This window comes from Taurulus bubalis (genome assembly GCF_910589615.1).
Source record: "Taurulus bubalis genome assembly, chromosome: 1".
Taxonomy (NCBI): Eukaryota; Metazoa; Chordata; class Actinopteri; order Perciformes; family Cottidae; genus Taurulus; species Taurulus bubalis.
In genome coordinates this window covers 579,316-651,404 of record NC_136589.1, presented here as the reverse complement: position 1 = coordinate 651,404, position 72,089 = coordinate 579,316, and the positions used below count along the sequence as shown (strand labels likewise).

Here is a 72,089-nt window from a genome sequence, read left to right as displayed (position 1 = left end):
TTTCAGTAGTAGTAGTAGTTTCAGTAGTAGCAGCAGTAGTAGTAGTAGTTTCAGCAGTAGTAGTTCAGTAGTAGTAGTAGTTTCAGCAGTAGTAGCTTCAGTAGTAGTAGTAGTTTCAGTAGTAGTAGTTTCAGTAGTAGTAGTAGTTTCAGTAGTAGTAGTAGTTTCAGAAGTAGTAGTAGTTTCAGCAGTAGTAGTTTCAGTAGTAGTAGTAGAAGTAGTAGTAGTTTCAGTAGTAGTTTCAGCAGTAGTAGTTTCAGTAGTAGTAGTAGTTTCAGTAGTAGTAGTAGTTTCAGCAGTAGTAGTAGTTTCAGCAGTAGTAGTAGTATCAGCAGCAGTAGTAGCAGTAGTAGTTTCAGTAGTAGTAGTAGCAGCAGTAGTAGTGGTATTTTCAGCAGTAGTAGTAGCAGTAGTAGCAGCAGTAGTTTCAGTAGTACTTTCAGCAGTAGTAGTTTCAGTAGTAGTAGTAGTTTCAGTAGTAGTAGCAGTAGTAGTAGTAGTTTCAGCAGTAGTAGTTCAGTAGTAGTAGTAGTAGTTTCAGCAGTAGTAGCTTCAGTAGTAGTAGTAGTAGTTTCAGTAGTAGTAGTTTCAGTAGTAGTAGTAGTTTCAGTAGTAGTAGTAGTTTCAGAAGTAGTAGTAGTTTCAGCAGTAGTAGTTTCAGTAGTAGTAGTAGAAGTAGTAGTAGTTTCAGTAGTAGTTTCAGTAGTAGTAGTTTCAGTAGTAGTAGTAGTTTCAGTAGTAGTAGTAGTTTCAGCAGTAGTAGTAGTTTCAGCAGTAGTAGTAGTATCAGCAGCAGTAGTAGCAGTAGTAGTTTCAGTAGTAGTAGTAGCAGCAGTAGTAGTGGTATTTTCAGCAGTAGTAGTTCAGTAGTAGTAGTAGTTTCAGTAGTAGTAGTAGTAGTAGTTTCAGCAGTAGTAGTTTCAGTAGTAGTAGTTTCAGTAGTAGTAGTAGTTTCAGTAGTAGTAGTAGTAGTAGTTTCAGCAGTAGTAGTAGTAGTAGTTTCAGTAGTAGTAGTTTCACCAGTAGTAGTTTCAGTCTTAGTAGTAGTAGTAGTAGTTTCAGCAGTAGTAGTTTCAGTCGTAGTAGTAGTAGTAGTAGTAGTTTCAGTAGTAGTAGTAGTTTCAGCAGTAGTAGTAGTAGTAGTTTCAGCAGTAGTAGTAGCAGTAGTAGCAGCAGTAGTTTCAGTAGTACTTTCAGCAGTAGTAGTTTCAGTAGTAGTAGTAGTTTCATTACGTTCAGCAGTAGTAGTTTCAGTAGTAGTAGTTTCAGTACTTTCAGCAGTAGTAGTGTCAGTAGTAGTAGTAGTAGTTTCAGTACTTTCAGCAGTAGTAGTAGCAGCAGCAGTAGTTTCAGCAGTACTTTCAGCAGTAGTAGTTTCAGTAGTAGTAGTAGTAGTAGTAGTTTCACCAGTAGTAGTTTCAGTCGTAGTAGTAGTAGTTTCAGCAGTAGTAGTTTCAGTCGTAGTAGTAGTAGTAGTAGTAGTAGTAGTTTCAGCAGTAGTAGTTTCAGTAGTAGTAGTAGTTTCAGTAGTAGTAGTAGTTTCAGTAGTAGTAGTAGTTTCAGTAGTAGTAGTAGTACCAGTAGTAGTAGTTTCAGCAGTAGTAGTTTCAGTAGTAGTTTCAGTCGTAGTAGTAGTAGTAGTTTCAGTAGTAGTAGTTTCAGTAGTAGTAGTAGTTTCAGTAGTAGTAGTAGTTTCAGCAGTAGTAGTAGTAGTAGTAGTAGTAGTAGTTTCAGCAGTAGTAGTAGTATTAGTAGTAGTAGTAGTTTCAGCAGTAGTAGTAGTAGTAGTTTCAGTCGTAGTAGTAGTAGTAGTTTCAGTAGTAGTAGTTTCAGTAGTAGTAGTAGTTTCAGTAGTAGTAGTAGTTTCAGCAGTAGTAGTAGTAGTAGTAGTAGTAGTAGTAGTATCAGCAGTAGTAGTAGTTTCAGTAGTAGTAGTAGTACCAGTAGTAGTAGTTTCAGCAGTAGTAGTTTCAGTAGTAGTTTCAGTAGTAGTAGTAGTAGTAGTTTCACCAGTAGTAGTTTCAGTCGTAGTAGTAGTAGTTTCAGCAGTAGTAGTTTCAGTAGTAGTAGTAGTTTCAGCAGTAGTAGTAGTAGTTTCAGCAGTAGTAGTTTCAGCAGTAGTAGCAGCAGTAGTTTCAGTAGTACTTTCAGCAGTAGTAGTTTCAGTAGTAGTAGTAGTTTCAGTACTTTCAGCAGTAGTAGTTTCAGTAGTAGTAGTAGTAGTTTCAGTACTTTCAGCAGTAGTAGGAGTCGTAGTTTCAGTACTTTCAGCAGTAGTAGTGTCAGTAGTAGTAGTAGTAGTTTCAGTACTTTCAGCAGTAGTAGTAGCAGCAGCAGTAGTTTCAGCAGTAGTTTCAGCAGCACTTTCAGCAGTACTTTCAGCAGTAGTAGTAGTAGCAGCAGTAGTTTCAGCAGTAGTTTCAGCAGTAGTAGTAGCAGTAGTAGTTTCAGCAGTACTTTCAGCAGTCGTAGTAGTAGTAGTACTAGTAGTCTGACCTCGCTGCTGAGCAGTTGTGCGTTGACGTCCTCCAGCTGGAGCTCCGATTGTTGACATTGATCTCTGTACTCCAACACCTGCACACAAAGTACTCTTAGTACTCTGATCAAAACCAATACTGTGATATGTGTACTGCAGTAGTACTACCTTGTTCTGCAGGCGGTGGATGAGCAGAGCCTGTCTGGCCTCCCGCTCCCTGCCCTCCCTCTCCCTCCTCTTCCACTCCCTCTGCTCGCCCTCCCCCTGCAGAGAGAGGGCGAGGGAGGGAGACACTGACTGGAACAGCTGGAGAGAGAGAGAGAGGGAGGGGCAGGGGGAGGGAGAGGGAGAGGGAGAGGGAGAGAGAGAGATGTAGTGGTCAGTAGGGAATCACCAGAGGTCCCACGATACGACAATATCACGAAAAGTTTATAATTGATATCATAAAAGATCGATACTCGGCTTTCGAGTCTAATAAACTAGACTAATAAAATCAATTGCCGATGATCACATGACCCCCTCCTCACCCTAATGATCACATGACCCCCTCCTCACCCTGATGATCACATGACCCCCTCCTCACCCTAATGATCACATGACCCCCTCCTCACCCTGATGATCACATGACCCCCTCCTCATCCTAATGATCACATGACCCCCTCCTCACCCTGATGATCACATGACCCCCTCCTCACCCTGATGATCACACGACCCCCTCCTCACCCTAATGATCACATGACCCCCTCCTCACCCTAATGATCACATGACCTCACCCTGTCATTCAGAGCTCTGCTCCTGGACTCCAGCTCCTCCCGCTCTGCTCGACTCTCAGCCAGCTCCTCCTGCAGGCGGCACACCTCCCGCTTAAGCTCCGCCTTCTCCTGCTGCCAACCAATCAGCAGCTCCGACTGCATGCTGTCGGGTCGGCCTCGTCTTCAGGGATCCTGGACAGAGAGACAGACAGGTACGTTAACACTAGAGAGAGAGACAGGTACGTTAACACTAGAGAGAGAGAGACAGGTACGTTAACACTAGAGAGAGAGACAGGTACGTTAACACTAGAGAGAGAGACAGGTACGTTAACACTAGAGAGAGAGACAGGTACGTTAACACTAGAGAGAGAGACAGGTACATTAACACTAGAGAGAGAGACAGACAGGTATGTTAACACTAGAGAGAGAGACAGGTACGTTAACACTAGAGAGAGACATGTATGTTAACACTAGAGAGAAAGACAGACAGGTACGTTAAGACTAGAGAGAGAGACATACAGGTACGTTAACACTAGAGAGAGAGACAGACAGGTATGTTAACACTAGAGAGAGAGAGACAGGTACGTTAACACTAGAGAGAGAAAGAGACAAGTATGTTAACACTAGAGAGAGAGAGACAGGTACGTTAACACTAGAGAGAGAGAAAGAGACAAGTATGTTAACACTAGAGAGAGAGAGAGACAGGTACGTTAACACTAGAGAGAGAGAGACAGGTACGTTAACACTAGAGAGAGAGACAGGTACGTTAACACTAGAGTGAGAGAGACAGGTACTTTAACACTAGAGAGAGAGAGACAGGTACGTTAACACTAGAGAGAGAGAGACAGGTACGTTAACACTAGAGAGAGAGACATGTACGTTAACACTAGAGAGAGAAAGAGACAAGTATGTTAACACTAGAGAGAGAGAGACAGGTACGTTAACACTAGAGAGAGAAAGAGACAAGTATGTTAACACTAGAGAGAGAGAGAGACAGGTACGTTAACACTAGAGAGAGAGAAAGAGACAAGTATGTTAACACTAGAGAGAGAGAGAGACAGGTACTTTAACACTAAAGAGAGAGAGACAGGTACGTTAACACTAGAGAGAGAGAAAGAGACAAGTATGTTAACACTAGAGAGAGAGAGAGACAGGTACGTTAACACTAGAGAGAGAGAGACAGGTACGTTAACACTAGAGAGAGAGACAGGTACGTTAACACTAGAGAGTGAGAGAGACAGGTACTTTAACACTAGAGAGAGAGAGACAGGTACGTTAACACTAGAGAGAGAGAGACAGGTACGTTAACACTAGAGAGAGAGACATGTACGTTAACACTAGAGAGAGAGACATGTACGTTAACACTAGAGAGAGAGACAGGTACGTTAACACTAGAGAGAGAGAGACAGGTACGTTAACACTAGAGAGAGAGAGACAGGTACGTTAACACTAGAGAGAGAGACAGATACGTTAACACTAGAGAGAGAGACAGGTACGTTAACACTAGAGAGAGAGAGACAGGTACGTTAACACTAGAGAGAGAGAGACAGGTACGTTAACACAAGAGAGAGAGACAGGTACGTTAACACTAGAGAGAGAGACAGGTACGTTAACACTAGAGAGAGAGAGACAGGTACTTTAACACTAGAGAGAGAGAGACAGGTACGTTAATACTAGAGAGAGAGACAGACCGGTACGTTAACACTAGAGAGAGAGAGACAGGTACGTTAACACTAGAGAGAGAGAGACAGGTACGTTAACACTAGAGAGAGAGACAGGTACGTTAACACTAGAGAGAGAGAGACAGGTACGTTAACACAAGAGAGAGAGACAGGTACGTTAACACTAGAGAGAGAGACAGGTACGTTAACACTAGAGAGAGAGAGACAGGTACTTTAACACTAGAGAGAGAGAGACAGGTACGTTAACACTAGAGAGAGAGAAAGAGACAAGTATGTTAACACTAGAGAGAGAGAGACAGGTACGTTAACACTAGAGAGAGAGAGAGAGAGACAGGTACGTTAACACTAGAGAGAGAGACAGACAGGTACGTTAACACTAGAGAGAGAGACAGACAGGTACGTTAACACCAGAGAGAGAGACAGGTACGTTAACACTAGAGAGAGAGACAGGTATGCTAACACTAGACAGAGAGAGACAGGTACGTTAACACTAGAGAGAGAGAGACAGGTACGTTAACACTAGAGAGAGAGAGACAGGTACTTTAACACTAGAGAGAGAGAGACAGGTACGTTAACACTAGAGAGAGAGAGACAGGTACGTTAACACTAGAGAGAGAGAGAGACAGGTATGTTAACACTAGAGAGAGAAAGAGACAAGTACGTTAACACTAGAGAGAGAGAGAGACAGGTACGTTAACACTAGAGAGAGAGAGACAGGTACGTTAACACTAGAGAGAGAGACAGACAGGTATGTTAACACTAGAGAGAGAAAGAGACAAGTATGTTAACACTAGAGAGAGAGACAGGTACGTTAACACTAGAGAGAGAGACAGGTACGTTAACACTAGAGAGAGAGACAGGTACGTTAACACTAGAGAGAGAGAGACAGGTACGTTAATACTAGAGAGAGAGACAGACCGGTATGTTAACACTAGAGAGAGAGAGACAGGTACGTTAACACTAGAGAGAGAGAGAGAGAGACAGGTACGTTAACACTAGAGAGAGAGACAGACAGGTACATTAACACTAGAGAGAGAGACAGACAGGTACGTTAACACCAGAGAGAGAGACAGGTACGTTAACACTAGAGAGAGAGACAGGTACGCTAACACTAGACAGAGAGAGACAGGTACGTTAACACTAGAGAGAGAGAGACAGGTACGTTAACACTAGAGAGAGAGAGGCAGGTACTTTAACACTAGAGAGAGAGAGACAGGTACGTTAACACTAGAGAGAGAGAGAGACAGGTACGTAAACACTAGAGAGAGAGAAAGAGACAGGTACGTTAATACTAGAGAGAGAGAGAGAGACAGGTACTTTAACACTAGAGAGAGAGACAGACAGGTACGTTAACACTAGAGAGAGAGACAGGTACGTTAACACTAGAGAGAGAGACAGACAGGTACGTTAACACTAGAGAGAGAGAGACAGGTACGTAAACACTAGAGAGAGAGAAAGAGACAGGAATGTTAACACTAGAGAGAGAGAGAGAGAGACAGGTACGTTAACACTAGAGAGAGAGACAGGTACGTTAACACTAGAGAGAGAGACAGGTACGTTAACACTAGAGAGAGAGAGACAGGTACGTTAACACTAGAGAGAGAGAAAGAGACAAGTATGTTAACACTAGAGAGAGAGAGACAGGTACGTTAACACTAGAGAGAGAGAGAGAGACAGGTACGTTAACACTAGAGAGAGAGACAGACAGGTACGTTAACACCAGAGAGAGAGACAGGTACGTTAACACTAGAGAGAGAGACAGGTACGCTAACACTAGACAGAGAGAGACAGGTACGTTAACACTAGAGAGAGAGAGACAGGTACGTTAACACTAGAGAGAGAGAGAGAGACAGGTACGTCAACACTAGAGAGAGAGACAGACAGGTACGTTAACACCAGAGAGAGAGACAGGTACGTTAACACTAGAGAGAGAGACAGGTACGCTAACACTAGACAGAGAGAGACAGGTACGTTAACACTAGAGAGAGAGAGACAGGTACGTTAACACTAGAGAGAGAGAGACAGGTACTTTAACACTAGAGAGAGAGAGACAGGTACGTTAACACTAGAGAGAGAGAGACAGGTACGTTAACACTAGAGAGAGAGAGAGACAGGTACGTAAACACTAGAGAGAGAGAGAAAGAGACAGGTACGTTAATACTAGAGAGAGAGAGAGACAGGTACTTTAACACTAGAGAGAGAGACAGACAGGTACGTTAACACTAGAGAGAGAGACAGGTACGTTAACACTAGAGAGAGAGACAGACAGGTACGTTAACACTAGAGAGAGAGAGACAGGTACGTAAACACTAGAGAGAGAGAAAGAGACAGGAATGTTAACACTAGAGAGAGAGAGAGAGAGAGACAGGTACGTTAACACTAGAGAGAGAGACAGACAGGTACGTTAACACTAGAGAGAGAGACAGGTACGTTAACACTAGAGAGAGAGAGAGACAGGTACTTTAACACTAGAGAGAGAGAGACAGGTACGTTAACACTAGAGAGAGAGACAGGTACGTTAACACTAGAGAGAGAGACAGGTACGTTAACACTAGAGAGAGAGAGACATGTACGTTAACACTAGAGAGAGAGAGACAGGTACGTTAACACTAGAGAGAGAGACAGGTACGTTAACACTAGAGAGAGAGAGACAGGTACTTTAACACTAGAGAGAGAGAGACAGGTACTTTCACACTAGAGAGAGAGAGAGAGAGACAGGTACGTTAAAACTAGAGAGAGAGAGAGACAGGTACGTTAACACTAGAGAGAGAGACAGACCGGTACGTTAACACTAGAGAGAGAGAGAGACAGGTACGTTAACACTAGAGAGAGAGAGAGAGGTACGTTAACACTAGAGAGAGAGAGAGACAGGAATATTAATTCTAGAGAGAGAGACAGGTGCGTTAATACTAGCGAGAGAGAGAGACAAGTACGTTAACACTAGAGAGAGAGACAGACAGGTATGTTAACACTAGAGAGAGAGAGACAGGTACGTAAACACTAGAGAGAGAGAAAGAGACAAGTATGTTAACACTAGAGAGAGAGAGACAGGTACGTTAACACTAGAGAGAGAGACAGGTACGTTAACACTAGAGAGAGAGAGACAGGTACGTTAACACTAGAGAGAGAGAGAGAGAGAGAGAGGTACGTTAACACTAGAGAGAGAGAGAGACAGGTACGTAAACACTAGAGAGAGAGACAGGTACGTTAACACTAGAGAGAGAGACATGTACGTTAACACTAGAGAGAGAGAGACAGGTACGTTAACACTAGAGAGAGAGAGACAGGTACGTTAACACTAGTGAGAGAGACAGACAGGTATGTTAACACTAGAGAGAGAAAGAGACAAGTGTGTTAACACTAGAGACAGAGAGAGAGACAGGTACGTTAACACTAGAGAGAGAGACAGGTACGTTAACACTAGAGAGAGAGACAGGTACGTTAACACTAGAGAGAGAGACAGGTACGTTAAAACTAGAGAGAGAGAGACCGGTACGTTAATACTAGAGAGAGAGACAGACCGGTACGTTAACACTAGAGAGAGAGAGACAGGTACGTTAACACTAGAGAGAGAGAGAGAGGTACGTTAACACTAGAGAGAGAGAGAGACAGGAATGTTAACTCTAGAGAGAGAGACAGGTACGTTAATACTAGAGAGAGAGAGAGACAGGTACGTTAACACTAGAGAGAGAGACAGGTACGTTAACACTAGAGAGAGAGAGAGAGACAGGTACGTTAACACTAGAGAGAGAGAGAGAGGTACGTTAACACTAGAGAGAGAGAGACAGGTACGTTAACACTAGAGAGAGAGAGAGACAGGTACGTTAACACTAGAGAGAGAGAGAGAGGTACGTTAACACTAGAGAGAGAGACAGACAGGTACGTTAACACTAGAGAGAGAGACAGACAGGTACGTTAACACCAGAGAGAGAGACAGGTACGTTAACACTAGAGAGAGAGACATGTACGTTAACACTAGAGAGAGAGACAGGTACGTTAACACTAGAGAGAGAGAGACAGGTACGTTAACACTAGAGAGAGAGAGACAGGTACGTTAACACTAGAGAGAGAGACAGGTACGTTAACACTAGAGAGAGAGACAGGTACGTTAACACTAGAGAGAGAGAGACAGGTACGTTAACACTAGAGAGAGAGAGACAGGTACGTTAACACAAGAGAGAGAGACAGGTACGTTAACACTAGAGAGAGAGACAGGTACGTTAACACTAGAGAGAGAGAGACAGGTACTTTAACACTAGAGAGAGAGAGACAGGTACGTTAATACTAGAGAGAGAGACAGACCGGTACGTTAACACTAGAGAGAGAGAGACAGGTACGTTAACACTAGAGAGAGAGAGACAGGTACGTTAACACTAGAGAGAGAGACAGGTACGTTAACACTAGAGAGAGAGAGACAGGTACGTTAACACAAGAGAGAGAGACAGGTACGTTAACACTAGAGAGAGAGACAGGTACGTTAACACTAGAGAGAGAGAGACAGGTACTTTAACACTAGAGAGAGAGAGACAGGTACGTTAACACTAGAGAGAGAGAAAGAGACAAGTATGTTAACACTAGAGAGAGAGAGACAGGTACGTTAACACTAGAGAGAGAGAGAGAGAGACAGGTACGTTAACACTAGAGAGAGAGACAGACAGGTACGTTAACACTAGAGAGAGAGACAGACAGGTACGTTAACACCAGAGAGAGAGACAGGTACGTTAACACTAGAGATAGAGACAGGTATGCTAACACTAGACAGAGAGAGACAGGTACGTTAACACTAGAGAGAGAGAGACAGGTACGTTAACACTAGAGAGAGAGAGACAGGTACTTTAACACTAGAGAGAGAGAGACAGGTACGTTAACACTAGAGAGAGAGAGACAGGTACGTTAACACTAGAGAGAGAGAGAGACAGGTATGTTAACACTAGAGAGAGAAAGAGACAAGTACGTTAACACTAGAGAGAGAGAGAGACAGGTACGTTAACACTAGAGAGAGAGAGACAGGTACGTTAACACTAGAGAGAGAGACAGACAGGTATGTTAACACTAGAGAGAGAAAGAGACAAGTATGTTAACACTAGAGAGAGAGACAGGTACGTTAACACTAGAGAGAGAGACAGGTACGTTAACACTAGAGAGAGAGACAGGTACGTTAACACTAGAGAGAGAGAGACAGGTACGTTAATACTAGAGAGAGAGACAGACCGGTATGTTAACACTAGAGAGAGAGAGACAGGTACGTTAACACTAGAGAGAGAGAGAGAGAGACAGGTACGTTAACACTAGAGAGAGAGACAGACAGGTACATTAACACTAGAGAGAGAGACAGACAGGTACGTTAACACCAGAGAGAGAGACAGGTACGTTAACACTAGAGAGAGAGACAGGTACGCTAACACTAGACAGAGAGAGACAGGTACGTTAACACTAGAGAGAGAGAGACAGGTACGTTAACACTAGAGAGAGAGAGGCAGGTACTTTAACACTAGAGAGAGAGAGACAGGTACGTTAACACTAGAGAGAGAGAGAGACAGGTACGTAAACACTAGAGAGAGAGAAAGAGACAGGTACGTTAATACTAGAGAGAGAGAGAGAGACAGGTACTTTAACACTAGAGAGAGAGACAGACAGGTACGTTAACACTAGAGAGAGAGACAGGTACGTTAACACTAGAGAGAGAGACAGACAGGTACGTTAACACTAGAGAGAGAGAGACAGGTACGTAAACACTAGAGAGAGAGAAAGAGACAGGAATGTTAACACTAGAGAGAGAGAGAGAGAGACAGGTACGTTAACACTAGAGAGAGAGACAGGTACGTTAACACTAGAGAGAGAGACAGGTACGTTAACACTAGAGAGAGAGAGACAGGTACGTTAACACTAGAGAGAGAGAAAGAGACAAGTATGTTAACACTAGAGAGAGAGAGACAGGTACGTTAACACTAGAGAGAGAGAGAGAGACAGGTACGTTAACACTAGAGAGAGAGACAGACAGGTACGTTAACACCAGAGAGAGAGACAGGTACGTTAACACTAGAGAGAGAGAGACAGGTACGTAAACACTAGAGAGAGAGAAAGAGACAGGAATGTTAACACTAGAGAGAGAGAGAGAGAGAGACAGGTACGTTAACACTAGAGAGAGAGACAGACAGGTACGTTAACACTAGAGAGAGAGACAGGTACGTTAACACTAGAGAGAGAGAGAGACAGGTACTTTAACACTAGAGAGAGAGAGACAGGTACGTTAACACTAGAGAGAGAGACAGGTACGTTAACACTAGAGAGAGAGACAGGTACGTTAACACTAGAGAGAGAGAGACATGTACGTTAACACTAGAGAGAGAGAGACAGGTACGTTAACACTAGAGAGAGAGACAGGTACGTTAACACTAGAGAGAGAGAGACAGGTACTTTAACACTAGAGAGAGAGAGACAGGTACTTTCACACTAGAGAGAGAGAGAGAGAGACAGGTACGTTAAAACTAGAGAGAGAGAGAGACAGGTACGTTAACACTAGAGAGAGAGACAGACCGGTACGTTAACACTAGAGAGAGAGAGAGACAGGTACGTTAACACTAGAGAGAGAGAGAGAGGTACGTTAACACTAGAGAGAGAGAGAGACAGGAATATTAATTCTAGAGAGAGAGACAGGTGCGTTAATACTAGCGAGAGAGAGAGACAAGTACGTTAACACTAGAGAGAGAGACAGACAGGTATGTTAACACTAGAGAGAGAGAGACAGGTACGTAAACACTAGAGAGAGAGAAAGAGACAAGTATGTTAACACTAGAGAGAGAGAGACAGGTACGTTAACACTAGAGAGAGAGACAGGTACGTTAACACTAGAGAGAGAGAGACAGGTACGTTAACACTAGAGAGAGAGAGAGAGAGAGAGAGGTACGTTAACACTAGAGAGAGAGAGAGACAGGTACGTAAACACTAGAGAGAGAGACAGGTACGTTAACACTAGAGAGAGAGACATGTACGTTAACACTAGAGAGAGAGAGACAGGTACGTTAACACTAGAGAGAGAGAGACAGGTACGTTAACACTAGTGAGAGAGACAGACAGGTATGTTAACACTAGAGAGAGAAAGAGACAAGTGTGTTAACACTAGAGACAGAGAGAGAGACAGGTACGTTAACACTAGAGAGAGAGACAGGTACGTTAACACTAGAGAGAGAGACAGGTACGTTAACACTAGAGAGAGAGACAGGTACGTTAAAACTAGAGAGAGAGAGACCGGTACGTTAATACTAGAGAGAGAGACAGACCGGTACGTTAACACTAGAGAGAGAGAGACAGGTACGTTAACACTAGAGAGAGAGAGAGAGGTACGTTAACACTAGAGAGAGAGAGAGACAGGAATGTTAACTCTAGAGAGAGAGACAGGTACGTTAATACTAGAGAGAGAGAGAGACAGGTACGTTAACACTAGAGAGAGAGACAGGTACGTTAACACTAGAGAGAGAGAGAGAGACAGGTACGTTAACACTAGAGAGAGAGAGAGAGGTACGTTAACACTAGAGAGAGAGAGACAGGTACGTTAACACTAGAGAGAGAGAGAGACAGGTACGTTAACACTAGAGAGAGAGAGAGAGGTACGTTAACACTAGAGAGAGAGACAGACAGGTACGTTAACACTAGAGAGAGAGACAGACAGGTACGTTAACACCAGAGAGAGAGACAGGTACGTTAACACTAGAGAGAGAGACATGTACGTTAACACTAGAGAGAGAGACAGGTACGTTAACACTAGAGAGAGAGAGACAGGTACGTTAACACTAGAGAGAGAGAGACAGGTACGTTAACACTAGAGAGAGAGACAGGTACGTTAACACTAGAGAGAGAGACAGGTACGTTAACACTAGAGAGAGAGAGACAGGTACGTTAACACTAGAGAGAGAGAGACAGGTACGTTAACACAAGAGAGAGAGACAGGTACGTTAACACTAGAGAGAGAGACAGGTACGTTAACACTAGAGAGAGAGAGACAGGTACTTTAACACTAGAGAGAGAGAGACAGGTACGTTAATACTAGAGAGAGAGACAGACCGGTACGTTAACACTAGAGAGAGAGAGACAGGTACGTTAACACTAGAGAGAGAGAGACAGGTACGTTAACACTAGAGAGAGAGACAGGTACGTTAACACTAGAGAGAGAGAGACAGGTACGTTAACACAAGAGAGAGAGACAGGTACGTTAACACTAGAGAGAGAGACAGGTACGTTAACACTAGAGAGAGAGAGACAGGTACTTTAACACTAGAGAGAGAGAGACAGGTACGTTAACACTAGAGAGAGAGAAAGAGACAAGTATGTTAACACTAGAGAGAGAGAGACAGGTACGTTAACACTAGAGAGAGAGAGAGAGAGACAGGTACGTTAACACTAGAGAGAGAGACAGACAGGTACGTTAACACTAGAGAGAGAGACAGACAGGTACGTTAACACCAGAGAGAGAGACAGGTACGTTAACACTAGAGATAGAGACAGGTATGCTAACACTAGACAGAGAGAGACAGGTACGTTAACACTAGAGAGAGAGAGACAGGTACGTTAACACTAGAGAGAGAGAGACAGGTACTTTAACACTAGAGAGAGAGAGACAGGTACGTTAACACTAGAGAGAGAGAGACAGGTACGTTAACACTAGAGAGAGAGAGAGACAGGTATGTTAACACTAGAGAGAGAAAGAGACAAGTACGTTAACACTAGAGAGAGAGAGAGACAGGTACGTTAACACTAGAGAGAGAGAGACAGGTACGTTAACACTAGAGAGAGAGACAGACAGGTATGTTAACACTAGAGAGAGAAAGAGACAAGTATGTTAACACTAGAGAGAGAGACAGGTACGTTAACACTAGAGAGAGAGACAGGTACGTTAACACTAGAGAGAGAGACAGGTACGTTAACACTAGAGAGAGAGAGACAGGTACGTTAATACTAGAGAGAGAGACAGACCGGTATGTTAACACTAGAGAGAGAGAGACAGGTACGTTAACACTAGAGAGAGAGAGAGAGAGACAGGTACGTTAACACTAGAGAGAGAGACAGACAGGTACATTAACACTAGAGAGAGAGACAGACAGGTACGTTAACACCAGAGAGAGAGACAGGTACGTTAACACTAGAGAGAGAGACAGGTACGCTAACACTAGACAGAGAGAGACAGGTACGTTAACACTAGAGAGAGAGAGACAGGTACGTTAACACTAGAGAGAGAGAGGCAGGTACTTTAACACTAGAGAGAGAGAGACAGGTACGTTAACACTAGAGAGAGAGAGAGACAGGTACGTAAACACTAGAGAGAGAGAAAGAGACAGGTACGTTAATACTAGAGAGAGAGAGAGAGACAGGTACTTTAACACTAGAGAGAGAGACAGACAGGTACGTTAACACTAGAGAGAGAGACAGGTACGTTAACACTAGAGAGAGAGACAGACAGGTACGTTAACACTAGAGAGAGAGAGACAGGTACGTAAACACTAGAGAGAGAGAAAGAGACAGGAATGTTAACACTAGAGAGAGAGAGAGAGAGACAGGTACGTTAACACTAGAGAGAGAGACAGGTACGTTAACACTAGAGAGAGAGACAGGTACGTTAACACTAGAGAGAGAGAGACAGGTACGTTAACACTAGAGAGAGAGAAAGAGACAAGTATGTTAACACTAGAGAGAGAGAGACAGGTACGTTAACACTAGAGAGAGAGAGAGAGACAGGTACGTTAACACTAGAGAGAGAGACAGACAGGTACGTTAACACCAGAGAGAGAGACAGGTACGTTAACACTAGAGAGAGAGACAGGTACGCTAACACTAGACAGAGAGAGACAGGTACGTTAACACTAGAGAGAGAGAGACAGGTACGTTAACACTAGAGAGAGAGAGAGAGACAGGTACGTCAACACTAGAGAGAGAGACAGACAGGTACGTTAACACCAGAGAGAGAGACAGGTACGTTAACACTAGAGAGAGAGACAGGTACGCTAACACTAGACAGAGAGAGACAGGTACGTTAACACTAGAGAGAGAGAGACAGGTACGTTAACACTAGAGAGAGAGAGACAGGTACTTTAACACTAGAGAGAGAGAGACAGGTACGTTAACACTAGAGAGAGAGAGACAGGTACGTTAACACTAGAGAGAGAGAGAGACAGGTACGTAAACACTAGAGAGAGAGAGAAAGAGACAGGTACGTTAATACTAGAGAGAGAGAGAGACAGGTACTTTAACACTAGAGAGAGAGACAGACAGGTACGTTAACACTAGAGAGAGAGACAGGTACGTTAACACTAGAGAGAGAGACAGACAGGTACGTTAACACTAGAGAGAGAGAGACAGGTACGTAAACACTAGAGAGAGAGAAAGAGACAGGAATGTTAACACTAGAGAGAGAGAGAGAGAGAGACAGGTACGTTAACACTAGAGAGAGAGACAGACAGGTACGTTAACACTAGAGAGAGAGACAGGTACGTTAACACTAGAGAGAGAGAGAGACAGGTACTTTAACACTAGAGAGAGAGAGACAGGTACGTTAACACTAGAGAGAGAGACAGGTACGTTAACACTAGAGAGAGAGACAGGTACGTTAACACTAGAGAGAGAGACAGACAGGTACGTTAACACTAGAGAGAGAGAGACAGGTACGTAAACACTAGAGAGAGAGAAAGAGACAGGAATGTTAACACTAGAGAGAGAGAGAGAGAGACAGGTACGTTAACACTAGAGAGAGAGACAGGTACGTTAACACTAGAGAGAGAGACAGGTACGTTAACACTAGAGAGAGAGAGACAGGTACGTTAACACTAGAGAGAGAGACAGACAGGTACGTTAACACTAGAGAGAGAGACAGGTACGTTAACACTAGAGAGAGAGACAGACAGGTACGTTAACACTAGAGAGAGAGAGACAGGTACGTAAACACTAGAGAGAGAGAAAGAGACAGGAATGTTAACACTAGAGAGAGAGAGAGAGAGACAGGTACGTTAACACTAGAGAGAGAGACAGGTACGTTAACACTAGAGAGAGAGACAGGTACGTTAACACTAGAGAGAGAGAGACAGGTACGTTAACACTAGAGAGAGAGAAAGAGACAAGTATGTTAACACTAGAGAGAGAGAGACAGGTACGTTAACACTAGAGAGAGAGAGAGAGACAGGTACGTTAACACTAGAGAGAGAGACAGACAGGTACGTTAACACCAGAGAGAGAGACAGGTACGTTAACACTAGAGAGAGAGACAGGTACGCTAACACTAGACAGAGAGAGACAGGTACGTTAACACTAGAGAGAGAGAGACAGGTACGTTAACACTAGAGAGAGAGAGAGAGACAGGTACGTCAACACTAGAGAGAGAGACAGACAGGTACGTTAACACCAGAGAGAGAGACAGGTACGTTAACACTAGAGAGAGAGACAGGTACGCTAACACTAGAGAGAGAGAGACAGGTACGTTAACACTAGAGAGAGAGAGACAGGTACGTTAACACTAGAGAGAGAGAGACAGGTACTTTAACACTAGAGAGAGAGAGACAGGTACGTTAACACTAGAGAGAGAGAGACAGGTACGTTAACACTAGAGAGAGAGAGAGACAGGTACGTAAACACTAGAGAGAGAGAGAAAGAGACAGGTACGTTAATACTAGAGAGAGAGAGAGACAGGTACGTTAACACTAGAGAGAGAGACAGACAGGTACGTTAACACTAGAGAGAGAGACAGGTACGTTAACACTAGAGAGAGAGACAGACAGGTACGTTAACACTAGAGAGAGAGAGACAGGTACGTAAACACTAGAGAGAGAGAAAGAGACAGGAATGTTAACACTAGAGAGAGAGAGAGAGAGAGACAGGTACGTTAACACTAGAGAGAGAGACAGACAGGTACGTTAACACTAGAGAGAGAGACAGGTACGTTAACACTAGAGAGAGAGAGAGACAGGTACGTTAACACTAGAGAGAGAGAGACAGGTACGTTAACACTAGAGAGAGAGACAGGTACGTTAACACTAGAGAGAGAGACAGGTACGTTAACACTAGAGAGAGAGAGACATGTACGTTAACACTAGAGAGAGAGAGACAGGTACGTTAACACTAGAGAGAGAGACAGGTACGTTAACACTAGAGAGAGAGAGACAGGTACTTTAACACTAGAGAGAGAGAGACAGGTACTTTCACACTAGAGAGAGAGAGAGAGAGACAGGTACGTTAAAACTAGAGAGAGAGAGAGACAGGTACGTTAACACTAGAGAGAGAGACAGACCGGTACGTTAACACTAGAGAGAGAGAGAGACAGGTACGTTAACACTAGAGAGAGAGAGAGAGGTACGTTAACACTAGAGAGAGAGAGAGACAGGAATATTAATTCTAGAGAGAGAGACAGGTGCGTTAATACTAGCGAGAGAGAGAGACAAGTACGTTAACACTAGAGAGAGAGACAGACAGGTATGTTAACACTAGAGAGAGAGAGACAGGTACGTAAACACTAGAGAGAGAGAAAGAGACAAGTATGTTAACACTAGAGAGAGAGAGACAGGTACGTTAACACTAGAGAGAGAGACAGGTACGTTAACACTAGAGAGAGAGAGACAGGTACGTTAACACTAGAGAGAGAGAGAGAGAGAGAGAGGTACGTTAACACTAGAGAGAGAGAGAGACAGGTACATTAACACTAGAGAGAGAGACAGGTACGTTAACACTAGAGAGAGAGACATGTACGTTAACACTAGAGAGAGAGAGACAGGTACGTTAACACTAGAGAGAGAGAGACAGGTACGTTAACACTAGTGAGAGAGACAGACAGGTATGTTAACACTAGAGAGAGAAAGAGACAAGTGTGTTAACACTAGAGACAGAGAGAGAGACAGGTACGTTAACACTAGAGAGAGAGACAGGTACGTTAACACTAGAGAGAGACAGGTACGTTAACACTAGAGAGAGAGACAAGTACGTTAAAACTAGAGAGAGAGAGACCGGTACGTTAATACTAGAGAGAGAGACAGACCGGTACGTTAACACTAGAGAGAGAGAGACAGGTACGTTAACACTAGAGAGAGAGAGAGAGGTACGTTAACACTAGAGAGAGAGAGAGACAGGAATGTTAACTCTAGAGAGAGAGACGGGTACGTTAATACTAGAGAGAGAGAGAGACAGGTACGTTAACACTAGAGAGAGAGACAGGTACGTTAACACTAGAGAGAGAGAGAGAGACAGGTACGTTAACACTAGAGAGAGAGAGAGAGGTACGTTAACACTAGAGAGAGAGAGACAGGTACGTTAACACTAGAGAGAGAGAGAGACAGGTACGTTAACACTAGAGAGAGAGAGAGAGGTACGTTAACACTAGAGAGAGAGACAGACAGGTACGTTAACACTAGAGAGAGAGACAGACAGGTACGTTAACACCAGAGAGAGAGACAGGTACGTTAACACTAGAGAGAGAGACAGGTACGCTAACACTAGACAGAGAGACAGACAGGTACGTTAACACCAGAGAGAGAGAGACAGACAGGTACGTTAACACCAGAGAGAGAGAGACAGGTATGTTAACACTAGAGAGAGAGACAGGTGCGTTAACACTAGAGAGAGAGAGAGAGAGACAGGTACTTTAACACTAGAGAGAGAGACAGGTACGTTAACACTAGAGAGAGAGAGAGACAGGTACATTAATACTAGAGAGAGAGACAGACCGGTACGTTAACACTAGAGAGAGAGAGAGACAGGTACGTTAACACTAGAGAGAGAGAGAGAGACAGGTATGTTAACACTAGAGAGAGAGACAGGTGCGTTAACACTAGAGAGAGAGAGAGAGAGAGAGAGACAGGTACTTTAACACTAGAGAGAGATACATGTACGTTAACACTAGAGAGAGAGACAGGTACGTTAACACTAGAGAGAGAGACAGACAGGTATGTTAACACTAGAGAGAGAGACAGGTGCGTTAACACTAGAGAGAGAGAGACATGTACTTTAACACTAGAGAGAGAGAGAGGTACGTTAACACTAGAGAGAGAGAGAGACAGGTACTTTAACACTAGAGAGAGAGAGGTACGTTAACACTAGAGAGAGAGACAGGTACGTTAACACTAGAGAGAGAGAGAGAGACAGGTACGTTAACACTAGAGAGAGAGAGAGAGACAGGTACGTTAACACTAGAGAGAGAGAGACAGGTACGTTAACACTAGAGAGAGACAGGTACGTTAACACTAGAGAGAGAGAGACAGGTACTTTAACACTAGAGAGAGAGAGAGAGGTACGTTAACACTAGAGAGAGAGACAGGTACGTTAACACTACAGAGAGAGAGAGAGAGAGAGACAGGTACGTAAACACTACAGAGAGAGAGACAGGTACTTTAACACTAGAGAGAGAGAGACAGGTACGTTAACACTGGAGAGAGAGACAGGTACTTTAACACTAGAGAGAGAGAGAGACAAGTACGTTAAAACTAGAGAGAGAGAGACAGGTACGTTAACACTAGAGAGAGAGAGAGGTACGTTAACACTAGAGAGAGAGAGAGAGACAAGTACGTTAAAACTAGAGAGAGAGAGACAGGTACGTTAACACTAGAGAGAGAGACAGGTACGTTAACACTAGAGAGAGAGACAGGTACATTAACACTAGAGAGAGAGAGAGAGACAGGTTCGTTAACACTAGAGAGAGAGAGAGACAGGTACGTTAAAACTAGAGAGAGAGAGAGACAGGTTCGTTAACACTAGAGAGAGAGACAGGCTGTCACATTATTATTAGTACCTTTACAGTGTGGTATTAGTACATTTACACTGCAGTAGAGGTAGTAATACTGCAGTAGAGGTAGTAATACTCGCAGTAGAGGTAGTAATACTCGCAGTAGGGTAGTAATACTCGCAGAAGATGTTGTAACACTCGCAGTAGAGGTAGTAATACTAGCAATACTGTGGTAGTAATACTCGCAGTAGAGGTAGTAATACTCGCAGTAGGGTAGTAATACTAGCAGTAGAGGTAGTAATACTCGCAGTAAATGTAGTAATACTCGCAGTAGAGGTAGTAATACTCACAGTAGAGGTAGTAATACTCGCAGTAGAGGTAGAAATACTCACAGTAGGGTAGTAATACTCGCAGTACTGTGGTAGTAATACTCGCAGTAGATGTAGTAATACTTGCAGTAGGGTAGTAATACTCGCAGTAGGGTAGTAATACTCGCAGTAGAGGTAGTAATACTAGCAGTAGAGGTAGTAATACTAGCAGTAGAGGTAGTAATACTCGCAGTAAATGTAGTAATACTCGCAGTAGAGGTAGTAATACTCACAGTAGAGGTAGTAATACTCGCAGTACTGTGGTAGTAATACTCGCAGTACTGTGGTAGTAATACTCGCAGTGGGGTAGTAATACTCGCAGTGGGGTAGTAATACTCACAGTAGAGGTAGTAATACTCGCAGTAGATGTAGTAATACTCGCAGTAGATGTAGTAATACTCGCAGTAGATGTAGTAATACTCGCAGTACTGTGTTGTTGTACTGCAGTAGGGTAGTAATACTCGCAGTAGGGTAGTAATACTCGCAGTACTGTGGTAGTAATACTCGCAGTAGATGTAGTAATATTCGCAGTAGATGTAGTAATACTCGCAGTAGGGTAGTAATACTCGCAGTAGAGGTAGTAATACTCGCAGTAGGGTAGTAATACTCGCAGTAGATGTAGTAATACTCGCAGTAGAGGTAGTAATACTAGCAGTAGAGGTAGTAATACTAGCAGTAGAGGTAGTAATACTCGCAGTAAATGTAGTAATACTCGCAGTAGAGGTAGTAATACTCACAGTAGAGGTAGTAATACTCGCAGTACTGTGGTAGTAATACTCGCAGTACTGTGGTAGTAATACTCGCAGTGGGGTAGTAATACTCACAGTAGAGGTAGTAATACTCGCAGTAGATGTAGTAATACTCGCAGTAGATGTAGTAATACTCGCAGTACTGTGTTGTTGTACTGCAGTAGGGTAGTAATACTCGCAGTAGGGTAGTAATACTCGCAGTACTGTGGTAGTAATACTCGCAGTAGATGTAGTAATACTTGCAGTAGGGTAGTAATACTCGCAGTAGGGTAGTAATACTCGCAGTAGAGGTAGTAATACTAGCAGTAGAGGTAGTAATACTAGCAGTAGGGTAGTAATATTCGCAGTAGATGTAGTAATACTCGCAGTAGGGTAGTAATACTCGCAGTAGAGGTAGTAATACTAGCAGTAGAGGTAGTAATACTAGCAGTAGGGTAGTAATATTCGCAGTAGATGTAGTAATACTCGCAGTAGGGTAGTAATACTCGCAGTAGAGGTAGTAATACTCGCAGTAGGGTAGTAATACTCGCAGTAGATGTAGTAATACTCGCAGTAGGGTAGTAATACTCGCAGTACTGTGGTAGTAATACTTGCAGTACTGTGGTAGTAATACTCGCAGTAGATGTAGTAATACTCGCAGTAGGGTAGTAATACTCGCAGTACTGTGTTGTTGTACTGCAGTAGGGTAGTAATACTCGCAGTAGGGTAGTAATACTCGCAGTACTGTGGTAGTAATACTCGCAGTAGATGTAGTAATACTTGCAGTAGGGTAGTAATACTCGCAGTAGGGTAGTAATACTCGCAGTAGGGTAGTAATACTCGCAGTAGAGGTAGTAATACTCGCAGTAGAGGTAGTAATACTAGCAGTAGAGGTAGTAATACTAGCAGTAGGGTAGTAATATTCGCAGTAGATGTAGTAATACTCGCAGTAGGGTAGTAATACTCGCAGTAGAGGTAGTAATACTAGCAGTAGAGGTAGTAATACTAGCAGTAGGGTAGTAATACTCGCAGTAGATGTAGTAATACTCGCAGTAGGGTAGTAATACTCGCAGTAGAGGTAGTAATACTAGCAGTAGAGGTAGTAATACTAGCAGTAGGGTAGTAATACTCGCAGTAGATGTAGTAATACTCGCAGTAGGGTAGTAATACTCGCAGTACTGTGTTGTTGTACTGCAGTAGGGTAGTAATACTCGCAGTAGGGTAGTAATACTCGCAGTACTGTGGTAGTAATACTCGCAGTAGATGTAGTAATACTTGCAGTAGGGTAGTAATACTCGCAGTAGGGTAGTAATACTCGCAGTAGGGTAGTAATACTCGCAGTAGAGGTAGTAATACTAGCAGTAGAGGTAGTAATACTAGCAGTAGGGTAGTAATATTCGCAGTAGATGTAGTAATACTCGCAGTAGGGTAGTAATACTCGCAGTAGAGGTAGTAATACTAGCAGTAGAGGTAGTAATACTAGCAGTAGGGTAGTAATACTCGCAGTAGATGTAGTAATACTCGCAGCAGGGTAGTAATACTCGCAGTACTGTGGTAGTAATACTCGCAGTACTGTGGTAGTAATACTCGCAGTAGATGTAGTAATACTCGCAGTGGGGTAGTAATACTCGCAGTAGAGGTAGTAATACTCGCAGTAGAGGTAGTAATATTCGCAGTAGGGTAGTAATACTCGCAGTAGATGTAGTAATACTCGCAGCAGGGTAGTAATACTCGCAGTACTGTGGTAGTAATACTCGCAGTACTGTGGTAGTAATACTCGCAGTAGATGTAGTAATACTTGCAGTAGGGTAGTAATACTCACAGTAGAGGTAGTAATACTAGCAGTAGAGGTAGTAATACAAGCAGTAGGGTAGTAATATTCGCAGTAGGGTAGTAATACTCGCAGTAGAGGTAGTAATACTAGCAGTAGGGTAGTAATACTCGCAGTAGATGTAGTAATACTCGCAGTAGGGTAGTAATACTCGCAGTACTGTGGTAGTAATACTCGCAGTACTGTGGTAGTAATACTCGCAGTAGATGTAGTAATACTCACAGTAGATGTAGTAATACTCGCAGTAGGGTAGTAATACTCGCAGTACTGTGGTAGTAATACTCGCAGTAGATGTAGTAATACTTGCAGTAGGGTAGTAATACTCGCAGTAGGGTAGTAATACTCGCAGTAGAGGTAGTAATACTAGCAGTAGAGGTAGTAATACTAGCAGTAGGGTAGTAATATTCGCAGTAGATGTAGTAATACTCGCAGTAGGGTAGCAATACTCGCAGTAGAGGTAGTAATACTAGCAGTAGAGGTAGTAATACTAGCAGTAGGGTAGTAATACTCGCAGTAGATGTAGTAATACTCGCAGTAGGGTAGTAATACTCGCAGTACTGTGGTAGTAATACTCGCAGTACTGTGGTAGTAATACTCGCAGTAGATGTAGTAATACTCGCAGTGGGGTAGTAATACTCGCAGTAGATGTAGTAATACTCGCAGTAGATGTAGTAATACTCGCAGTAGATGTAGTAATACTCGCAGTAGGGTAGTAATACTCGCAGTACTGTGTTGTTGTACTGCAGTAGGGTAGTAATACTCGCAGTAGGGTAGTAATACTCGCAGTACTGTGGTAGTAATACTCGCAGTAGATGTAGTAATACTTGCAGTAGGGTAGTAATACTCGCAGTAGGGTAGTAATACTCGCAGTATAGGTAGTAATACTAGCAGTAGAGGTAGTAATACTAGCAGTAGGGTAGTAATATTCGCAGTAGATGTAGTAATACTCGCAGTAGGGTAGTAATACTCGCAGTAGAGGTAGTAATACTAGCAGTAGAGGTAGTAATACTAGCAGTAGGGTAGTAATACTCGCAGTAGATGTAGTAATACTCGCAGTAGGGTAGTAATACTCGCAGTACTGTGGTAGTAATACTCGCAGTAGATGTAGTAATACTCGCAGTAGGGTAGTAATACTCGCAGTACTGTGTTGTTGTACTGCAGTAGGGTAGTAATACTCGCAGTAGGGTAGTAATACTCGCAGTACTGTGGTAGTAATACTCGCAGTAGATGTAGTAATACTTGCAGTAGGGTAGTAATACTCGCAGTAGGGTAGTAATACTCGCAGTAGAGGTAGTAATACTAGCAGTAGAGGTAGTAATACTAGCAGTAGGGTAGTAATATTCGCAGTAGATGTAGTAATACTCGCAGTAGGGTAGTAATACTCGCAGTAGAGGTAGTAATACTAGCAGTAGAGGTAGTAATACTAGCAGTAGGGTAGTAATACTCGCAGTAGATGTAGTAATACTCGCAGCAGGGTAGTAATACTCGCAGTACTGTGGTAGTAATACTCGCAGTACTGTGGTAGTAATACTCGCAGTAGATGTAGTAATACTCGCAGTGGGGTAGTAATACTCGCAGTAGAGGTAGTAATACTCGCAGTAGAGGTAGTAATATTCGCAGTAGGGTAGTAATACTCGCAGTAGATGTAGTAATACTCGCAGCAGGGTAGTAATACTCGCAGTACTGTGGTAGTAATACTCGCAGTACTGTGGTAGTAATACTCGCAGTAGATGTAGTAATACTTGCAGTAGGGTAGTAATACTCACAGTAGAGGTAGTAATACTAGCAGTAGAGGTAGTAATACAAGCAGTAGGGTAGTAATATTCGCAGTAGGGTAGTAATACTCGCAGTAGAGGTAGTAATACTAGCAGTAGGGTAGTAATACTCGCAGTAGATGTAGTAATACTCGCAGTAGGGTAGTAATACTCGCAGTACTGTGGTAGTAATACTCGCAGTACTGTGGTAGTAATACTCGCAGTAGATGTAGTAATACTCACAGTAGATGTAGTAATACTCGCAGTAGGGTAGTAATACTCGCAGTACTGTGGTAGTAATACTCGCAGTAGATGTAGTAATACTTGCAGTAGGGTAGTAATACTCGCAGTAGGGTAGTAATACTCGCAGTAGAGGTAGTAATACTAGCAGTAGAGGTAGTAATACTAGCAGTAGGGTAGTAATATTCGCAGTAGATGTAGTAATACTCGCAGTAGGGTAGCAATACTCGCAGTAGAGGTAGTAATACTAGCAGTAGAGGTAGTAATACTAGCAGTAGGGTAGTAATACTCGCAGTAGATGTAGTAATACTCGCAGTAGGGTAGTAATACTCGCAGTACTGTGGTAGTAATACTCGCAGTACTGTGGTAGTAATACTCGCAGTAGATGTAGTAATACTCGCAGTGGGGTAGTAATACTCGCAGTAGATGTAGTAATACTCGCAGTAGATGTAGTAATACTCGCAGTAGATGTAGTAATACTCGCAGTAGGGTAGTAATACTCGCAGTACTGTGTTGTTGTACTGCAGTAGGGTAGTAATACTCGCAGTAGGGTAGTAATACTCGCAGTACTGTGGTAGTAATACTCGCAGTAGATGTAGTAATACTTGCAGTAGGGTAGTAATACTCGCAGTAGGGTAGTAATACTCGCAGTATAGGTAGTAATACTAGCAGTAGAGGTAGTAATACTAGCAGTAGGGTAGTAATATTCGCAGTAGATGTAGTAATACTCGCAGTAGGGTAGTAATACTCGCAGTAGAGGTAGTAATACTAGCAGTAGAGGTAGTAATACTAGCAGTAGGGTAGTAATACTCGCAGTAGATGTAGTAATACTCGCAGTAGGGTAGTAATACTCGCAGTACTGTGGTAGTAATACTCGCAGTAGATGTAGTAATACTCGCAGTAGGGTAGTAATACTCGCAGTACTGTGTTGTTGTACTGCAGTAGGGTAGTAATACTCGCAGTAGGGTAGTAATACTCGCAGTACTGTGGTAGTAATACTCGCAGTAGATGTAGTAATACTTGCAGTAGGGTAGTAATACTCGCAGTAGGGTAGTAATACTCGCAGTAGGGTAGTAATACTCGCAGTAGAGGTAGTAATACTCGCAGTAGAGGTAGTAATACTCACAGTAGAGGTAGTAATACTCGCAGTAGAGGTAGAAATACTCACAGTAGGGTAGTAATACTCGCAGTACTGTGGTAGTAATACTCGCAGTAGATGTAGTAATACTTGCAGTAGGGTAGTAATACTCGCAGTAGGGTAGTAATACTCGCAGTAGAGGTAGTAATACTAGCAGTAGAGGTAGTAATACTAGCAGTAGAGGTAGTAATACTCGCAGTAAATGTAGTAATACTCGCAGTAGAGGTAGTAATACTCACAGTAGAGGTAGTAATACTCGCAGTACTGTGGTAGTAATACTCGCAGTACTGTGGTAGTAATACTCGCAGTGGGGTAGTAATACTCACAGTAGAGGTAGTAATACTCGCAGTAGATGTAGTAATACTCGCAGTAGATGTAGTAATACTCGCAGTACTGTGTTGTTGTACTGCAGTAGGGTAGTAATACTCGCAGTAGGGTAGTAATACTCGCAGTACTGTGGTAGTAATACTCGCAGTAGATGTAGTAATACTTGCAGTAGGGTAGTAATACTCGCAGTAGGGTAGTAATACTCGCAGTAGAGGTAGTAATACTAGCAGTAGAGGTAGTAATACTAGCAGTAGGGTAGTAATATTCGCAGTAGATGTAGTAATACTCGCAGTAGGGTAGTAATACTCGCAGTAGAGGTAGTAATACTAGCAGTAGAGGTAGTAATACTAGCAGTAGGGTAGTAATATTCGCAGTAGATGTAGTAAAACTCGCAGTAGGGTAGTAATACTCGCAGTAGAGGTAGTAATACTCGCAGTAGGGTAGTAATACTCGCAGTAGATGTAGTAATACTCGCAGTAGGGTAGTAATACTCGCAGTACTGTGGTAGTAATACTTGCAGTACTGTGGTAGTAATACTCGCAGTAGATGTAGTAATACTCGCAGTAGGGTAGTAATACTCGCAGTACTGTGTTGTTGTACTGCAGTAGGGTAGTAATACTCGCAGTAGGGTAGTAATACTCGCAGTACTGTGGTAGTAATACTCGCAGTAGATGTAGTAATACTTGCAGTAGGGTAGTAATACTCGCAGTAGGGTAGTAATACTCGCAGTAGGGTAGTAATACTCGCAGTAGAGGTAGTAATACTCGCAGTAGAGGTAGTAATACTAGCAGTAGAGGTAGTAATACTAGCAGTAGGGTAGTAATATTCGCATTAGATGTAGTAATACTCGCAGTAGGGTAGTAATACTCGCAGTAGAGGTAGTAATACTAGCAGTAGAGGTAGTAATACTAGCAGTAGGGTAGTAATACTCGCAGTAGATGTAGTAATACTCGCAGTAGGGTAGTAATACTCGCAGTAGAGGTAGTAATACTAGCAGTAGAGGTAGTAATACTAGCAGTAGGGTAGTAATACTCGCAGTAGATGTAGTAATACTCGCAGTAGGGTAGTAATACTCGCAGTACTGTGTTGTTGTACTGCAGTAGGGTAGTAATACTCGCAGTAGGGTAGTAATACTCGCAGTACTGTGGTAGTAATACTCGCAGTAGATGTAGTAATACTTGCAGTAGGGTAGTAATACTCGCAGTAGGGTAGTAATACTCGCAGTAGGGTAGTAATACTCGCAGTAGAGGTAGTAATACTAGCAGTAGAGGTAGTAATACTAGCAGTAGGGTAGTAATATTCGCAGTAGATGTAGTAATACTCGCAGTAGGGTAGTAATACTCGCAGTAGAGGTAGTAATACTAGCAGTAGAGGTAGTAATACTAGCAGTAGGGTAGTAATACTCGCAGTAGATGTAGTAATACTCGCAGCAGGGTAGTAATACTCGCAGTACTGTGGTAGTAATACTCGCAGTACTGTGGTAGTAATACTCGCAGTAGATGTAGTAATACTCGCAGTGGGGTAGTAATACTCGCAGTAGAGGTAGTAATACTCGCAGTAGAGGTAGTAATATTCGCAGTAGGGTAGTAATACTCGCAGTAGATGTAGTAATACTCGCAGCAGGGTAGTAATACTCGCAGTACTGTGGTAGTAATACTCGCAGTACTGTGGTAGTAATACTCGCAGTAGATGTAGTAATACTTGCAGTAGGGTAGTAATACTCACAGTAGAGGTAGTAATACTAGCAGTAGAGGTAGTAATACAAGCAGTAGGGTAGTAATATTCGCAGTAGGGTAGTAATACTCGCAGTAGAGGTAGTAATACTAGCAGTAGGGTAGTAATACTCGCAGTAGATGTAGTAATACTCGCAGTAGGGTAGTAATACTCGCAGTACTGTGGTAGTAATACTCGCAGTACTGTGGTAGTAATACTCGCAGTAGATGTAGTAATACTCACAGTAGATGTAGTAATACTCGCAGTAGGGTAGTAATACTCGCAGTACTGTGGTAGTAATACTCGCAGTAGATGTAGTAATACTTGCAGTAGGGTAGTAATACTCGCAGTAGGGTAGTAATACTCGCAGTAGAGGTAGTAATACTAGCAGTAGAGGTAGTAATACTAGCAGTAGGGTAGTAATATTCGCAGTAGATGTAGTAATACTCGCAGTAGGGTAGTAATACTCGCAGTAGAGGTAGTAATACTAGCAGTAGAGGTAGTAATACTAGCAGTAGGGTAGTAATACTCGCAGTAGATGTAGTAATACTCGCAGTAGGGTAGTAATACTCGCAGTACTGTGGTAGTAATACTCGCAGTACTGTGGTAGTAATACTCGCAGTAGATGTAGTAATACTCGCAGTGGGGTAGTAATACTCGCAGTAGATGTAGTAATACTCGCAGTAGATGTAGTAATACTCGCAGTAGATGTAGTAATACTCGCAGTAGGGTAGTAATACTCGCAGTACTGTGTTGTTGTACTGCAGTAGGGTAGTAATACTCGCAGTAGGGTAGTAATACTCGCAGTACTGTGGTAGTAATACTCGCAGTAGATGTAGTAATACTTGCAGTAGGGTAGTAATACTCGCAGTAGGGTAGTAATACTCGCAGTATAGGTAGTAATACTAGCAGTAGAGGTAGTAATACTAGCAGTAGGGTAGTAATATTCGCAGTAGATGTAGTAATACTCGCAGTAGGGTAGTAATACTCGCAGTAGAGGTAGTAATACTAGCAGTAGAGGTAGTAATACTAGCAGTAGGGTAGTAATACTCGCAGTAGATGTAGTAATACTCGCAGTAGGGTAGTAATACTCGCAGTACTGTGGTAGTAATACTCGCAGTAGATGTAGTAATACTCGCAGTAGGGTAGTAATACTCGCAGTACTGTGTTGTTGTACTGCAGTAGGGTAGTAATACTCGCAGTAGGGTAGTAATACTCGCAGTACTGTGGTAGTAATACTCGCAGTAGATGTAGTAATACTTGCAGTAGGGTAGTAATACTCGCAGTAGGGTAGTAATACTCGCAGTAGGGTAGTAATACTCGCAGTAGAGGTAGTAATACTAGCAGTAGAGGTAGTAATACTAGCATTAGGGTAGTAATATTCGCAGTAGATGTAGTAATACTCGCAGTAGAGGTAGTAATACTAGCAGTAGAGGTAGTAATACTAGCAGTAGAGGTAGTAATACTAGCATTAGGGTAGTAATATTCGCAGTAGATGTAGTAATACTCGCAGTAGAGGTAGTAATACTAGCAGTAGAGGTAGTAATACTAGCAGTAGGGTAGTAATATTCGCAGTAGATGTAGTAATACTCGCAGTAGAGGTAGTAATACTAGCAGTAGAGGTAGTAATACTAGCATTAGGGTAGTAATATTCGCAGTAGATGTAGTAATACTCGCAGTAGGGTAGTAATACTCGCAGTAGAGGTAGTAATACTAGCAGTAGAGGTAGTAATACTAGCAGTAGGGTAGTAATACTCGCAGTAGATGTAGTAATACTCGCAGCAGGGTAGTAATACTCGCAGTACTATGGTAGTAATACTCGCAGTAGATGTAGTAATACTCGCAGTGGGGTAGTAATACTCGCAGTAGATGTAGTAATACTCGCAGTAGAGGTAGTAATACTCGCAGTAGATGTAGTAATACTCGCAGTACTGTGGTAGTAATACTCGCAGTAGATGTAGTAATACTTGCAGTAGGGTAGTAATACTCACAGTAGAGGTAGTAATACTAGCAGTAGAGGTAGTAATACAAGCAGTAGGGTAGTAATATTCGCAGTAGGGTAGTAATACTCGCAGTAGAGGTAGTAATACTCGCAGTAGAGGTAGTAATACTAGCAGTAGAGGTAGTAATACTAGCAGTAGGGTAGTAATACTCACAGTAGATGTAGTAATACTCGCAGTAGGGTAGTAATACTCGCAGTACTGTGGTAGTAATACTCGCAGTACTGTGGTAGTAATACTCGCAGTAGATGTAGTAATACTCGCAGTGGGGTAGTAATACTCGCAGTAGAGGTAGTAATACTCGCAGTAGATGTAGTAATACTCGCAGTACTGTGTTGTTGTACTGCAGTAGGGTAGTAATACTCGCAGTATGGTAGTAATACTCGCAGTACTGTGGTAGTAATACTCGCAGTAGATGTAGTAATACTTGCAGTAGGGTAGTAATACTCACAGTAGAGGTAGTAATACTAGCAGTAGAGGTAGTAATACAAGCAGTAGGGTAGTAATACTCGCAGTAGATGTAGTAATACTCGCAGTAGGGTAGTAATACTCGCAGTAGAGGTAGTAATACTAGCAGTAGAGGTAGTAATACTAGCAGTAGGGTAGTAATACTCGCAGTAAATCTAGTAATACTCGCAGTAGGGTAGTAATACTTGCAGTACTGTGGTAGTAATACTCGCAGTACTGTGGTAGTAATACTCGCAGTAGATGTAGTAATACTCGCAGTACTGTGGTAGTAATACTCGCAGTGGGGTAGTAATACTCGCATAGAGGTTGTAATACTCGCAGTAGATGTAGTAATACTCGCAGTAGGGTAGTAATACTTACAGTAGATGTAGTAATACTTGCAGTACTGTGTTGTTGTACTGCAGTAGGGTAGTAATACTCGCAGTAGGGCAGTAATACTTACAGTAGATGTAGTAATACTTGCAGTACTATGTTGTTGTACTGTAGTAGAGGTAGTAATACTCACAGTACTGTGGTAGTAATACTCGCAGTACTGTGGTAGTAATACTCGCAGTACTGTGTTGTTGTACTGTAGTAGAGGTAGTATTACTCGCAGTAGATGTAATACTCGCAGTACTGTGGTAATAATACTCGCAGTAGGGTAGTAATACTCGCAGTACTATGGTAGTAATACTCACAGTACTGTGGTAGTAATACTCGCAGTAGGGTAGTAATACTCGCAGTACTGTATTGTTGTAGTGTAGTAGAGGTAGTAATACTCGCAGTAGGGTAGTAATACTCGCAGTAGAGATAGTAGTACTCGCAGTAGAGGTAGTAATACTCGCAGTAGGGTAGTAATACTCGCAGTAGGGTAGTAATACAAGCAGTAGGGTAGTAATACTCGCAGTACTGTATTGTTGTACTATAGTAGAGGTAGTAATACTCGCAGTACTGTGGTAGTAACACTCGCAGTACTGTGGTAGTAACACTCGCAGTACTGTGGTAGTAATACTCGCAGTACTGTGGTAGTAACACTCGCAGTAGGGTAGTAATACTCGCAGTAGGGTAGTAATACTCGCAGTACTGTGGTATAATCCGCTTGTAGTAATCTGAGGTGACCGTTACTGACACCAACAGAACCGAATTTAACTGCGTGACGTCACCTGATGAAGTTGCTGGTGGTGACGTCACTCACGAACAGTCCAAAACGTTAAAACGTTATAAACGTTAAAAACGTTATAAACTACGCGCGCCGGTCTTCAGGCTCCACAAGCCGCTGCATTCAAACCAGGAAACATGACCTCTCACCCCGGTGACGCGGGTCACGTGACGCGGAGGGAGGCCACGTGACGCGGAGAGAGGTCACGTGGCGGGAAAAAAAGGCAGTGAAAGTTAAACAGCGACACCTGTTGACCGTTACGAATAATACTAATAAATATATATGTATATTACAAAACAATCTTGACTTCAAATGTACATTTTAAATAACTAACACATCAAATATAAATTTCATAGAAAAATAAGAAAAATAAATTGAATAAAACCAAATAAATTAGAATAATAAATGAAATACAAATAATAGATTTAAACATATTTAGATTGACTTCAACAGTTTGAAGACCAAATTAAATACATTAAAAAGTATTTAATTAAATACATTAAAAAGTATTAATTAAACGCAAAAATAAATTAAAATATATTTAGGTTGACTTAAAATGTTACAACATATAACTAAATGAAATACAAAAAGGGATTTAGAATAATACGTTAAAATGATGTAAAAAAGAATAACGTTAAAAAATGTACAGTAATAGTTTTTACATTTCATTTGATATTTAAATATACATATTAGTAAAACAGGTGTTTACATTACTGATCAGTTTTCTTTAATACTTCTAGTATAGAAATAATGTTATTGGACAGTATATTGTATACGACAAAGATTGTTTAATTGTAAAATCTAGAATGAGACTGTGAAATAACGCGAGAATCCACTTCATGTTATGATGTATAAATATATAAAGAAGGGTGAAATCATAGACAACTGGTTGACATAGAAACAGAAAATCAGACAATGCTGATCATTTATTTAAACAGCTTTTAATGTTCATATGAAACTGGACTATTCTGAATTACAAATTCTGTCACAGGTAACGAGTTGTTTATCATGAAAATAATATATTATGACTCCAAAACTTGTATTTTGCACTGTAGCTATAGGACACGTAGAATAAATTACTGCTTGGCTGCATGATGATAATTAAAAGACACCCGAGGGTCCATGTTGTCTCTAAAGGGTCAAACTAAACACACAGAGTTCAAACTAAAGTCAAGACACAGATCAGTATTTCAGAAACACAAGTGCACAGCACAACTCTCAACATACAGTGATATAAAGATAATATTCAGTTTTAACCATGATATATTCTGATGCAATATATCACAAACATCTGAGGCAGTTTGAATTTACATTTTCAGAATAGCTTATCAGTAAAATTCATCTCCAAAAAATAACAATCGTATAATATTTCTTCCGGTTTACAGTAAAACATTTGAACCATTTTTGCTTTGCAAAACAACTTCAAAATAAGACGTACTCTTATTTTGAAAATACACACTAGCGTTTAAAATCTGAAAGCAATTCAAAAAAATATAATTTGCAGGATTCTGCATATTTGACAAATAAAACATCCTCTTTTCTCAATACAAAGGTTTTCTTTGCCTCGTCAGCTGAGCTTTATGACTTAATAAACTGTTTGAGAAAAGTGCTTCATTAAAAAAATCAGTTTATTATGGAGAGCTTCCCTGAAGAGATGAAGATGAAAGTCTTCCGCAGGCTGCAGCTGTGAGGAAAACCAGCGGCTGAATGGTGATGGGAGGAAGTTTGTTTTGGCGTTTGAGGACCTTGTGGAGCCTGGAGCCACGTTCCTGTCAGTAGGTCCTGAGTCTGAAGACCTTGACGTTCCTGTCAGTAGGTCCTGAGTCTGAAGACCTTGACGTTCCTGTCAGTAGGTCCTGAGTCTGAAGACCTTGCTGAGCCTGGAGGTGGCGCTGGAGTACACGAGGAAGGAGCCTTCGTCGGTGCTGAAGTGTTCCCAGTCTCTGCAGCCAAACGTCAGCAGACTGTGGACTGGAACAAAGCCCTCGTAGCCCTGCCACCTGAAAGCACCACACACAACGCTCACTTCTTAAACAAAGTCTTACAAAACAGACACCAACAGACTCCATTACACACCAACAGACACCAACAGACACCAACAGAACCCACCAGACACCAACAAACACCACCAGACACCAACAAACACCACCAGACACCACCAGACACCAACAAACACCAACAAACACCAACAGACACCAACAAAGACCAACAGACACCAACAGACACCAACAAACACCAACCACCACCAGACACCAACAAACACCGACAGACACCACCAGACACCAACAGACACCAACAAACACCAACCACCAACAGACACCAACAGACACCAACAGACACCACCAGAGACCAACAAACACCAACAGACACCAACAAACACCAACCACCACCAGACACCAACAGACACCAACAGACACCAACAAACACCAACCACCAACAGACACCAACAGAACCCACCAGAGACCAACACACACCACCAGACACCAACAGACACTAGCAAACACCACCAGACACCAATAAACACCAACAGACACCAACAGACACTAACAAACACCAACAGACACCAACAGACACCAACAAACACCAACCACCACCAGACACCAACAGACACCAACAGAACCCACCAGACACCAACAGAGACCAACAAACACCACCAGACACCAGCAGACACCACCAGACACTAACAAACACCAACAGAGACCAAGAAACACCAACAGACACCAACCACCACCAGACACCAACAGACACCAACAAACACCACCAGACACCAACAAACACCAATAAACACCAACAGACACCAACAAACACCAACAGACACCAACAAACACCAACAAACACCAACAGACACCAACAGACACTAACAAACACCAACAGAGACCAAGAAACACGAAGAAACACCAACAGACACCAACAAACACCACCGGACACCATCAGACACCACCAGACACTAACAAACACCAACGGACACCAACAGACACCAACAAACACCAACCACCACCAGACACCAATAGACACCAACAGAACCCACCAGACACCAACAGAGACCAACAAACACCACCAGACACCAACAGACACCACCAGACACTAACAAACACCAACGGACACCAACAGACACCAACAGACACCAACAGAACCCACCAACCACCACCAGACACCAATAGACACCAACAGAACCCACCAGACACCAACAAACACCATCAGACACCACCGGACACCATCAGACACCACCAGACACTAACAAACACCACCAGACACTAACAAACACCACCAGACACTAACAAACACCATCAGACACCACCAGACACTAACAAACACCAACAGACACCAACAGACACCAACAGAACCCACCAGATACCAACAGACACCAACAAACACCAACAAACACCAACAGACACCAGCAGACACCAACCACCACCAGACACCAATAGACACCAACAAACACCAACAAACACCAACAAACACCAACAAACACCAACAAACACCACCGGACACCATCAGACACCACCAGACACTAACAAACACCAACGGACACCAACAGACACCAACAAACACCAACCACCACCAGACACCAATAGACACCAACAGAACCCACCAGACACCAACAGAGACCAACAAACACCACCAGACACCAACAGACACCACCAGACACTAACAAACACCAACGGACACCAACAGACACCAACAGACACCAACAGAACCCACCAACCACCACCAGACACCAATAGACACCAACAGAACCCACCAGACACCAACAAACACCATCAGACACCACCGGACACCATCAGACACCACCAGACACTAACAAACACCACCAGACACTAACAAACACCACCAGACACTAACAAACACCATCAGACACCACCAGACACTAACAAACACCAACAGACACCAACAGACACCAACAGAACCCACCAGATACCAACAGACACCAACAAACACCAACAAACACCAACAGACACCAGCAGACACCAACCACCACCAGACACCAATAGACACCAACAAACACCAACAAACACCAACAAACACCAACAAACACCAACAAACACCACCGGACACCATCAGACACCACCAGACACTAACAAACACCAACGGACACCAACAGACACCAACAGACACCAACAGACACCAACCACCACCAGACACCAATAGACACCAACAGAACCCACCAGACACCAACAGAGACCAACAAACACCACCAGACACCACCAAACACCACCAGACACTAACAAACACCAACAGACACCAACAGACACCAACAGAACCCACCAGATACCAACAGACACCAACAAACACCAACAAACACCAACAGACACCAGCAGACACCAACCACCACCAGACACCAATAGACACCAACAAACACCAACAAACACCAACAAACACCAACAAACACCACCGGACACCATCAGACACCACCAGACACTAACAAACACCAACGGACACCAACAGACACCAACAGACACCAACAGACACCAACCACCACCAGACACCAATAGACACCAACAGAACCCACCAGACACCAACAAACACCAACAAACAACACCGGACACCACCAAACACCACCAGACACCAACATACACCAACAAACACCAACAGACATCAACAGACACCAACAGAACCCACCAGACACCAACAAACACCACCAGACACCAACAAACACCACCAGACACCAACAAACACCAACAGACACCAACAGACACCAACACACATCAACAGACACCACCAGACACCACCAGACACCAACACACATCAACAGACACCAACAGAACCCACCAGACACCACCAGACACCAACAAACACCACCAGACACCAACAAACACCAACAGACACCAACACACATCAACAGACACCAACAAACACCAACAGACACCAACAGACACCAACACACATCAACAGACACCAACAGAACCCACAAGACACCAACAAACACCAACAAACACCACCAGACACTAACAAACACCAACAGACACCAACAAACACCAACAGACACCAACAAACACCAACAGACACCAACAAACACCACCAGACACCACCAGACACTAACAAACACCAACAGACACCAACAAACACCAACAGACAGATCTCAAGGACCGCCTTTTTTCACCCACGGAACATCTCAAAGATCCGGCACATCCTGTCTCAACGCGATGCAGAAACATTGATCCACGCATTTGTTACCTCAAGACTGGATTACTGTAACTCCGTTTAATCAGGCTGCCCTGGTAAATCCCTTGGATCTCTCCAACTGATCCAGAATGCTGCAGCTCGTGTACTAACGAGGACGCGGAAGAGAGATCACATTACTCCTGTACTAGCTGCTCTCCACTGGCTTCCTGTAAGATCGAGAATCATATTTAAAATCCTTCTCCTTACCTACAAAGCCTTAATTGGTGATGCACCATCATATCTTAAGGACCTTATAGTGCCATATTACCCCACGAGAGCATTACGCTCACTGAATGCAGGGTTACTTGTGGTTCCCAGAGTGTCAAAAAGTAGGTTGGGGGCTAGAGCTTTCAGTTATCGGGCTCCTCTTCTGTGGAATCAGCTTCCACTTTCAGTCCGGGGGGCAGACAGTCACCTCATTTAAGAGTAGACTTAAGACTTTCCTCTTTGATGGTGCTTATAGTTAGGGCTGTTTCAGGCTTATAGTTAGGGCTGGCTCAGGTTTGCCCTGGTCCAGCCCCTAGATATGCTGCTATAGGCCTAGACTGCTGGGGCACATTTTAGGATACACTGAGCTCCTCCTTTCCTTCTCTTCCTCTTTTTGCTCCTCCTCTCCTCCTCTTCACCTCTTCTTTCTCTCCTTCTGGATAAATGATTGTCTCTTCAATGCATATTACTAACTCTACTTTCTTTTTCTATGGATTCATGGCTGCCTGGAACCAGGGGGAGGACCCGGTTGCTGATACAACCATGGCCCTGCTGATGCAACTGGCCTGGAGCCGTCCTGCCAGCTGCCATGGCCCTGCTTTCTCCTCCCACTGCCCCTGGGATGCCCCTCCTCTCTACCTCCTTCTGCTTAATGGGTCGTGGCTATCTGGATCATGGACCATGTATACTACTCATTATATGAATCATTTCTGTCACATTCATTGAATGTGCTGTAACTCCGTTACGTTATTCATTCTGGCCACATGACATCTATTGCTTCTGTCCATCCGGGGAGAGGGATCCTCCTCTGTTGCTCTCCCTCAGGTTTCTTCCACTTTTTTTCCCTGTGAAAGGGTTTTTACTATCTTTTTGGGGGAGTTTTTCCTGATCCGATGTGAGGTCCCGGGACAGGGATGTCATGTGTACAGATTGTAAAGCCCTCCGAGGCAAACTTGTATTTGTGATGTTGGGCTATACAAAATAAACTCAATTGAATTGAACAGACACCAACAAACACCAACAAACACCACCAGACACCAACAGACCCAACAAACACCAACAACCACCACCAGACACCAACAGACACCAACAGAACCCACCAGACACCAACAGAGACCAACAGAGACCAACAAACACCAACAAACACCACCAGAGACCAACAGACACCAAGGAACACCAACAGACACCAACAGAACCCACCAGACACCAACAGACACCACCAGAGACTAACAAACACCAACAAACACCAACAGACACCAACAGACACCACCAGGGACCAACAGACACCAACAAACACCAACAGACACCAAAAAACACCAACAGACACCAACAGACACCAACAGAACCCACCAGACACCAACAGAGACCAACAGACACTAACAAACACCAACAAACACTAACAAACACCAACAAACACTAACAAACACCATCAGACACCAACAGACACCAATAAACACCAACAGACACCAACAAACACCGACAGACACCACCAGACACCAACAGACACCAACAAACACCAACAGACACCAACAGACACCAACAAACACCAACAAGCACCAACAGACACCACCAGACACTAACAAACACCAACAGACACCAACAGACACCAACAAACACCAACAAACACCACCAGAGACCAACAGACACCAAGAAACACCAACAGACACCACCAGACACCACCAGACACCAACAGACACCACCAGAGACTAACAAACACCAACAAACACCAACAGACACCAACAGACACCAACAGACACCACCAGAGACCAACAGACACCAACAGACACCAACAAACACCAACCACCACCAGACACCAACAAACACCGACAGACACCACCAGACACCAACAGACACCAACAAACACCAACCACCACCAGACACCAACAGACACCACCAGACACCAACATAACCCACCAGACACCAACAGACACCAACAGACACCAACAGACACCAACAGACACTAACAAACACCAACAGACACCAACAGACACCAACAGACACTAACAAACACCAACAGACACCAACAAACACCACCAGACACCAACAGACACCAACAGACACCAACAAACACCAACAGACACCAACAAACACCAACAGACACCAACAGAACCCACGAGACACCAACAGAGACCAACAAACACCACCAGACACCAACAGACACTAACAGACACCAACAAACATCAACAGACACCAACAGACACCAACAGACACCAACAGAACCCACCAGACACCAACAGAGACCAACAAACACCAACAGACACCAACAGACACCAACAGAGACCACCAAACACCAACAGAACCCACCAGACACCAACAGACACCAACAGAACCCACCAGACACCAACAAACACCAACAGACACCAACAGACACCAACAAACACCAACAGAACCCACCAGACACCAACAGAGATCACCAAACACCAACAAACACCAACAGAACCCACCAGACACCAACAAACACCAACAAACACCAACAGAACCCACCAGATACCAACAAACACCAACAGACACCAACAAACACCAACAAACACCAACAAACCCCACCAGACACCAACAAACACCAACAGACACCAACAAACAACAACAGAACCAACCAGACACCAACAGACACCAACAGACACCAACAGACACCAACAAACACCAACAGAACCCACCAGACACCAACAGAACCCACCAAACACCAACAGACACCAACAGACACCAACAAACACCAACAGAACCCACCAGACACCAACAGAACCCACCAAACACCAACAGAGACCACCAAACAGGAAGTATGTACCTGTAGACGACACTGTTCAGAGAGTAGGAGCTTCCGTCATGAGAGTTGGCTACAATCAAGAACCTTTCCTCCCCGATGGTGAAGAACTCCCAGTCCACAGCACTGAACACAACATCATCATCACAGTCTCTTTAGAGGGCAGTTTCAACGGTTTGTGTTGTTTTTGGTCTCCGTGTTGGGCGACAACAGGCCAACATCAGTCCGACAACTAGCGATTACCGACACATTAGAGCACCGTGAGTGTGTAGCGGCTGATCGGTTCTCAATGCTTTGAGGCAGACTATTGAATTACGTAAAATGACAAACATGGCCGAATTGTCCAGAAAAACTATATCCTATCGATGCTGCTCTGGTTAAAGCACATCGGTCACCTGTGTGTGAGGATGTCCTGGAAGCGGAGGAAGGTCTGCGTGAGCCGGTTGAGCTCGTACACGGTGGAGTTGATGCTGTAGAGGTTTGGGCCGTGGTTTGAAACCTTTTGGCTGTTGGCGACGGCGAGGAAGAACCTTCCGTCGATCTGAAACGTCTCCCAGTCCGTCGCTCCCACCGTCTGCAGAGATCGGAATAAATGAAGGGGAACCACCGATGGAAAATGTTCACATTGAAGTGGATTCACTGTTTAAAAACCAACATTAAAGCAAAGATGGAACAGGGGAGACGACCACGTAAAGCAGTTTGTTCCAGAGGGAAACATCTCAACGACAACTGGTCTGATTACCATTAAAGTCACTGTGGAAGTTCACGTTCCCCACAGGATGAATCCCAGTCCTTCTGGGCATGAACCCTTCAGATTTCAATCAGCCCATGATCATCAACAGGACACACTTTACAGTTTTAATTCCATTACTGGTACAGCTCTTTAAGAATAAAAATACAATTTAGTTTTAAAAACAGACAAAAGGGGGCGACTCCTCTGGTTGTATAGAAGTCTATGCTTCATGTGTTAAAGCTGCATTCTCTCTCCTGACCACCAGGGGGCGACTCCTCTGGTTGTATAGAAGTCTATGCTTCATGTGTTAAAGCTGCATTCTCTCTCCTGACCACCAGGGGGCGACTCCTCTGTTTGTATAGAAGTATATGCTTCATGTGTTAAAGCTGCATTCTCTCTCCTGACCACCAGGGGGTGACTCCTCTGGTTGTATAGAAGTCTATATAAATGACTCTACTTCTCTTGATGTTTTCCCTCAGTAAACATTGTAAACATGAGTTTAAGTCTCAATCTCTAGTTTCAAGTCTTCTTCAATACAGCATGATGTTCATTCAGTAAATTATGGTAATTTAGAGTCAAACAGACCATAAAGCAGGGGACGCTTTAGGGTGGGGCTAAAGGTGATTGACAGGTCTCTATGTCACTCCTCCTCAGTCCATATATGGTCACTTCCTGTTCACCGGTTGCATAAAAACATGATATTGACGAGTATATTTTAGTATATTTACTTCTGTAATCAGTGTTGCTTGCTGAGGGTGTAATGCCTCCTGCAGCCTCTACAGGTAGATCTACAGGTAGAGCTCAGGTAGATCTACCTGAGCTCTACCTGTAGATCTACCTGTAGATCTACCTGTAGATCTACTACTCAAGCTTGTAAACAGAGTGTGATGCGTTTCTGTCATAAGTTGAATTAAAGGTTCATGAAGCTTTAACACCTTTTCTGTGGTTTTTTAATATCTTCAGTGAGATGATCCGTCCTGACGGACGAGTCCAAACAGTCTGCAGCTGGAAACCCCCTCACACACACACACACACACACACACACACACACACACACACACACACACACACACACACACACACACACACACACACACTAATTACACTCCTCTGGTTCCTGTGTTTTAATTGGAGGGTTTCTTTTCCGTTTTAATCAGAGCATCATGAACTAACTGAGCAGAAAAAGTAAAAAGATGTTTCCATAAATCATAAAGTGATTTTGAACTGCTTTCATGTGAACGTCTGTCATCATCAGACACTTTAGTAGCGTTTGACCTTTTTACTGCAGGACGTCCTGAGTCATGATGGAGAGAGTGAAGGAGCAGGAAGCGTGCGGCTCAGAGACTCACCTGGTCAGGTAGAGACTCACCTATTCAGGTAGATGACTCACCTGTACAGATAGAGACTCACCTGGTCAGGTAGAGACTCACCTGGGCAGGTAGAGACTCAGCTGTTCAGATAGATGACTCACCTATTCAGGTAGAGACTCACCTGTACAGATAGAGACTCATCTGGTGAGGTAGAGACTCACATGGGCAGGTAGAGACTCACCTGGGCAGGTAGAGACTCACCTGTATAGATAGAGACTCACCTGATCAGGTAGAGACTCACCTGTTCAGATAGATGACTCACCTGGTCAGGTAGAGACTCACCTGGGCAGGTAGAGACTCATCTGTACAGATAGAGACTCACCTGGTCAGGTAGAGACTCACCTGGTCAGGTAGAGACTCACCTGGTCAGGTAGAGACTCACCTGGTCAGGTAGAGACTCACCTGGTCAGGTAGAGACTCACCTGTTCAGATAGATGACTCACCTATTCAGGTAAAGACTCACCTGTACAGATAGAGACTCACTTGTACAGATAGAGACTCACCTGTACAGATAGAGACTCACCTGGGCAGGTAGAGACTCACCTGGGCAGGTAGAGACTCACCTGTTCAGATAGAGACTCACCTGGGCAGGTAGAGACTCACCTGGTCAGGTAGAGACTCACCTGTATAGATAGAGACTCACGTGATCAGGTAGAGACTCACCTGTTCAGATAGATGACTCACCTGGTCAGGTAGAGACTCACCTGTTCAGATAGATGACTCACCTGGGCAGGTAGAGACTCACCTGGTCAGGTAGAGACTCACCTGTTCAGATAGAGACTCACCTGGTCAGGTAGAGACTCACCTGTTCAGATAGATGACTCACCTATTCAGGTAGAGACTCACCTGTACAGATAGAGACTCACCTGGTCAGGTAGAGACTCACCTGGGCAGGTAGAGACTCACCTGGTCAGGTAGAGACTCACCTGTACAGATAGAGACTCACCTGGTCAGGTAGAGACTCACCTGTTCAGATAGATGACTCACCTGGTCAGGTAGAGACTCACCTGTTCAGGTAGAGACTCTCTCCGCTCAAGGGCAACAGACACTAACCGGGATGCTCTGGAAGGTCCTGAAGCCTCCGTCCAGCCAGACGTACACGGTGGAGCTGATGGTGGTGGTCTGGCCGTCGAAGGTGTTGGCGACCGCCAGGAAGTGGTACGGTCCCACGGAGAAGAACTCCCAGTCATACGCCCCGGACGTGGCCAGAGTCTGGTTCACCTCGAACAGCTGCAGGGAGGACAGAGGACAGAGGACCGAGGACAGAGGACAGAGAGGACAGAGGACAGAGAAGACAGAGAGGACAGAGGACAGAGGAAAAAGGACAGAGGACAGAGGACAGAGAGGACAGAGAGGAAAGAGGACAGAGGACCGAGGACAGAGTGGGTCAGGACAGGGGACGAGGACAGAGGAGGTCAGGACAGGGGACGAGGACAGAGGACAGAGGAGGTCAGGACAGGGGACGAGGACAGAGGAGGTCAGGACAGGGGACGAGGACAGAGGACAGAGGAGGTCAGGACAGGGGACGAGGACAGAGGACAGAGGAGGTCAGGACAGGGGACGAGGACAGGTCAGCTACCAGAGGACATTCAGGGCCGGCATGAGGACACCTTTGTGTTTGGGTTCCACCTGTAGATCACACTGTGGATGTTGTGGTTGGAGTCTGAGGACACAGAGACACGTTTCATCAATATTGTTTTTATTATTAAATCATTTGATACGTTTTTAAATAGGGTCTCATCTGATGCTGGAAATGACAGGTTGGACCGTTGCTTTAAGAGAGAGAGTGTGTGTGTGTGTGTGTGTGTGTGTGTGTGTGTGTGTGTGTGTGTGTTCTAACCACATGCACCTGCATCATCAGGTGACTTTCTTTCTTTCAGTGATTTTCTTTCAGATGGACAGATCAAAAACAATCTTTCCTTCCTTTCAGCTCAGATCAATGAGAGTTTTATCTTTACCGGAAACCACACACACACACACACACACACACACACACACACACACACACACACACACACACACACACACACACACACACACACACACACACACACACAGCGGTGGTGTGTTTGATGTTAATGGTTCAATGGAACAGACGAGAGGAGATAGAAGCTCTGAACTCTCAGAACTTTTCACAGAGCTTTGAACTCCTGAGGTTTCCCTTCATAGCCGACCCTTTAGTAGCTGCTCTGGAGCTTTTGATCCGGTCACAGGTTCTTCTTCAGCTCAAGAAGCATCATAATTGATCTTTGATTACTTGGACAGAGATTTGGTCGATCGATACAGACTTCTGATCAATGATCTGTTGAATGCTTAGAAGTCTCTAACAGAAACAGAAGAGGGCCGAGACCGGAGCCCTGAGGGACTCCACGGGCTGCTTATACTGTATATATATATGTAGACACATATGTATATACATATGTATATACATATACGTATATACATATATACACACACACACACACATATATATATATATCAGAAGAATAGTGAGCATAGTTTATAAACATATTGTCTAAAGTCAATACCTTCCATACGTTAAAAGTCACCTGTAGTGTTTGTCTCTGTTTTAAAACACTCGTTTAGTCTGAGCTGAATCTGTCTGACCTCTGATCACACGGTGAGAAAGTTATTGACGATTGATCGGAGCGTATTGATCGACATCAGACAAGTAATCCTTCTTGTCTCCCCGTCCGTTTACCTCGCCTGTGATTGGCCACCACCAGGAAGCTGTGGTTGTGGATGTGAAAGGCCTCCCAGTCCAGAGCGGCGTGGGTCTCCAGAGTTTGGTGACGGAGGAAACGCCGCCGCCGCTTATTCCACCGGTAGATGACGGACAGCTCAGGCTCCGCCTCCCTGGAGTTCGCCACCACCAGGAAAATCTGATGAGGAGGAATACAACAATGAACCAGAATGAGTCAGCAGTTTTACACTTCCTGTTCCCTTTTAATGTTTACCTCCTGCTGAAGGTAAAATACCCTCAGGTCAACCTAGATACCCCTCAGGTCAACCTATATACCCCTCAGGTCTACCTATATACCCCTCAGGTCAACCTAGATACCCCTCAGGTCAACCTAGATACCCCTCAGGTCAACCTAGATACCCCTCTGGTCAACCTAGATACCCCTCAGGTCAACCTAGATACCCCTCTGGTCAACCTATATACCCCTCAGGTCAACCTAGATACCCCCAGGTGAACTTAAATACTCCTCAGGTGAACCTATATATACTCCTCAGGTGAACCTAGATACCCCTCTGGTGAACTTAAATACTCCTCAGGTGAACCTAAATAACCATGGTGATGCTAACTTCCTGCTGCTCTATTCATCTGATTTAACATCTGTTCATTTCAACACAACGCTCTGCTGGTACACGGACTACCTAGAAGTTAATTTATTTTATGTGAAATCCAACTCAAGCACAATATTAAATATAAAACCTTGTGATGGATTCGTTCCCTTTTATCTAATAACAAAATATTTAATGTTGGTTCTGAAGTGATGTCAAATCAACACAACTTTACTTATTTTAGTCGATTGGCATCTTCTGATCCCCGATGAATGGAGTGATTTCTGACTGAGGGTTGTTTCTGTAAGTAAGAGGGGGTCTGGAGCTGGAGCAGCTCTCACCTGCTCGCCGATGGTGAAGTGTTTCCAGGCTCGAGCCTCCTGAGTGCTGATGTTCTGGTGGAGCTGGAAGGACCCGTTTCTCCATTGGTAGATACCTGAACCAGGACGAGAGTCCCTGCAGGAGGGTCACACGGGTTAGTCCCTCGTGTCCTGAAGACCTGCAGGACAAACAACCAGGTCCTGTTTTAGATCTGATTCGGTACCTGTTGGCTGCGGCCATGAACAGACCCTCAGACGGAATGGAGAAGACCTCGACATCGAAGGTTTCTGAGCTGGTGTACAGGTCCTGGTAATCCTCCACGTAGTCCAGACGCTCCTGATCTGCAGGAGATGGATGAAGTGAAAGCATGATTCAGAGGTTTACCTGGACCGATACGATGAAGATACGTTTTGATGTCGTTTTGTCTTCAGTTGGGTTGCTGGTTTGTTTTTTCAGCAGGATTACGTGAAAACTACCCGTCTGATTGTTATGAAGATAACAGAAATCTCCTCTATTTGCTGGTGGCGGAGATCAGCATGGATTATAACAGGTAGTAAACGTGGCCCTAAAGTAAACACACAAAGTCTGATAAAAAGTAGTAGAACTTCCCCCGCTGATCCAAACTGGTGGAACCTGTGGAGGTTGGACTCAGAGGTCTCTTCTAGTTGGTATTACTTTCATTGTTTTTTGAGTAAAAGTCAAATCGGTGCCCCCTAGAGGCCACAGTATGAAAGTGTTGAACAAACAACGGTTTAACTAATGATCAGATGTCAAACAATGCCAAATAAAAATAAGCTACAGCTGTTAACTAACAGAAAATCCGCTGTTTAGTAATGTGACTATTTACTGATCAACTCAACGACTTTTTCAAAACCTTTTAAAAATAAAATCTTTGTTCTCAGATGATTCTTTGTGATGCGGCCGTTGTCCTCCAGACCTGCAGACTCACTCCGCAGCAGAGTCCTCCATGTGAGTCCGTCACAGACGAACAGGCCTTTTCCCGGAGCGTGGAACCACAGCTGGCCCTGTTCTGGTCCCGAACACGGAGGAGGGTTCAGAGTCACTCTGGCCTCCGCCTCTGAAAGCACAAGCCAGCGACACGTCTTCAGGAGGCTCACGCGGCGAAGAATTCACTCAAGGAGTTGCTTTAAGAATTAAGATCTTTACAATGAAACATTAACAGCTTTAAAAATATGTGTATTAAATAGTTTAATTATAAATTAAACTCCAAAAACAGTTTACATGAGTGAAAACTAGTCTTCCACTAGTCTATTACAATAAACTATTGTGAACTAATTTTCCTGTAAAACCATTTGTTAGTTACAGATGTTAATAATGTTAATATATTAGTAATAATGTTACTAATGTTAACGTTTTAGTAATAATGTTACTAATGTTAATATTTTAGTAATAATGTTACTAATGTTAACGTTTTAGTAATAATGTACTAATGTTAATGTTGGAGTAATAATGTTACTAATGTTAACGTTTTAGTAATAATGTTACTAATGTTAACGTTTTAGTAATAATGTACTAATGTTAATGTATAAGTAATAATGTACTAATGTTTATATTTTAGGAATAATGTTACTAATGTTAACGTTTTAGTAATAATGTTACTAATGTTAATATTTTAGTAACAATGTTACTAATGTTAACGTTTTAGTAATAATGTTACTAATGTTAATGTATAAGTAATAATGTTACTAATGTTAATATTTTAGTAATAATGTTACTAATGTTAACGTTTTAGTAATAATGTTACTAATGTTAATAGTGTTTTCAAAGTAAAGAATACTTCCTCTTCCCTCTGTAATGTTGCAGTTTAGAAGTGTGAAGTGGCTTTGGAAGTACATGCTTATGGAAAGCCCCTCTTCTTTAGAACAAAGTGACACAGAACTAGAAACATTTAATCAGATTTAACTATCTGACAGCTGTGTGGTCAGGAGGGGAAGGTAATGACGGTTTTAGTGACTTCTTGAACCGCACAAGGAGCAGCCAGACAGAGATGACTCCTATCATTATTATTATTATTATTATTGTTATTTATTATTACCAATGAGTCAGCATCGCCTGAAGGAGTTGACACCACCTGCAGAGTTCAGCTGCCTGAAGACAGAACGAGCACACAGATACACAACACTGAGCCCAACAGGGAACACCTCCTGGTAGCACCTCCTGGTAACATCTCCTGGTATGACCTCCTGGTAGCACCTCCTGGTATGACCTCCTGGTAACATCTCCTGGTAGCACCTCCTGGTAACATCTCCTGGTAACATCTCCTGGTAACATCTCCTGGTAGCACCTCCTGGTAACACCTCCTGGTAACATCTCCTGGTAGCACCTCCTGGTAACATCTCCTGGTATGACCTATTGGTAGCACCTCCTGGTATGACCTCCTGGTAACATCTCCTGGTAACACCTCCTGGTAGCACCTCCTGGTATGACCTCCTGGCAACACCTCCTGGTATGACCTCCTGGTATGACCTCCTGGTAACACCTCCTGGTAACAACTCCTAGTAGCACCTCCTGGTATGACCTCCTGGTAACACCTCCTGGTATGACCTCCTGGTAGCATCTCCTGGTATGACCTCCTGGTAACATCTCCTGGTAACACCTCCTGGTAGCACCTCCTGGTATGACCTCCTGGCAACACCTCCTGGTATGACCTCCTGGTATGACCTCCTGGTAACACCTCCTGGTAACACCTCCTGGTAGCACCTCCTGGTATGACCTCCTGGTAACACCTCCTGGTATGACCTCCTGGTAACACCTCCTGGTATGACCTCCTGGTAACATCTCCTGGTATGACCTCCTGGTAACATCTCCTGGTAACACCTCCTGGTAGCACCTCCTGGTATGACCTCCTGGCAACACCTCCTGGTATGACCTCCTGGTAGCATCTCCTGGTATAACCTCCTGGCATGACATCCTGGTATGACCTCCTGGTAACATCTCCTGGTATGACCTCCTGGTATGACCTCCTGGTATGACCTCCTGGTAACACCTCCTGGTAACACCTCCTGGTATGACCTCCTGGTAACACCTCCTGGTAGCACCTCTTGGTATGACCTCCTGGTAACACCTCCTGGTAGCACCTCCTGGTAGCACCTCTTGGTAATACCTCCTGGTTACATCTCCTGGTAATACCTCCTGGTTACATCTCCTGGTATGACCCTTAGCATGACATCATGCCCTGTTAGCTTTAGCCTCAGGCTGTTAGCATGACATCATGCCCTGTTAGCTTTAGCCTCAGGCTGTTAGCATGACATCATGCCCTCTCACACTTTACACAACCCTAACCTCCCATCTCAAACCCACTGAAGTGAAACATTTAAGTGTAAGTAAAACAACTGGAACAAGAACACACCTGTAGCAGGTAGCCAGCACCTGTTATGTTGGAAACACACATCAGGGCAGACCTTGTCTGTCAATCTCTCTCACTCTCTCACACACACACACACACACACACACACACACACACACACACACACACACACACACACACACACACACACAGGAAGCAGCTCAGGTTACTGAAGCCCTGATACCATCACAACCTGAACCACCAACAGTCAAAGGTCCCTGATGTGGAGCCGGTCCACCGGTTCTGAAAAAAAAAAAACTTTGGCGCGTATCTCCTCCCACAGCGTTGCCAGCACATGCGTAAAAAATACATCAAAACATGCGGCCTGATCGGGAATCGTGTGCTATGACTTTTCTAAGAGATTCGACCGTCCATTTTTCCGAAAAGTGCGAAAAACGGCGAGAAATTGTTCCATTCACTTGACTGGGGTTTTGGACTGAAGAGAGCAAAAAAACATACATCTTTGTGCCCACAGTGACTCGCCATCATTTATCGTAGAGAAATGATTTAAAGTTTAAAACGTTGACAAAAGTCTGGAGTTTATTTGCCCAATTGGGCATTTTTTGATAGCTAGCACAGTTTTCATGTAATTATTGTTCAAGTTTAGGAAAATGTGGGAACCATTTCAGAGTTTACAATGGGTGTGTATGGGGCAGGTTAGAGCTGTGATGTCATTGCTAGAGCAGGAGGAGCTGTGTCCTAACGAACCTTTTTGTATTTGTATTTTGCCATTCACTCCACAATATTGACTTTTGAGGCATAATTTATATATGAAAACGTTGGAAATACTGTGCCGGTGGTACACATGCGTCGTGGAATCCAACAAATTTATACTGTTTTGTCAGCAAGCCTGAAAGCGACATGAAGTCCGGCCAACTGCTCCATCATCCTCCATGTTAAATCGGACCACAATTTTCTATAGTAGTCCCAAAAATACCCTTTGAGGCCCAAAGCCCAACGCCTGAAAACAAAAAGGATGTAGAAATGTTCTCTGACTCACTGTGACTGAATGAACTCAACTATCAAACAGCTGTTAGCTGTTAGCGGCTAGCCAATCAAACCGCCCTTCACAATAAAAGCTCCTCCTCACCATACGGGTAAACCGCTCCATGGTGCTGGGGCTGCACAGCCATGGACTTTAGGACCTGGGGGACGGACAGCTCAGCCAGGCCGGGGTCAGAGGTCGGGCACAGTCTGGGCGTGGCATCTGAACCAGGAAGCAGAACCAGCTGACGCAGTAGACCCTGAACACAGACAGGAAGTTTAAATGCTTTCAGGTTTGTGGATGCTCTCGGGTGAAGGACTGTCTGAAGACCTGATCCTGAATGCAGACTCACAGAGAAGCGGCCCCTCAACGTCCTCCTGCTGCCGATGAAGAACCTGGAACCTCTGGTGCTCAGAGCGCTGGGGAACAACTGGACCCGTTTACTGGGAGACAGGAAACCAGTTAGATTCCAAACCAAGCTGAACTGGATTGAAACAGTTTGAAGTAGACTCAGCTGAACCGGTCTGAAGTGGTCTGACGGGGCTCACAGCTCAAGAGGAAGTCCACAGTCGATGGTCAGCGTGGCGTAGGGTCCGGTGACGGCCAGCACCACCGTGTGCCAGCGGTTATCGTCCAGTCCAACGTCCTTAAAGCTCAGCCGGCTCCGCCCACCAACGCCGGGTGCCGTGGACAGGAAGTGGAGGCGGTTCTCTGAGACGCGCAGCCCGAGCAACAGCGAATCAGATTCCTCCTCCACGACAGAGAAGATGTACTCGTTCCTCTGGAAACAGAGAGCGAGACGAGTTAGACCACAGCGAACCAGACCAGACCGGGTCCTACTCAGTTCTACCGCTTCACCTTCTGTCTCAGGCTCGGCGTCTTGATGGTGGCGACCAATGAGAACTCGGCGGGGAAGTAGTCACAGTTGCTGAAGATTTGAGAGGCGGGAAAACTCAGCGCTGTCGCCGCGGCACCGAGCAATCGAAGACCTCTGGATCCTTTGGACTGAACCATCTGCACCTGATTGATCATTTGTTTATCTATCAATCGTGCACCCCTCTTCTTTTCACCGTTTACTGCTCACACCTGTCCTACCTGTGGGGGCGGGGCTTGTCCTGGGCGTGGCAGCACTCTGGCCAGCAGGTCGAGAGGCAGCAGGTCTGAAGAGGGAACAGATACTCCTGCTTCAGAAACACTTTGGTCGTGTGTTGAACTAACATGAAGAAAAGACCCATTTGACTCTTTTCTGTGAATGGACACAAGTTCATTCACAGAAAAGAGTCAAATCGGTCTTTTCTTCATCGTTTGTTCGTATGAGTGTCAGATTCATCTCCTTTCAGCCGGATGATACAGGTATACAAGTGTACAGGTAAACAGGTATACATGGATACAGGTAAACAGGTATACACACATACAGGTATACAAGTGTACAGGTATACAGGTAAACAGGTATACATACATACAGGTATACAAGTGTACAGGTAAACAGGTAAACAGGTATACATACATACAGGTAAACAGGTATACAAGTGTACAGGTATACAAGTATACAGGTACATAAATTAGATGAAAGAAGAGACGTAGAGGGAGTTTAAATCTTTGTCTCCAAACTGACGGCAACAGCTCAATGTTAGTTTTTTAGCTGGAATTCCCCTTTAAGCTCCTCTGAGGCTGTCTGTGTGTTCTGCTGCTGCCGAGAGATCAATGGAGGATGAATGGAGGATGAATGGAGGATGAATGGAGGATGAATGGAGGGAGGGGACGACATGCACAGAAACTGATCTCACATTTCAAAGAAGCGCAAAGCAGCACAGAGACGTCTGAAACCCATGAAACACAGCAGCCTCGTACTGCACTCTGAGGTCAGTCAGTCAGTCAGTCAGTTAGTCAATTAGTCAGTCAGTCAATTAGTCAGTCAGTAAGACAATTAGTCAGTCAGTCAGTTAGTCAGTCAGTCAATTAGTCAGTCAGTCAGTCAATTAGACAGTCAATCAGTCAGTCAGTCAGTCAATTAGACAGTCAGTAAGACAATTAGTCAGTCAGTCAGTTAGTCAGTCAGTCAATTAGTCAGTCAGTCAGTCAATTAGACAGTCAATCAGTCAGTCAGTCAGTCAATTAGACAGTGGAGGAGGAGCAGCCTGTGTTCCCTTGTATGTGCAGCTGAAGGCTTGTTGGAAGGGGCTTTCTGCTGTAGCTCCGTCAGGTGGAGGATGTTTCAGGGACATTTATGTATTTATTATTATTATTATTTTATAACTACATGCATTATTGATAGTAAAAATATTGTATTTTAATAGTATTTAATATATATTTCATTCAAACTGTTTGTTTTTGCCGTTCTGTTCAGAAGGTGTCTGTCTGCCGTCTCCTTGTTCCCCGAGTTAGTTTCTGGATTAGCTGCTGGATTAGTTTCTATGGTTAGCGTCTATGGTTAGTTTCTCTGTTAGGTGCTGGGTTAGTTTCTATGGGTTAGCTTCTAAGGCTAGCTTCTGAGTTAGCTTCTATGGTTAGCTTCTATGGGTATGCTTCTAGGGTTAGCTTCTGGGTAAATTGGTAAATACATCTCAGAAAATAAAACTTGACATATTTCTATGAAACAATGTTTTGATAAAATCAGCTGGTGTAATTTCGTCCAATTCAGTTTATATATTTTCTATAAAATCCTAACTTTTATATGTAAAGCAGAAGGTTTAGTGGAAACACTGCTGCTTTTTGGTTGAGCTGTGCTAACAGTTTCCCCCCGTTTCCAGTCTTTGTGCGAAGCTAGGCTAAACGTGCCTCTGGAGGAGGACGTCCTCGTACCGGTACAGGGTCTCCAGCTCTGGCTTCGGACCCCGGCGGCGAGCATCAGCCAGCTGAGCAGCAGGGAGCGGCACGCTAACATCACGCCACCGACGCAGGTTCGATTCCACATCACCGGTCCATCTTCCTGCTGTGCACCAGGACCGGATCCTGTCTTCTTCTGTACCGGATCCTGTCTTCTTCTGGACCAGATCCTGTCTTCTTCTGGACCAGATCCGTCTTCTTCTGTACCGGATCCTGTCTTCTTCTGTACCGGATCCTGTCTTCTTCTGGACCAGATCCTGTCTTCTTCTGGACCAGATCCGTCTTCTTCTGGACCGGATCCTGTCTTCTTCTGGACCAGATCCTGTCTTCTTCTGGACCAGATCCGTCTTCTTCTGGACCGGATCCTGTCTTCTTCTGGACCAGATCCTGTCTTCTTCTGGACCAGATCCGTCAGCAGTTTATTCGGACGTCTTAAAACATGAATAAAAACAAGGAAAGCTTCTCAGTTATGGTTTATTACTCTTCACCTTTATACCCCGAGAGAGACATATTTAGATGGGACAGCAGGTCTTTGGGTGGTCTATAGGGGGTCTACAGTAGAAGAGATGTTCATCATCTGGACCTTGAAGATTCATTTGATTCATAAAGCCATACATCTTATGATGTTATGTCTCACATGTTGTTGCTTTTCTTTCCACAGATTTTGTGCTAATTTTAACAATTATTTAAATCACACGACGAGTAACAATACAGTACAGAAACAATGAGGTCATGTGATCATCTGTTATATTATTCTTTCATTCAGAATTATAATATTATTAATTTTTTTATACAGAAGATCTCTAGAATGATCAATAATCTAAAGAAGGGATTGAAACCAGACCTGGTCCGTAACTCGGGTTCAGGTCTTAGGGCAGCAGGAATCAATCAAATCTGAAATCAATGGATCAGGTGGTGGTCGGATCAATAGGCGTGCTCAGGATGAGTCTAAATAAAGGTCCAGGACTAGACCTGGACCCTGAAGACCAGAATCTTTCGACTTTTGTTCAAATGAAGAATCAAACCTGGTCAGAGGTCAGCGGTCATCCAGCCGGCTGATCTGATCCTGGATCCGTTAGGGGTCCCGTGGAGGACGTCTTCTGGACCATGTCCTCAAAGCTCCTGGACCAAAGCCGAGGTCGTCCTTCTACTTTGACTCCTGCTTCTGTCCCCCAAATATCATAATAATCACAAAACTCCTTCATCCAGTAAGAACCTGATCCAATAAACTCCTCCAATGAAGAAACACGTCCTCCAGGGTGATGAACATGAAGACGTCCTCCTTCACCTGCAGCTATCTGCAGACTGACAATCAGCTGCAGGTGAGACTGAGAGAGAGAGAGAGAGAGAGAGAGAGAGAGAGAGAGAGAGTTCACCTGCAGTGGGACGGGCTCGCTCGCCCACATAGAAGACTGGGAGGAGCTGGAGAGAGAGCGAGGGGGGAGGGGGAGGAAGAGTACCTCAGGTATGTATGTATGTATATATACATATATATATATATGTGTATGTATATATATATATATATATATATATATATATATATATATATATATATATATATATATATATATACACACACATACCTGGATCTTATTGATATTAATTGAGTGTAGATTTTTTTTTAATGTAATTTCGTCAACAAAAGGACTTCTCCTAGTTGGGTTCTCTTCTGGTTGTGTTCACTACCTGATTGTGTTCACTTCTGGTTGGGTTCACTTCTGGTTGGGTTCACTTCTGGTTGGGTTCACTTCTGGCTGGGTTCACTTCCTGATTGGGTTCACTTCTGGTTGGGTGGTCTTCTGGTTGTGTTCTCTTCTGGTTGTGTTCTCTTCTGGTTGTGTTCTCTTCTGGTTGGGTTGACTTCCTGGTTGGGTTGACTTCTGGTTGGGTTCTCATCTGGTTGTGTTCTCATCTGGTTGGGTTCTCTTCCTGGTTGGGTTCTCATCTGGTTGGGTTCTCATCTGGTTGGGTTCTCTTGCTGGTTGGGTTCTCATCTGGTTGGGTTCTCATCTGGTTGTGTTCTCATCTGGTTGTGTTCTCTTGCTGGTTGGGTTCTCATCTGGTTGTGTTCTCTTGCTGGTTGGGTTCTCATCTGGTTGGGTTCTCTTCTGGTTGTGTTCTCATCTGGTTGTGTTCTCTTGCTGGTTGGGTTCTCTTCCTGGTTGGGTTCTCATCTGGTTGTGTTCTCTTGCTGGTTGTGTTCTCATCTGGTTGGGTTCTCATCTGGTTGGGTTCTCATCTGGTTGGGTTCTCTTCTGGTTGGGTTCTCATCTGGTTGTGTTGTCTTGCTGGTTGGGTTGTCTTCTGGTTGTGTTCTCATCTAGTTGGGTTCTCATCTGGTTGTGTTCTCATCTGGTTGTGTTCTCTTGCTGGTTGGGTTCTCACCTGGTTGGGTTCTCATCCGGTTGTGTTCTCTTGCTGGTTGTGTTCTCATCTGGTTGTGTTCTCTTGCTGGTTGGATTCTCATCTGGTTGGGTTCTCTTCTGGTTGGGTTCTCATCTGGTTGTGTTCTCTTGCTGGTTGGGTTCTCTTCTGGTTGGGTTCTCTTGCTGGTTGGGTTCTCATCTGGTTGTGTTCTCTTGCTGGTTGGGTTCTCATCTGGTTGTGTTCTCTTGCTGGTTGGGTTCTCTTCTGGTTGGGTTCTCTTGCTGGTTGGGTTCTCTTCTGGTTGGGTTCTCTTGCTGGTTGGGTTCTCATCTGGTTGTGTTCTCTTGCTGGTTGGGTTCTCATCTGGTTGTGTTCTCTTGCTGGTTGGGTTCTCATCTGGTTGTGTTCTCTTGCTGGTTGGGTTCTCATCTGGTTGTGTTCTCTTGCTGGTTGTGTTCTCATCTGGTTGTGTTCTCATCTGGTTGGGTTCTCTTCTGGTTGGGTTCTCATCTGGTTGGGTTCTCATCTGGTTGTGTTCTCTTCTGGTTGGGTTCTCATCTGGTTGGGTTCTCTTGCTGGTTGGGTTCTCTTCAGGTTTGGTTGTCTTCTGGTTGTGTTCTCATCTGGTTGTGTTCTCTTCTGGTTGGGTTCTCTTGCTGGTTGGGTTCTCTTCCGGTTGGATTGTCTTCTGGTTGGGTTCTCTTCCGGTTGGGTTCTGTTCTGTATGTATGTATGTATGTATGTATGTATGTATATATATGTATATATATATGTATGTGTGTGTATGTATATATATATATATATATATATATATATATATACATATATATACATACACACACATACATACATATATATATGTATATATACACACATACCTGGATCTTATTGATATTAATTGACTATAGATTTTTTCTTTTTATGTCATTTCGTCAACAGGTTGTCTTCCTGGTTGGGTTCAGTGTCTCTGGAGTTTCGATCCGTCTTCTGACTCAGGGTCCAGTCCACAGACTCATGAAGCCCAGCGCCCCCTGCTGGTGACGACCTGAGGAGCATTCATATTGGATTCATAACTCTATACAGTGTTTATGTTTAGTGGAGGTTTCAGTTTCCGATAATAATGACAAACTCTATTTTAATACAGCAGCTGATGTGTGTGTGTGTCTCTCTCTCTCTCACACTCACTCACACACACACACTGTAATAACAGTATCTGTGTAAACACACTCCCTAATGGCCCGTCTGTGTCTCTGACTGATGGGGTTTCTTCTTTGATGGTGTTTTTGTTGGAGGCAAGTCGAGACAGGAAGCTACGCACGCACACGCACACACACAATTACCCATGAGCCTCAGCTGTCAGAAGTGTGAATAATAATCAATCAGACAGGTTGAGACCCTTTTTTAGTACCTTTACTGCCGATGGTAGTTTCTACATCGCTGTATTGGTACCTTTACTGTCGATGGTAGTTTCTACATCGCTGTATTGGTACCTTTACTGTCGATGGTAGTTTCTACATCGCTGTATTGGTACTTTTACTGTCGATGGTAGTTTCTACATCGCTGTATTGGTACCTTTACTGTCGATGGTAGTTTCTACATCGCTGTATTGGTACCTTTACTGCAGTAAAGAATACCACCTGCAGGTCATCTACATTAAACTCCTCTCACTGGTGACCTCATAGTACTCTTCCACAAAACTAATAAGTGATCAATAAGTGATAATCAGAGACGGTTCTTTTCTCCTCAGTTTATTCTTTCAAAGTAAAAGAAACTCTGCTGTCGTCTGAACCCTTAAAAGCAGACGGAAACATCCAGCCTCACTCTTTAAAAACAAGCCGGAGCTGAACCAACAACCTCCTTCAGATAAAGTGCATAAAGTCCAACTGAGACGCTCTGACCATCATCATCATCATCATCATCATCATCACCACAGAATAACACCAGATGAGGCTCATCAGACCGACAGCAGCATCGTTAGATGTATTTATACTCAAAACCTCTCAGTACTTTGAGTCCATCTACTCAAAGTACTGAGAGAAGAAGAAAGTATCCGGTTCCTCTTTAGGTGACGGCTCATTTGGTGCCTTCAGGTGCCTTCAGGTGCCTTCAGGGTGCCTTCAGGTGCCTTCAGGTGCCTTCAGGGTGCCTTCAGGGTGCCTTCAGGTGCCTTCAGGGTGCCTTCAGGGTGCCTTCAGGTGCCTTCAGGGTGCCTTAAGCTGCCTTCGTGTCTCTGGAGAGTTCAGTCAAACATCTCATCAGTAAAAACACTAAACGCAGCTTAGCTCTGAACTGTCATAAACCTTTATTGTGAAAGGGTTCCTTCACCGACTTCCTTCCCTCAGGACTTTCAAACCACTCACCTGTACACCTTTTATTCTCTATTGTGTACTTCTAATATTCTATTTCTATTTGTTAGTTAAATAATGTTTTGTATCGTTATGTCCTGATCGTCAGTGTTTGTTGTATATTGTAATAATAAAGAAGCTGCTGCCGTCGGCCCCCACAGGTCTGATGATGTCGCTGTGAAAATGGTCACATGACCGTCGACTCGTTTTCTTCTTCTTCCGTCGACTTTTATTGAATTTGAAGTTATGTGAAGTCCGTCCTCTGTTGATCCTCCGTCTCTGTGTGTTTGCCTCCGTGGTGTTGAGGCAGCGAGTGTTTCTGAAGCACAAACACGCCGCGGGGCTCTAGAGACCCAGAGACCACCTTCTGGACCTCTAGAGACCCAGAGACCACCTTCTGGACCTCTAGAGACCCAGAGACCACCTTCTGGACCTCTAGAGACCCAGAGACCACCTTCTGGACCTCTAGAGACCCAGAGACTTGCGGACCACCTTCTGGGCCAGCTGGTAGAACTGCTCTCGGTCCTCACGCCACATCTTAGAGGCGTCCACGTTCGCTCCACTCTCATCATTCGGCTCTGAGGAGAGGAAGGGAGGGGACATTAATAATAATAATAATTGAATGGATACCTTTAGTTGTGGTTTTTAGATCTTTCTGATGTCGGTCTTGTTTCATAAAGAATTTTCTGGTGTTTTTTCTTTGTGATGCGTTTCTGGTCTGCTGTCACTTTGTTGTCTGTATGAACTGTGTCTGTATGAAGTGAAGCATGATGGGTAACTTACCTGCCAGCATGCTGACCACAGACAGCAGGATCTTCTCCACGCTCTGGACCGGGCTCCAGCGCTCGGCGCTGCTCTCGTAGCCCATGGGGTCGTCTCCTGGCGCGTGCAGGATGGAGATGCACACCCGGCCGTCCGGATAGACTGCAGGGGAGGAAGGGTTAGCTGTGGGGCTGAGAACCGGCGCCACTGTGGCAAAAGTCTGGCTGTATGTTGCAACAAAAGATTTGAACAACGCGACGTGCAGCAAAGCACCAAAACAACGGAGCGTAAAGAAGAAGAGCCGAACTCCTGCGTGGAGGAAACGTCCATTTGAAACGCTGGAGTCTGGACGACAAAGTTGCAGAAACACTCCTGAACTCTGAACTTCCTGCTAGAAACGTCCGTTTCGCTGACGGAGGGCGACGGCAGGGAAACGCTCCGAGCCGCCGCACAGTGAGATTATAGAGACGGTTTGATCCTCGGTTCAGATGGCTTTTGCCTTGGCAATAAAACATATGGGTTCAGGCACCGTTATTGTTTTAAAGGCATCGCTTCAAACCCAAACGACCCCCATCCTCAATAGTATCAGAGCAGTCCAGAACCACAGCTCAGGTTCTGCGCCTTTCTCTCGACCGGTTTGAAGACCGACTGTATGAACTTGGCTTCGGCCGGTCGGTCAGTGCGTTTCCTCACATCTAGTGAAGGAAGCGTGTTCTGTGAAGCCAGAGCTTATCGGGGATCGGGCTCAGCCCAGCGGGCCGGGTGTTACCATGGCGACGGGCTCCGTCATGGAGGCTCTTCCTGCTGCTCATGTGACGAGTGAAACATTAAGTGTTGCATTAAAGTACCCGTCTGCAGCGGTGCTCAGTGCTTTCTTCTTCATGCATTTCATCTTTATCTGCTGCTGTTTGTTGATGGAGGTTCAGCTCAGGGCCATGCTGGCGTCTGTGATGAGGATGATGATGATGGTGGTGGTGATGATGATGATGATGATGACGGGCCCTGTGAGGCCCCGGCCTCTAATCAGGACCGAGCGTGCTCAGACGGTCTCCCTGCTGTGAGGCTGCAGTCCAGCAATCACAGCGCTAATGACAGCATGCTAGTGCCATGCTAGCAGCGAGCTAACCGAGCGGCGTGTCCCGACAGGTTTAGAGTCTCACGGAGACGTCACGTGGCGACTGCATCGAAAACAAGAACCGCTCCGAAGGAACCGAGCACTTACTGTTGGGGTGGAACATGTCGCAGGTGAACCTCATCTTTGGAGGACTGAGAGGATAATCAGACGGGAAACTGAGCACGGCTGGAAACACGCCTCCTTCAAAACAGGTATCCTGAGGACCCCTGAAACCCAAGAGGAGAACCGGCTTAGAACCTGTGAGGTTCTTCATGTCCAGGACCGAACTGTTCTTCAGGAGAGAAACACACTCTTAATACACAGCATGTAGGAGGTTCTAGTTGCTCTTCAGATAGTTCTAGCCTACCTTTGGGATGTTCTAATGATCCTTTGTGAGGATCTAGGGTTCCTTTCAGAGGTTCTAGCAGTCGTTTGAGGTTCTAGTGGTCTTTAGATAGTTCAAAGGATCCTTTGTGAGGATCTAGGGTTCTTTCAGTGGTTCTAGCTGTCTTTTACGAAGTTCTAGTGGTCTTTAGATAGTTCTAGCCTACCCTTGGGAGGTTCTAATGATCCTTTGTGAGGATCTATGGTTCCTTTCAGAGGTTCTAGCAGTCTTTTAAGAGGTTCTAGTGGTCTTTAGATAGTTCTAGCCTACCCTTGGGAGATTCTACGGATCCTTTGGGAGGATCTAGGGTTCCATTCAGAGGTTCTAGCAGTCTTTTAGGAGGTTCTAGTGGTCTTTCACACGGTTTTGTGGTCTAAAAAGGGGTTATAGTGGGCCTTGAAGACAATCTCTGGTTCCTTTGGGAGGTCATAGCTTTATGTTTCTAGAGAATGTAGCCGTCCTTGAGGAGTTGTTGGGTTCCTAAGAGGTTCTAGTAGCCGTTAGGGAGTTCTAGTGTTTCTTTATGATATCTAGCAGTCACAGAGGAGGTTCTAGTTCTAGGTTCTAGTGGGCGTTTAAAAGATTTTAGTGGTCTTTCAGGTGGTGGAAGACTTTGGAGCGACATGTTGGACAGCGTTCTCCAGACTTGGAGAACCCATGACCAGGAACACTGAAGGTGGAACCTCTACGACTCAGCGATGCGAGTGGCTGTTATTAAGCTTCAGCGTCCTGCTCCTCCTAACGAGCAGCGCTGGATACAAGCAGATGGAGCTGCCAGGGAGCTCCAGCTGACAGCTCTCGGGTAATTATGGGATGTGCTGTCGATGAGGTCACGCTGTTGGACTGTGAATGAGCCGCAGGGTAAATTGAAGGGCAGCCTGAAGCCGCTGGCACGCGAGGCCGAGTTCAAATAACTGCCGGGTTCCTGACTTCAGCAACATGGAACACTTAACACAACAAACGATCAAAGGATGCAGAAATAATGAAGTCTGAACTCATGTTTGGTTCTTTCTCTTTTTCTGAATGGAGTTTGGTTTGATCAGCAGTCGGCTACGCTAACGATGTAGCTACATGCAGTAGCGAGGAGTGGTGGTTCTTTAGGGAACCAAGGAGGTTCGAGGGGTTCTCAGTCCTTTGGGTCAAACAAGTGTCCTGCTGGTCTGAGGGAGCGGCGCCCCCTGCTGGTCTGAGGGAGCGGCGCCCCCTGCTGGTCTACGGTACTTTAAAGGTCAAACAGGATTCTGGGGCTTCAGTGAATTACATCTCTTTAATAAAAACACCCGTCTGATCACATGTTTGTTTCCACGGCGACCAGGTGAACCCATACTCACATGATGAGCGCCTCCCACTCAAAGAAGTTCTCCTCGTTGGCTGGACCTGCAGAAACAGACGAGTCACTGCTTTCAACTGGAACCCTAGAACCCTAAACACAGTACTTTACTTAAGAAGTACTAAAGTCACTGTGAGGAACCTTTCTCTTTAGTCCACAGCGGGCACCAGAACCAACACTACCTCTTTAGTCCACAGGGGGCACCAGAACCAACACTACCTCTTTAGTCCACAGGGGGCACTAGAACCAACACTACCTCTTTAGTCCACAGGGGGCACCAGAACCAACACTACCTCTTTAGCCCACAGGGGGCACCAGAACCAACACTAACTCTTTAGTCCACAGGGGGCACCATGACCAACACTACCTCTTCAGCCCAAATGGGGCACCAGAACCAACACTACCTCTTTAGTCCACAGGGGGCACCAGAACCAACACTACCTCTTTAGCCCACAGGGGGCACCAGAACCAACACTAACTCTTTAGTCCACAGGGCGCACCATGACCAACACTACCTCTTTAGCCCAAATGGGGCACCAGAACCAACACTACCTCTTTAGTCCACAGCGGGCACCAGAACCAACACTACCACTTTAGTCCACAGGGGGCACTAGAACCAACAGTACCTCTTTAAGCCTAGTTTATGGTTCTCCGTCAGGTCGACGGCGTAGCTACGCCGTCGACGCAGACCCCTACGCCGTAGCCTGACGCGCACCTCCAAAAAATCCTAACTACGCGTCGCGTTGACGCGGACCGTAAGCGCTGTGATTGGTCCGCTCAGAACGTAATTTTCGGCAGTTGCTTTTTCCCAGCCTCGACCGGTTTAGTGGTCGTACAGACCACCTCTGCAAACGTCTTCTCTGTCGCCTGCGTTTCAACATTTCAACATCTTCAATATTGATGAGCTCCAACTTTAATGCAGTCGCTCCAACTTGTTCGCCATTGTTTACTGTGACCGGAATTCGGCTATAACCCCTGACACCACACAGCCACACACCCCTTAATTGCAGAGCAACGCGGTCCCTCGACGCAGAACTTCGAATGCTCAACGACGGCGTCACGTCGATGGCGTAGGTACGCCTTCGATGTGACGAGAACCATAAACTAGGCTTAAGTCCACAGGGGGCACCATGACCAACACTACCTCTTTAGTCCACAGAGGGCACCATAACCAACACTACCTCTTTAGTCCACAGAGGGCACCATGACCAACACTACCTCTTTAGTCCACAGAGGGCACCATAACCAACACTACCTCTTTAGTCCACAGAGGGCACCATAACCAACACTACCTCTTTAGTCCACAGAGGGCACCATAACCAACACTACCTCTTTAGTCCACAGGGGGCACCATGACCAACACTACCTCTTTAGTCCACAGAGGGCACCATAACCAACACTACCTCTTTAGTCCACAGGGGGCACCATGACCAACACTACCTCTTTAGTCCACAGAGGGCACCATAACCAACACTACCTCTTTAGTCCACAGAGGGCACCATAACCAACACTACCTCTTTAGTCCACAGAGGGCACCATAACCAACACTACCTCTTTAGTCCACAGGGGGCACCATGACCAACACTACCTCTTTAGTCCACAGAGGGCACCATAACCAACACTACCTCTTTAGTCCACAGGGGGCACTAGAACCAACACTATCTCTTTAGTCCACAGGGGGCACTAGAACCAACACTACCTCTTTAGTCCACAGGGGGCACCAGAACCAACAGTACCCCTTTAGTCTACAGGGGGCACTAGAACCAACAGTACCTCTTTAGTCCACAGGGGGCACCAGAACCAACACTACCACTTTAGTCCACAGGGGGCACTAGAACCAACACTACCTCTTTAGTCCACAGGGGGCACTAGAACCAACACTACCTCTTTAGCCCACAGGGGGCACCAGAACCAACACTAACTCTTTAGTCCACAGGGGGCACCATGACCAACACTACCTCTTTAGCCCAAATGGGGCACCATGACCAACACTACCTCTTTAGTCCACAGGGGGCGACATGACCAACACTACCTCACTACCTAACGCAGTACTACTAGTTGTCACAAAGTATTTCTACACTGTTATTAGTATTTCTTCTTCCACTGATGAATAGACCCAAATATTTCTGTTTCACTATAATGTGTAAACATATGAACCAGAACAGTTTATTATCGTGATGATCAATAGTGGCGTCTTCAGAATGTTTTCTTCATAAAAGACCTCAAACCAACAGAGGACATGCTCTCTCTGTTGGGTTTCACAGGACAGTGAACGTCTTAGACTGATACTCTGATGATGTCATCGCAGGTAAAACAGGACTCACCTGCTACGATCCCCTCAGGTGGGTTCAGGGTGAGCTCTGGAACACAAAACACACAGGTTAGCATGCCGTCACACCACGGTGACCTCTGACCACTGGCTCTTCTAGACAGATCTTCTTATGTGTTTTGATGCTTTTATGTGAAGCACTTTGAATCGCCTTGTTGAAATGTGCTCTACAAATAAACTTGCCTTGCCTATGTTGTTGTGTTCAAAACACTGAGCTCACAGACACTGAGCTAACAGACATTATGACATTCTATCCATTAGTAAATGTCTGTTAGCTCAGTGTTTGTTAGCTTGTGTCTGTGAGCTCAGTGTTTGTTAGCTTGTGTCTGAGCTCAGTGTTTGTTAGCTCAGTGTTTGTTAGCATAGTGTTTGTTAGCTTGTGTCTGTCAGCTCAGTGTTTGTTAGCTCAGTGTTTGATAGCTCTGTGTTTGATAGCTTGTGTCTGTTAGCGTGTGTCTGTAAGCTAAGTGTTTGTTAGCTTGTGTCTGTCAGCTCAGTGTTTGATAGCTTGTGTCTGTTAGCGTGTGTCTGTGACCTCAGTGTTTGTTAGCTTGTGTCTGTGAGCTCAGTGCTTGTTAGCTTGTGTCTGTTAGCATAGTGTTTATTAGCTTGTGTCTGTTTGCTCAGTGTGTGTTAGCTTGTGTCTGCTAGCATAGTGTTTGTTAGCTTGTGTCTGTGAGCTCAGTGTTTGTTAGCTTGTGTCTGTGAGCTCAGTGTCTGTTAGCTTGTGTCTGTGAGATTAGTGTTTGTTAGCTCAGTGTTTGTTAGCTCAGTGTTTGTTAGCTTGTGTCTGAGCTCAGTGTTTATTAGCTCAGTGTCTGTTAGCTTGTGTCTGTGAGATTAGTGTTTGTTAGCTCAGTGTTTGTTAGCTCAGTGTTTGTTAGCTTGTGTCTGTGAGCTCAGTGTTTGTTAGCTTGTGTCTGTGAGCTCAGTGTCTGTTAGCTTGTGTCTGTGAGATTAGTGTTTATTAGCTCAGTGTCTGTCAGCTCAGTGTTTGTTAGCTCAGTGTTTGATAGCTCAGTGTTTGTTAGCGTGTGTCTGTGAGCTCAGTGTTTGGTAGCTTGTGTCTGAGCTCAGTGTTTGTTAGCATAGTGTTTGTTAGCTTGTGTCTGTGAGCTCAGTGCTTGTTAGCTTGTGTCTGAGCTCAGTGTTTGTTAGCTTGTGTCTGTCAGCTCAGTGTTTGTTAGCTTGTGTCTGTCAGCTCAGTGTTTGTTAGCTCAGTGTTTGATGGCTCAGTGTTTGATAGCTCAGTGTTTGATAGCTCAGTGTTTGTTAGCTCAGTGTTTGTTAGCTCAGTGTTTGATAGCTCAGTGTTTGATAGCTCAGTGTTCGATAGCTTGTGTCTGTGAGCTCAGTGTCTGTGAGCTCAGTGTCTGTGAGCTCAGTGTCTGTGAGCTCAGTGTCTGTTAGCTCAGTGTCTGTTAGCTCACAGACATTAACACTGAGATCAGACATTCGCTACCAGCTGACGTAGCAGCCATAGCAAGCTATCTCCATATATCTCTCTCTGATGACGTCATCAACACACAGTCACGTGACTGTGATAAAGTATTCTTTAAGCGCATCGATCTCCTCAAAAGGTCATAAAGCTGTTTTATTATCGCGCGCGAGGCGACCGGAAGTGTAGATCAAGGCTGAGTTACAGTCCAGCTCTGAAGCAGAAGCTCGGCTCCGGGAGCCTCCGCGGCGGAGCGAGGATCCTGAAGCTTCCTGCATGGAGTCTGTGCAGCGGGACACTCACGTTTATACTCCGCCATGAGCCTCTTCAGCGCGGTGCCGGCCATCGCGCTCTACCGGGGAAGCAGAAGAAGAAGAAGTCTACCGGGACAACAACAGGAGAAGAAGAACAAGTCGCCTCCGAGTTGTACTGCTTATTCCCACTCCGCAACGAGTCTGTCGACACAGCTAATGCGCATGCGCGTTTCGTGTTGTTTGTGTGAAAGAGTCCGCTGACTGCGCTCTCTGGTGGCCATACGCTGCTACTACTCCTTTATGATGATAACTTATATATAACTTATAATTATAACTTATATATATATATATATATATATATATATATATATATATATATATAACTTATAATTACAATTATAAATAGTATGTATAAGTTATAATTAAAACAGTACAATCACTTAAAAATCTAAACCACAGTTTATAAATTACCTTCATTAATAATGCAGTTTTATTATCAACGCTGGATATTTTCTATTGAAAACACTGAATTCTATTAAGTTGTATTCACTTTCTATTCATGTATGTAAATAAATGCATATAAAATAACATATTAGTGTTATCAAAATGTATATACAAACAATATAGTAATATATACACATGAAAATATATGTATATATGTATATACATATATATATATATATGTATATACATATATATATATATATATATATATATATATATATATATATATATATCTATATATATATATATATATATATATATATATATATAATATGTGTTCTGAAGGATGAAGTGTTCCTGTATGTGTTGATAAATGTTCATGACAAACTGAAGGATGAAGTGTTCCTGTATGTGTTGATAAATGTTCATGATAAACTGAAGGATGAAGTGTTCCTGTATGTGTTGATAAATGTTCATGATAAACTGAAGGATGAAGTGTTCCTGTATGTGTTGATGATGAATGTTCATGATAAACTGAAGGATGAAGTGTTCCTTTGTGTGTTGATGATGAATGTTCATGATAAACTGAAGGATGAAGTGTTCCTGTATGTGTTGATGATGAATGTTCATGACAAACTGAAGGATGAAGTGTTCCTGTATGTGTTGATGATGAATGTTCATGACAAACTGAAGGATGAAGTGTTCCTTTGTGTGTTGATGATGAATGTTCATGACAAACTGAAGGATGAAGTGTTCCTGTATGTGTTGATGATGAATGTTAGTGATAAACTGAAGGATGAAGTGTTCCTGTATGTGTTGATAAATGTTCATGACAAACTGAAGGATGAAGTGTTCCTGTAGGTGTTGATGATGAATGTTAGTGATAAACTGAAGGATGAAGTGTTCCTGTATGTGTTGATAAATGTTCATGATAAACTGAAGGATGAAGTGTTCCTGTATGTGTTGATGATGAATGTTCATGACAAACTGAAGGATGAAGTGTTCCTGTATGTGTTGATGATGAATGTTCATGACAAACTGAAGGATGAAGTGTTCCTGTATGTGTTGATGATGAATGTTCATGACAAACTGAAGGATGAAGTGTTCCTGTATGTGTTGATGATGAATGTTAGTGATAAACTGAAGGATGAAGTGTTCCTGTATGTGTTGATAAATGTTCATGATAAACTGAAGGATGAAGTGTTCCTGTATGTGTTGATGATGAATGTTCATGACAAACTGAAGGATGAAGTGTTCCTGTATGTGTTGATGATGAATGTTCATGACAAACTGAAGGATGAAGTGTTCCTGTATGTGTTGATGATGAATGTTCATGACAAACTGAAGGATGAAGTGTTCCTGTATGTGTTGATAAATGTTCATGATAAACTGAAGGATGAAGTGTTCCTGTATGTGTTGATAAATGTTCATGACAAACTGAAGGATGAAGTGTTCCTGTATGTGTTGATAAATGTTCATGACAAACTGAAGGATGAAGTGTTCCTGTATGTGTTGATAAATGTTCATGACAAACTGAAGGATGAAGTGTTCCTGTATGTGTTGATAAATGTTCATGACAAACTGAAGGATGAAGTGTTCCTGTATGTGTTGATAAATGTTCATGATAAACTGAAGGATGAAGTGTTCCTGTATGTGTTGATAAATGTTCATGACAAACTGAAGGATGAAGTGTTCCTGTATGTGTTGATAAATGTTCATGACAAACTGAAGGATGAAGTGTTCCTGTATGTGTTGATAAATGTTCATGACAAACTGAAGGATGAAGTGTTCCTGTATGTGTTGATAAATGTTCATGACAAACTGAAGGATGAAGTGTTCCTGTATGTGTTGATAAATGTTCATGACAAACTGAAGGATGAAGTGTTCCTGTGCCCCCAGCAGCTTCTTCCTGGTGAAACATCTCAGAACACAGCAGCTAGTTTTGTGAGAGATTTATTTCTTTTCAGTCGTAGTGTTCTCATACATGTCATCTGCAGTTCATCAAACCAATATATATTTATAAAAGTTAGAGCAATATAATCTACAAACATCTAATAGAAAACAAACCGGTCGGCTCGTTTGTAACCACGGTGACGAGTTAAGTGCTGGACAGAAGATCTGCTCGAATGATAATATCAGAATTATGAATCTGTGCATTAAATAAGTCTAAAAATAAAACATTCTTAAAACACACACACACACACACACACACACACACACACACACACACACACACACACACACACACACACACACACACACACACACACACACTAAGGTCTAACAGTAGATCACACAAACACACCAGTGAATTCTTGAAGACGTTTCTTTGGTTGAAAACTTAAATAAATGTTCCAAAGCACAACAGAGAGCTGGAATGTGGAAAGACACGACGCTTCAATACACTTCAGCTTTCAGTGTTTGTGATATTTAATATTTCACAGCAACTCACTTCAAAGGATTTGTAATATTTACCGATTTGTAAATCTGAGTTCCCGAAATTCTAATTACGATATCTCGTAATTATGAAACGAGAAATCTCACCTCAAGATTACGGAATCTGAAGATAAGAAAGACTTCTTATTTTGAGGTGAAATTCCAGATCTCACAAATCTTGTAATAATAAAATGTGTATCTCGTTAAGTCTTTTTGAGATTTAAGATTTTGAGTTTCCTCATGATTGGACCTTAAAATGAAGAAATCCACATCTAATTTACAAAATACAGATTTCTTAATTTTGAGGTCCAAGTTTTTGAATGCCTGTTCTCTTCCTGAGAGATGAAGAGATCAGAGGCTCCTGATGTTGAGGTGTGTGTTCATCTCTACACGCTAACACACGCCAACACACGCGTGTTCATCTCTACACGCTAACACACGCGTGTTCATCTCTACACGCTAACACACGCGTGTTCATCTCTACACGCTAACACACGCGTGTTCAAGACGGCCGAAGGGAAACGCCTCCAGACGTCGGTAAGGTGTCGCGTGTCGCTTTAAGGCAACAACGCAAGTTGACGTCAGCTGGAAGAGGTCTTCAGAGAAAAACTCAAAAACCCAAACGAGATAAGAAAAGTGCTCAAACAGAAGAAACAGAGACACGTTCAACACATCAGATGCAAAGATTATAGAATAAAACATGGAGTATTGTTATATAACTTATATCTCAGCCTCACAATCACAGAGTCCGGCCACGGTTCATTAAGGCACTTGTTTATAGCAGCTCAGAGTGGCAACACGTTGACCTGGAAGACTTCATTACCCAGAAGCCCCGTGTGGCAAAGTAAACCTTCTGCGTGGTGTTCTTGTGTCACGAACTATTGCAAGAATAAAACCTCAATCTGGGAGGAACAGGAAGTGAAAACACTGATTCAGAAACGAAGGAAAACAAGCTGTGCTAACATGCTAACGTCACTACGCCAATGTTAGCTAACATGCTAAAGTCACTACGCCAACATTAGCTAATATGCTAACGTCACTACGCCAATGTTAGCTGACATGCTAAAATCCCTACGCCAACGTTAGCTAATAAGCTAACGTCACTACGCCACTGTTAGCTAACATGCTGACTATTTTTTGCTCACATTGTGAACAAATTGAAGTGTGTTTAAATCAATCTTTAAAGCCCAAACGTCTGCTGCTATTAAGATAATGTTTGTTAGCTACTGAGCTAACATTAATAAGGCTGACGTTAGCTAACAAACGCTAGTTAGCCGTCTATCAGAAATATGTTCTAGTATGCAGCTACGTTCCCGTCTCGGGGGGATCGGTTCCTCTGGGTCGTCCTTGAGCCTCCACCACACCGTTAGCTGCAGCGCTAACACCACGCTAACGCCACGATAACACCGTCTGCCTTGCTGTTTGTAGTCATTACGACCTTCGTCTCTCAGCACAGGGAGACATCAGGTGACCTGACTCTGTGAAAGTGAAGCTGTGTTCCTCTCGGCCTTCATCGTACCATCGTCTTCCTCACCTGGCCTCCCACAGGGAGCAGGTCAGAGTCAAAGGCCCCGAAGAACTACAGCTCCCATGAGCCTTTGGTGACGGAGCCCTGGGAGCACCTCTAAAACGTGTATTAGTTTATCTTTAAGGTACGTTCTTATTTTAATGTAAACAGACAGAAGACCAATGAAATGTGAGGAAACCGACCAATGAATGGAGGCTATGCTGAGGGGGGCGGGGCTTCTGATCTCCAGGTTTCAGGTGGGCGGGGTTTAGCACACAGCAGGTGAGGAAACCCTGCCCACCTCCTCCTCCTCCAATCACAACATGTTATTTGTTTCCTGCTCAGGTCTGAAGAGGAGCAGCACCTCCTCCTCCTGTGGGAGTCCAGACCAACACATGCTCTATTCCTCCTCCTCCTCTTCTTCTTCCTCCTCCTCCTCCTCCTCCTCTTCCTCTTCTTCTTCTTCCTCCTCCTCCCCGGCCATCACCTCCACCAGCAGCTCGGCGGTGCAGGTCGCCTCCCCCAGACTGTTCACCGCCTTCACCGTGTACTTGGCATCGTCGTCACCCGACACCTGCAGAGGAGGTGAAGAAGAGGAGGTGAAGAAGAGGAGGTGAAGAGGAGAAGGTGAAGAGGAGAAGGTGAAGAAGAGGTGAAGAGGAGGAGGTGAAGAGGAGGTGAAGAGGAAAAGGTGAAGAGGAGGAGGTGAAGAGGTGAAGGTGAAGAGGTGAAGGTGAAGAGGAGGAGGTGAAGAGGTGAAGGTGAAGGTGAAGAGGTGAAGAGGAGAAGGTGAAGAGGAGGTGAAGAGGAGAAGGTGAAGGTGAAGAGGTGAAGGTGAAGAGGAGAAGGTGAAGAGGAGGTGAAGAGGTGAAGAGGAGAAGGTGAAGAGGAGAAGGTGAAGAAGAGGTGAAGAGAAGGAGGTGAAGAGGAGGCGAAGAGGAGAAGGTGAAGAGGAGGAGGTGAAGAGGTGAAGGTGAAGAGGAGGAGGTGAAGAGGTGAAGGTGAAGAGGTGAAGGTGAAGAGGAGGAGGTGAAGAGGTGAAGGTGAAGAGGAGGAGGTGAAGAGGTGAAGGTGAAGGTGAAGAGGAGAAGGTGAAGAGGAGGTGAAGAGGTGAAGGTGAAGGTGAAGAGGTGAAGGTGAAGAGGAGAAGGTGAAGAGGAGAAGGTGAAGAGGAGGTGAAGAGGAGAAAGTGAAGAGGAGGTGAAGAGGAGGTGAAGAGGAGAAGGTGAAGAGGAGGTGAAGAGGTGAAGGTGAAGAGGAGAAGGTGAAGAGGAGAAGGTGAAGAGGAGGTGAAGAGGAGAAGGTGAAGAGGAGGTGAAGAGGTGAAGGTGAAGAGGAGGTGAAGAGGTGAAGGTGAAGAGGTGAAGGTGAAGAGGAGGAGGTGAAGAGGTGAAGGTGAAGAGGTGAAGGTGAAGAGGAAGAGGTGAAGAGGTGAAGGTGAAGGTGAAGAGGAGAAGGTGAAGAGGAGGTGAAGAGGAGAAGGTGAAGGTGAAGAGGTGAAGGTGACGAGGAGAAGGTGAAGAGGAGATGAAGAGGTGAAGGTGAAGAGGTGAAGGTGAAGAGGAGAAGGTGAAGAGGAGGTGAAGAGGTGAAGTTGAAGGTGAAGAGGTGAAGGTGAAGAGGAGAAGGTGAAGAGGAGAAGGTGAAGAGGAGGTGAAGAGGAGAAGGTGAAGAGGAGGTGAAGAGGTGAAGGTGAAGGTGAAGAGGTGAAGGTGAAGAGGAGAAGGTGAAGAGGAGGTGAAGAGGAGAAGGTGAAGAGGAGGTGAAGAGGTGAAGGTGAAGGTGAAGAGGTGAAGGTGAAGAGGAGAAGGTGAAGAGGAGGTGAAGAGGTGAAGGTGAAGGTGAAGAGGTGAAGGTGAAGAGGAGGAGGTGAAGAGGAGAAGGTGAAGAGGAGGAGGTGAAGAGGTGAAGGTGAAGAGGTAAAGGTGAAGAGGAGGAGGTGAAGAGGTGAAGGTGAAGGTGAAGAGGTGAAGGTGAAGAGGAGAAGGTGAAGAGGAGGTGAAGAGGAGAAGGTGAAGGTGAAGAGGTGAAGGTGAAGAGGAGAAGGTGAAGAGGAGGTGAAGAGGTGAAGGTGAAGGTGAAGAGGTGAAGGTGAAGAGGAGAAGGTGAAGAGGAGAAGGTGAAGAGGAGGTGAAGAGGAGAAAGTGAAGAGGAGGTGAAGAGGAGGTGAAGAGGAGAAGGTGAAGAGGAGGTGAAGAGGTGAAGGTGAAGAGGAGAAGGTGAAGAGGAGAAGGTGAAGAGGAGGTGAAGAGGAGAAGGTGAAGAGGAGGTGAAGAGGTGAAGGTGAAGAGGAGGTGAAGAGGTGAAGGTGAAGAGGTGAAGGTGAAGAGGAGGAGATGAAGAGGTGAAGGTGAAGAGGTGAAGGTGAAGAGGAAGAGGTGAAGAGGTGAAGGTGAAGGTGAAGAGGAGAAGGTGAAGAGGAGGTGAAGAGGAGAAGGTGAAGGTGAAGAGGTGAAGGTGACGAGGAGAAGGTGAAGAGGAGATGAAGAGGTGAAGGTGAAGAGGTGAAGGTGAAGAGGAGAAGGTGAAGAGGAGGTGAAGAGGTGAAGTTGAAGGTGAAGAGGTGAAGGTGAAGAGGAGAAGGTGAAGAGGAGAAGGTGAAGAGGAGGTGAAGAGGTGAAGGTGAAGGTGAAGAGGTGAAGGTGAAGAGGAGAAGGTGAAGAGGAGGTGAAGAGGAGAAGGTGAAGAGGAGGTGAAGAGGTGAAGGTGAAGGTGAAGAGGTGAAGGTGAAGAGGAGAAGGTGAAGAGGAGGTGAAGAGGTGAAGGTGAAGGTGAAGAGGTGAAGGTGAAGAGGAGGAGGTGAAGAGGAGAAGGTGAAGAGGAGGAGGTGAAGAGGTGAAGGTGAAGAGGTAAAGGTGAAGAGGAGGAGGTGAAGAGGTGAAGGTGAAGGTGAAGAGGTGAAGGTGAAGAGGAGAAGGTGAAGAGGAGGTGAAGAGGAGAAGGTGAAGGTGAAGAGGTGAAGGTGAAGAGGAGAAGGTGAAGAGGAGGTGAAGAGGTGAAAAGGAGAAGGTGAAGAGGAGAAGGTGAAGAAGAGGTGAAGAGAAGGAGGTGAAGAG

At 44.3% G+C, this 72,089-nt stretch overlaps 4 protein-coding genes across 4 annotated transcripts in view; all 4 read right to left on the bottom strand.

Moving 5' to 3' along the window:
- LOC306742062 (uncharacterized protein) overlaps nucleotides 1–3,390 on the bottom strand; it is a gene marked incomplete at its 5' end in the record, with an annotated part of 39,242 nt that extends 35,852 nt beyond the window's left edge. Inside the window, 3 exons of the mRNA XM_079224401.1 lie at nucleotides 2,497–2,574; nucleotides 2,645–2,782; nucleotides 3,250–3,390. Coding sequence (XP_079080527.1) covers nucleotides 2,497–2,574; nucleotides 2,645–2,782; nucleotides 3,250–3,390 — 357 coding nt within the window. The remainder of the gene's footprint in view (nucleotides 1–2,496; nucleotides 2,575–2,644; nucleotides 2,783–3,249) is intronic.
- Nucleotides 3,391–33,099: 29,709 nt separating this feature from the next.
- LOC306749404 (thrombospondin-type laminin G domain and EAR repeat-containing protein-like) lies at nucleotides 33,100–52,380 on the bottom strand (the record flags this gene model as incomplete). The annotated part of the gene is made up of 15 exons (XM_079232692.1): nucleotides 33,100–33,304; nucleotides 39,457–39,558; nucleotides 39,828–40,006; nucleotides 42,589–42,765; nucleotides 43,146–43,198; nucleotides 44,237–44,417; nucleotides 45,165–45,279; nucleotides 45,368–45,485; nucleotides 46,094–46,222; nucleotides 49,602–49,755; nucleotides 49,849–49,939; nucleotides 50,045–50,277; nucleotides 50,355–50,516; nucleotides 50,592–50,656; nucleotides 52,299–52,380. 15 exons carry the CDS (start codon nucleotides 52,378–52,380, stop codon nucleotides 33,151–33,153), a joined length of 1,995 nt encoding a protein of 664 aa, XP_079088818.1. The 3' UTR covers nucleotides 33,100–33,150.
- A 5,101-nt stretch (nucleotides 52,381–57,481) lies between these two features.
- On the bottom strand, nucleotides 57,482–64,836 carry ube2g2 (ubiquitin-conjugating enzyme E2G 2). Its single transcript, XM_079218176.1, has 6 exons — nucleotides 64,696–64,836; nucleotides 62,950–62,985; nucleotides 60,627–60,672; nucleotides 59,019–59,137; nucleotides 57,818–57,958; nucleotides 57,482–57,612 (listed from the first exon to the last, which is right to left on the bottom strand). The coding sequence occupies exons 1-6, from the start codon at nucleotides 64,736–64,738 to the stop codon at nucleotides 57,500–57,502; spliced, it is 498 nt and encodes a 165-aa protein (XP_079074302.1). The 5' UTR covers nucleotides 64,739–64,836; the 3' UTR covers nucleotides 57,482–57,499.
- A 4,597-nt stretch (nucleotides 64,837–69,433) lies between these two features.
- LOC306741957 (myosin light chain kinase, smooth muscle-like) overlaps nucleotides 69,434–72,089 on the bottom strand; it is a gene marked incomplete at both ends in the record, with an annotated part of 47,088 nt that continues 44,432 nt past the window's right edge. Inside the window, 1 exon segment of the mRNA XM_079224291.1 lies at nucleotides 69,434–69,607. Within this exon segment, the coding sequence (XP_079080417.1) occupies nucleotides 69,434–69,607 (174 nt within the window).

Bases quoted from the DNA above. Each gene is read 5' to 3' on its own strand.
- ube2g2 (XM_079218176.1), bottom strand. From the start codon at position 64,738: ATGGCCGGCACCGCGCTGAAGAGGCTCATGGCGGAGTATAAAC. The intron at 60,673-62,949 runs GTGAGTCCTGTT...CTGTTTCTGCAG, and splicing joins ACCTGAGGGGATCGTAGCAG to GTCCAGCCAACGAGGAGAAC. The intron at 57,613-57,817 runs GTAAGTTACCCA...TCCTCTCCTCAG, and splicing joins TGTGGTCAGCATGCTGGCAG to AGCCGAATGATGAGAGTGGA.